Genomic DNA, 72089 nt, shown 5'->3' with positions numbered 1-72089 from the left:
AAAAATATTTGAGAGGAGACTGTGGGCTCCTCAGAGGATGCTATGGAATGCCTAGTGAAAGGGGTCAAGCTTAGGTTTGAAAACCAGTATTTTATCTACAAGGAAAATGATGGATTAGTTGTATGTGTGTGTATGCATGAAGACACGTGCATGTACATCTTTAGATCAAAATATATCTTAATTTCCTTGCACTGAAAGTGGAAGATACTGCTAGACAGATAACACTGGCCAGACTTGCATGAATGCCCCATGTGTCTGCTGAGTGAAAATCTGCCCAGTCTCTGAGAGTGCAAACCAGGTGCTCTAATTTCTGCCTCCCTCAGCCTCCTTGCTGCTGCTCAGAGTTTCTCTTTTGTGGTGTTAGAGCTGAGACCCTCTGAGGGAGCGTCCATAAATACATCATTTCTATTCTTCCCACATGTGTTAAAATTCACACTCTGAACCCTCGTGCATTGTCCATATCTGTCCATCACTCATAGCCAAACGAAACAAACGACTATGAATAATGGTAATGTAAAAAGCAGCAGGCAAATGTAATCTGCAGAAATGCTGGGTGGGGAGCAGCATCTCTGACTGTACTTGGCTTGTATTTATATGGGCTGCTATTAATAATAAACATAGTCTGTGCTCCTTTGCCATATGATAACCATCATGGTCAGCATAGAGCTTCAAGATTTGGATCTGTCAGTGAAACCTCTGAAACAATGCATACATGGCCAGATCCGAACCATCTGAACTGTTAGAAACACAACTGTTCTGTAAAGTCCACTGCAGAGCCAGGTGCTGCTACCCCAAGAGCAGCATTTACCAGCCCTCCAGAGGAAAAAAGGTCATACTGGGCCAGGGTGGTTTTCAGTACTCAGCTTTCCTTTGGTAATGTTGTTAGACATGCAGAATATTTAAACAGGGTTTATAGCAACTGGTGAATCAGCTGCTGCGAAATGATATGTACAGGGGACCTAAGGAAAGACTAAAAATATAATCCCTAATCTAAAGCATCTGGCATGTTTTCTGGACAGTAGTTTGGTATTACCCAGATGTACTCTCACAGAGCTGTCTATGCAAATCAAAAACATCCATCATACTGAAAAGAGTTTAATTATAAAAATTTTGCTTTTCTAGTGAAACTGGACTATAGTTTTAGTTTTAGTTGGTTTTTTTTTTTTCTGATTTCACACCACTTAGCTTCTCCTTTTAAATTACATTCTGTAGCCCAGAATGTATGTGCCCATCACTGTAAAGCTGTTGGAACCATGACAAAACAAAGCCGATTCCTTAAAATGGAGAAAATCTTGGAAACATTTATGTTTCTACTGGAATGTACTAATCAATGCAATATATTTGATTTGTGAAATTATGAAAACAGAGAGTATTAAAGAGCATGGTATGGTGGTGAGCGTGCTCAGATTCTGAGGACACTTGAGCACTACCACAATCCTGGCTGGCAGGGCAGTGCGAATGAACTGTTTCAGCAAACTTTGCTACCTCTGGCAAAGCCACTTACTGATCTTCTTGAGGCAAGCGCATAGATTTCACAGCCCATGTACAAAACCCCACCAACCCAGAAGCAGCCAATGTCAACACGATCTTTACACACGATAATTTCTTGCTTATGCTAAACCATTCAACTGGTTGGGGTCTCAGACAGATTTAGTTGTGCTGCTAAGATGTGCACTATCAAACTCCAGCCCTGCAGTTTATACATATACTAGAAAATATGTACTTTTATTAGATCAGCCAGGAAAAGCATGCAGGTTTTCAAATTCAGATTTGTTTTATAGTTTTGTTGTTGTTGAGGCTTTTTTGAAATTCTTTGCTAGTGTGGCTTCTTAGGAACGTACCTCATTTCGGGTGGCCCTTATTGTTGGTCTGCCAGGAGCTTGCTTTTTGGGGATATCCTTTCCTCTAGAGAAAACAGAAAGCAGCTGTAATTAGTAGATCTGGCTTTATACGCTGTCTGCACTATCCTTAAAGAGCTACTAGTAGAGATGAGTGGTTGTTACTTGCTTAGCACAACCATTTGTAGAAGCAGCTGCTATTTCATTTCTCTGACCTTGAGGAGCTGAGCCGAACTTTTTGCTAGTAAGAGTTTAATTACTTCATTTTTTTTTAATTCCTATATTTTATGGTGATGAATTGCTTTAACTATTGCTAGTGCCTGTAGAAAAGTGTAATGCTACATAAGCTAGCAGATGGTTCTGAAGTTTTCTGGGGTAAGTCTGAGTCTGTTGAAGGATCCTGATGTGCAATTTAAGAAACATCAGACTGAAGCGTTAAGCAGTCAAGTCAAGTGCATTTCTCTCAATGGCCTTTCAGTTCAATATCTGATGTTTCTTACAACACAAAGGTAACCTGGTGTATCTAGGGTGATCCAGGAAACCAAAGAGTCTCATAAATGTGTACAGCTTTCCCTTTTGCGTACTCTGGGGAATGTATTTACTGGGTGATGGTGTAGAAAGTGCTCAATAGAGAGACTGCTACTCTGTAGTGTGGGCTGTCTTCATTTTCGGTCTGGCCTAAAGGTCCAAGATTACTTCATTTCCAACGCTTTCTGTGGCAGTAACCATCCTCCCTGTGAGATTTCGTATTTGCTGAAATCGTCTTCTTCTTTTATCTTTCCCCTGTTGTTATTCAATATTAAAGTAAGCTTATTTTAATAGTGTGCCCTACTTATCATTTTGTGAAAATGTGACTAAAGTGGGATGGACACTGATTTCCAGTCTTGAAAGCCACCAGAGCATTCCTTTCACATGGCATAGCCATTTGTGGCAAAATCTTCTTTTTGTAAAGAAAATACAGCTTCTACTGAAGCAGGGTGGAACTGTGTAGCTAACTGGACAGCTCTGCAGGTAAATGAGTTCTTAACATTCACTCCACTTTCTCCACTCTTCTATAAATAGTTAAGTGCAGCTCAAAGTAGCTTTAAAATAATGTGAAGTGTCACTTTACTGTGAAACCCTCTTTTGACTGAGAGCCTATTTCCTTCAGGACAGTAAGGAGAAGACTTCAGTCTGCGTTCTCTACTGAGTCCTTATTTGTAACACAGCTATTTTAATTAACTTTTAATTTAATTTTCTTCCTTTGTTTATTATGGCATGACAGTTCTAAGCAAAGCTGTAACTTAATATAGTATGGGCTGGTTATTGCTGCTAAACTTCTCCTGCTCGATAATAACTGGACAGATGGTTAGTCACCATTTTATGAGCAGTTAAACCATTTAGCACATCGCCACTAGTTTTGCATTAGTGCCGACCCTGGGATTCATTACATGGTTCAGCAGTACAGAAGCCTAATGCATTATGCCCCAGCAGGGTTCACCTCTGGCTGAATTCTGCTCAATTTCTACTCTTATGGCTGCAAAAAACCAACAATCTTGCAAGAGTTACACTGCACTGCTTGTCTGTGGACCATCTTTCTGTGCTTGCTATGAATTCAATGGTAGTGAAAAGAGGACGAGAAAACGTTCATTCTTGCGATCAATCGCCCCCACACACTCACCAGCAAAGCTTCCAGCAGTTAGTGCTAATGCTAACCTCGGTGATGGTGTTTGTCATGTAAATACGCAGCCATTAGAAATATGAGAACCATCTGGTTCCTTTCTCCTCGGAGAGCAAACAGCTATCTGCCAAGGTGGGCTGAAGTCAGATGGAGTATTTCAAGATAAAAGGTTTGTTTTCTTACTGTAGTTTCTCTGAGACACCCAAAATAACTCTATTTTTTTCTGGTGATGTTACTACTAAGTATAGCTGCATGAGTGTCCTTCTCTTTTCTATCAGACTGCCCTTTGTGCCTCGCTGCCTCTTTCACTGTTTCTATTTCATTCCAGCCCAATTCAGTGTTTGCCTCTGAGGAAGGCACAGAAGCAGCCGATTAACCATATGGATAGTAAAGATTAATCTTAACCAGTGACCTGAATTTTTAGATGATATTTATTTCTTTAAGAATGGCTGGGATTTTGCAATTGAGAACTGTCTCTCAATAAGGGTAGGGGGGAGGATTGGGAAAGAGGCATAATTGTGAAAGACTCCTATTTTTCCAGAGACTGCTACCCCAGATAAAGAAGTCTTCTAACTAATTAGACAACTTTTCAGGACAGTTCTTTAAAGAAGATGACTATATTGGTAATAATGTAGGCAAACTTGTTCTGGTAAATCATTTTGATTGAATTTTCTGTGATTCTCTTAATTCATTGGAACAGGCTGCGCAGGGAAGTGGTGGAATTACCATCCATGGAAGCATTTAAGAGACATGGAGGTGTGGCACTTGGGGACATGGTTTAGCATGCATGGGGGTGATGGGTTGACAGCTGGACTTGATCTTAGAGATCTTTTCCAACCTCTTTTGTGTTGTTTGTCCTTCCCCCAGCAGGCTGATTTCTGAGAGGTGCTTATCTGAGCATGCAGCAAGGATGCAAGATGCTGGTGATGTCCCCTGGCACCCTTCTCTTAGGGAAAATTGCAAACTACTAGTTGTAGTTGGAAAGATTAACATAGAGGAATGGCAAAGGAGACAAACAGGAAAAGAAAGCACGCCTGTGTCTGAAGAGCTGGGTTCATGAGAAAAAACTTCACAAGGGAGGGATCTCCAGAAAGAGATCCTTCCCCAGTCGCAGTCAGCCCTTAAATAGGGTCTAAGAGAGGTGCAGCCAGGCTCCATTCCTTCCAGGGTACCTTCACCTGTGCTGCCAGGCCTGACCCAGTTCTTTCCCCAGGTGATCAATCAGTGGTTCAGGCCATGACTCAACAGTTCCCATACACCACTCGAGGCTCAAACTTCCAAGAAATTTGCAAAAAGAGAATTTTCTGGCAAACTGAGAAACAACAGTTTGCATGATGGAAATACATTTATTGATGTTTCATTTCTTGCTGCTCAAACATACTTTGAGGCTTCATTTAGCCTGTTGGTTGTTTATATTGGCTACCGACTGTTTACATTAGGTCAGTGCACAGGATGAGCTGTTTATACCAGACCAGCAACAAATTCCGCAGCACGGAGCTGGAAAGAAAGAAAAATTCAGCTCTGGAAGTAAACAAGTAACAAACCCTGCTATGTGTGGAGTATTCCCTCTTGCCTAAGAAATGACCTGCACCATAACTTTTTAATGGTATGTTCAAAAATACACAGCATGAGGAATTAGTCAAGCACAACGTGAATGGTAAATGTGGGGAACAGTAGAACAGTCCAGGCTAATGTTTGTCTCCATCTACAGGGAACTGCAGGTGTAGATGGTTCCATCTGCCCAGTGAAATGAAAAGGCTCTTATGTTTGAATTCTCTTTTAAATGATCCTAGGAAATCAGAAATCTCTTACTATTTCTGAAAAATGCAATCTTGATGCTTATATGTTCAGATCTGCTTATTTTTCACGTATGTTATCCGTGTTGTTTGTGTTTGACTTCTAAACTTGTATCTTGAAATTAATTTTTACTTTCTTTCAATTCTGGGCCACTGCTACCTGTGCTTCCCCAGCTGTGGCCCTAAAGAGGAGTGCAATGAGAGAGTACATAAGGTTGAGCAATATCCATCTGAAATAGGACTATTCCACCTACTGCTGGTCAGCCACAACCACTTATGAGCTGGTGAAGAGAAGAGGCATCCTTGAGGGTGATTTTTTTTTCAAATCGACACAGAGATGAATAAAATGCATCTGAGGCAGATGCCAACTCTGGCAGTGAAGGCTCCTCATCTATAGACTATTAATTACAGAGGAAGCCTGAATTAGTAACTTGCATTAGATATCTGATTCCTGAATGACTGAAGCAGGAGTGGAGGAATCCCATTCCACACATCAGTGTTCAGTGAGTGTCTGTGTGCAGCATCCTGGCTGGAGCTGCATAGAAAGCTGTTGGCAAATGAGTTTGATGAGACTGCACAACAAATTTGCAAGTCTCTCCTACTAATGAAACCCTGCATTTGGTGCCCAAACCTGTCATCACAGATGGGTTATTTGGAAACTATGGCAACGCTCCCATGCCTGACTGATCTAATTCCCCTGTTCCCCCTGTGTCTTGTTTGCCACTGCCAGATGTGCATTTCTATGCCTGCGTCATGCAGGATCAACCCAGTTATATTGTTAATGACAGATTTTATTAATGGAGCAACTGATTCAGCATAGCTTGCTATGTTCATCAGGAGGTTGAAGACTACTGGGGCTGCTCTTGTCCTCAAGCTGAGAAGTAATTCAACAATCTTCCTCTAGAGGTTGATTTACAATGAATTCTGAACAAGAAATTATTGCCGTACTAGTTACTCTCTTTTTCCCTGCAGTAATATCATTGGGGCGAATTTAATATACTATCAAAGTTTTGGCTGCGTTTTAGGTTTCACATGAAACATTCTCGAACACCCCATAGTTACATCACTGGGTCACCAGCCACCTCATTTGCCAGGTCTACCCAAGGTTAGCATTTCTTTCTTGCCCTTCTAATGGCCATTGCTAATGGCCTGAAAAATCACCATCTTTTGCATTTAAAACCTTCCAGTGAAATGATAAAAGAAAATTATTCATGAAATAGGCAATGTTGGACAGATTCCTGACAATTACACAAGAAGGAACTGAAGCTCTCAGAGAAACAGAAGCTCTTAAATTTTGGCAGCATTCAGTAAACTGTCTCACATTAATAAATAACTGACATAATTTTAAACTTCTTTCTCCTTTACAGATGCCTCTCACTTGGCAGCTGGCCTCTGCAGCCAAGACAGGAGTAAAAACTCCTGATGATTTCAGCTGGCCTTAGGGTCAGGAGGCTGCAGTGGGATGGCACGATGCAGCACTGGGGGGAGCAGAGAGCAACAGCCTTTCAGAGAAGACCCCGGTGAAAAGTGAGTGAAAAGGTTCAGTCTGATCTTCTTTAAAAGCTGAGAGAAGCTTTATTCTCAGGCATGGATACACTCTGTGGGGATCTGCTTCCAGAACTGCTTTGCTGACTCTCTTTGCTCATATTTCATTCTAAGAAAAACAAGCTGTGTGGTATGTGGCAGCTGTGTGGGTCAGATTTGGGGAGGTGAGGTGTGCATCCAGGCAAATCAATACTTGCCAGAGGGGATAAGCGGCTGTACCTTTCTTTTCCCTTTCCCCTATTTCAGCTCCCTTCATCCCATGTGCTGCAGTCTCACACATTGTGAGATGTTGTACAGCTGCTGGTGCTGCTAGTTCTTGGCGCCCACTGAATTCAGGCGAAGGAAGCATGTCCCTTGCAGCTTATAGACTTGTAGCCAGTGTGCAGGGGCATAGATGCATTTAAAATGAGAAGAATAAAAATCCCACTCCTGTATTTAAGCCTCAGGTTGCAGCCTCAGCACCGTCATCATTTATTTATTTTTTCTTTCTTTCTTTTTCCTTTAACGTTTGAATTTTGGTATAGTGCACAACACAGGTTGCATGATTGTTTTGCATGAAAATTCAGAGCACACCCCTGCAATGTGGCACCTACTGATACCCCCCTAGGGAATTTCATCTGCTTCCTATAGGATTGAGCCTGCAGCTCATATCCTGGCTTTTTCATTCAGTGCATGTAGATTACTCTGAAAATAATGCCTCATCTTTATATCCATGGAAACTGCAACAGATACAAAGAGCACAGTAACTCTACTTGATAAATTCTCAGCTACAAAACACTGTTTTTCAATGTAGTCACTACTGTTAATGGATTTTTGTGGATGAGCTGATTGAGATGCTCTTCATTTTGTGGTGTGACAGCTCTGCATGGTCATCCAGAACATGGTTTGTCCATGAATATCAATGGGTGCCATTCAACCTCTACTGTCAGACCACCAACATCTGCCTCTGATGTTGTGGGCCAATGTAGTAAAATAGGAGGCATCACTTTTGGAGCAGCTCTCCTAAATTTGGAGTAACTCAGTACTTGAACCGTAGTAACTGAAACAGAAATTTGCCCTTAGCAAATGTGCTACTGTTTCATTGGGCTCTTTACTTGCTTGTTTAATGTAACAAATGCACTAGTTTTCTAACAACAACTTTAAACACCATTCATCAATAAATCCATTGCGCTGCTCAGCTTGTTTTACATGCCACTGATTAACTACCATTAAATTAGCAGTTAGTGTAATCAGATATAAACATTCCTTTGTGGCTAAGCTGTTAAACTTTTTTCCTTTTTACAATTGCATGTAACACATGTCGGCACGAGACAGGCTCTGTAATTTCACATTACTGCAGCTAAATTATGTTTGTGGGCTCCAGAAACGCTTCTGGTGCTACCAGGCTCATAAACACCTACCTGGCAGGGAAAAGCTACAACTTCTGCCCCAGAGCATTGGGAATTTAACAGAATTCAGCATAGTACAGTGGCTGAATTTATTGCACGAGTATATGCATGGGCTATGGATAAATGATTGATATGAGGAGCTCAGAAATGGTCTGTTGCCCTTCTTTGCTAATTTTCATCCTGTAAGTAAGTACAGGGATGTAAGTAAGCCAGCATCCACCTTGTTATGAGGGGACATGACAGAAAAGCAGACGTCTGGATTTTAAAAGGAGAGCAGTGTAACTCTGATTTTCAGCTCAAGGAAACAAGGGCTATTTCAGGCTGTAGTAATCAAAGTGAATTCTGATTTTACAAACAGAAAAGTTTATAGATGCTTATTTGTACCATAGAATAACTATATTTTATGTGTAGGCCTCAATTTTTAGGCATTTTAGAAAATCTTTTATAGACAAACAAAACACACAGCTGCAGTGATACTCAGAAGTCATTTTCCTATGTGTCTGTGCAGTACAGAACACGTAGAAATACTGTGAACTGAGGATTGAGATACTAAGGTAAGTGTTTTAAAATTCAGTCTGCTTCTTTAAAACATTACAAACAATGCATGTCATTTAAGGTTTGGCTTTTGTTTGCTTTTATTCATTTTTTTATTTATTTATTTTTATTTTAGTTGTACTGCTTGGAAGTAGGGCATGGATTGCTACACTTTGATAATGTGCTGTCACTTGCTTTCATGGAAACTGTAGTTTCTTCAGCTTTGTTCAAACAGCTTTCCTGGGCTGTCAGCCTTGAAGTGGGAAAGAGAGAATTCAGCTTAGCTGCATACATTGTCTTGATATTATGCTCGGTTTGATGATTTAAGAAACACATGATACAAATGACTTAGATTTCCAAAACCTAATAGTGGGCCACTCTCCAAACTTATTCTCTCTCTCCCTATGAAAAAAAGCAATTTATATGCCTGCTCTTAATGCTTTCTTCAGGGGGTGTAAACCTGTAGAAACTGGATTAGTATGTTGACTCCCTCAATTAACTTTAATCTAATATCCTGCCTATTTAAATTAGTGTAAACATTGGTGTATAGGGCTAAGGGAAAGAGTTGAACTGAAAAAGATTTATTTAAGGATTAGTGTAGTAGCTAAATTAGAATTAAATCCAGGAAGTAAACATCCCAGCAATGCGAGTTGTGGGAAACAAGAGACCACAGCAAAGATCAGCGGTTTGAAACAATACTGTGCCACCATGGTATGAGAAAGGCAGAAGGGGAGTAACAAGTAAATCAAGCATTGCTGTACAAATAAGACTAGCTTATTACTTGCCACACAGGTTGCGGGGGAAACTCCTGATTAAGCACTATGGAAATAAACGTGTATCCTTCCTGTCTTCCTTGTTGATTTGCTTGGCTGAATTACGTTGTGAATCAAAGCACACAGAGCAATTGAAATATGAAAAAAAGGATACATCTGTAGAAGAGTCTCTGAAGGTACAGAAATCCTTGCTTGCTGGCATCAGATTTGTTACAACATCTAGTAGTAATTTGCAAGAACCTTTGGACGATAAAAAAAGAAAAACTGTGCAACTTCATCCTATAGCATTAGGATTCGTATTTTTTTCTGGTGATCATTTTAGTGTGAGAAAGACTTCTCTAGTTTAGTAGAGATTGTTGTCTTTGTTTTGTCCAGAAACACCACTGTGCTCCGCACAGAACATGGCTGGGCCCCTGATTTCAGTTTACCCTGCAACGCAGCATGCAGCAGACCAAGACTTGCTCTGCTGTGCTGCTGGTACAGAGAGTTCATTGAGGGGCTCAGCTCAGTGTGAGGCTGCCCTGTTTGACATTTACCAAAGGCTTTAGAACAGCTGTGGTTTCCATCCTCTGCTCTGAGAGCTGGCCAGGTGTTCCTTCACCTGTATATTTGTCTTTTGTGAAATGAAATGGTTAAGGTTTGAATACAGTCCTAAATGATGTGCCTAATGCTGAAAAGATGACTGTATCCTCTGACTCTGGAAAGCCGCCTCCAGAATTCAAATAAAAATACTAAGCCTGGCTCTAGGCGTGTGCTTAGTGATAACTCAGACAGAAACATGCCATCTACTGAATTATTACTCTGAGACCTGAATTTTTGTTGGCAACTTGTCATTGCCAACTTAATCAAATCCTACTGAATAAGTGATAAAAATCTCATAAAAATCCAGCCTAGGGTAGTACAGCCAAAGGCCGCTTTGCTTGACTAATTTATAGCTTAGTGAAGGACCTGCTCACTCAATAAATGCAGTTTTAATTGTTTTTCTTATAACCCAAGACAGTTAGCAAATATTGAATGTCTTATTTGCTATCAGTGCTTCTTGACTGACAAAGAAGTGGCCAGTGCTCGCTGCAGTGCTCCCTGAGGTGAATCACAGGTTGCTGCCAGGAGCCAAGCAGCCATGAGGACCTGATGTAAGGGGAGGCCGGTGCTGGGAGCACGTGTGGGTTGATCCACTCCAGCAGAACACACAGATTGCTTCTCAGCCACATATATAACCCAAGTTTTAATTGTTTTGGCAGTTTCTTTGCACTTCAAACCCCCAGAAGGCTGAAAAGATCCAGCCAGCTTATTCTGAAGGAGAATGTCTGCGTTTCAGTAATGCAAACCTCTCACGTGAGCTATCGTCTTGCAAAGGCAGGCAGCTTAGCATTTCATCTTTCTGGCTAAAGCAGCTTTTAACAAGCTCTTTCTTGGCAAAAAGGTTTTGGAATTAACGATGGCTGAAACACACCATGTGTCTCAGCAGCATACTTTGCATGAACTGGCACCCTGCTTGGCAGGAGATGCAAAGAAATGTTGGCTGAGGGGTGATGTGGATGAACACTCACCCGCCTCTGCAAAGGGGCTGGTGGGGGGAGGACTGTGGCATCCCTGCTTATGCTGCCTTTGCTCCATGGGCAGGCCATGATTTGTTTGAAGAAACTGAGCTCAGTGTCTACCCTCAGGGCTGAGACCCTCCCACACCACACAGCTGGCACAATCCCTCCGGCATGTCCTCTCTTCTCCCAGCACATGACCTGAATCAAGATCAGGCTTGTGTCCATCCCCAGTCATACTGGGCCATCTGTTTTAAGTCTTTGTTGCTCTTTTTCATGGTGTGCAGTATCTTGCTTTTGGAATAGTGCCCCTGGGCCAGTCTCTGATGCCTTCCTCAAACCTAAGAGATTTGAATTTTTCTGGCAACAATTGAGGACTTAGATCTTTTATTACAGTCCTTTCATCAAATGCTAGAGAAAAGAGGACTTATTATAAGCGTGAACAGGGACTGATATGTGTAGGAACAGCAAAATCTGCCCAAAGATCAACTCAGTGAAGTACCACATTGCATAAATAATATCTCCGCTTAATTCTACTGAATTTGAGTTGTACAGAGTTACAAGAGGCTTCCTAGTTCTAAGTAGAGCAGAAAGAATATGTACTATTGCAAAGCTAAATCCCACATACTCATCTCTGAAAATTGTATCTGGAGGGCCCTCAGTTGAGAAATGCGAGACCCATTTGGAGACCTTAGTACACTCTACAACTACCTGAAAGGTTATGGCGAGGTAGAGGTCAGCCTCTTCTCCAAGGAATAGGATGAGAGGTAATGTCATCAAGTTGTACCAGGGGAGGTTCAGGTTGGATACTAGGAAACATTTCTCAGAAGGAGTGGTGAGGCACTGGAACAGGCTGCCCAGGGTGGTGGTGAAGACACTATCCCTGGAGGTTTTAAAGAAAAGGGTAGATATATCACTGAGTGACATTGCTTACAACAGTTCCAGGCACAGGTTGATGGTTGGACTAGATGATCCTAGTAGTCTTTCCAACCTTAATAATTCTATGATTCTGTGCTGCGTCTATGGGTGTTTACCATATCAGTAGCTTACCAGTAGCTTGGCAAGAGGAAGCTTTTGCTTTACTGCAACAGAATACTTAAGATAACCTGGCATCTCTGGTATTTGTTCCTTAGTCTGTTTCCCTGTGTGGTCACAGCATCACTTGTGCTGGATGGAGGGAAATGGTTTAGGAGTGATGGGATGAGGCCACTGGAGGAGTTAGCAGTGCTGCCACTGTTGCTTAGCTTACTTATGGCAAGACTGTGAACTCAGTGAGACTTTTTGTACTGACATCAACAGATTTTTGGAGCAGATTAGAGGAAGGATCAATATGGAAAAAGCTGATTTACTTGTGGTGTCTTGCGGCACATTGCATTAATCCTGTATGTATATATATATAAAGATGCATCCGAGTAGTGGTTTCCTTCCCTTGTTTAAATAAATTCAATTGCCTAGCTTCTGAATTCCCCCTCAAAGGAATCCACAATAGCTGGCCCTATTTGTTGAAAAGTCAGCAGGAATGTTTCAGCCAGCGTGGGATATTAGTGTAGGAAGCCACTGCTGGATTGGTTCTCCTTGTTATTGTTACTGGCTATAGAGTTTCACAGCCTGGGATATTAGTAAATATTTATGTTTAATTACTTTCACTTAAGAAAAACAACCACAGCCAAGAAAACTACAGAGCAATTTAATGGGTTTTAACTTACAACACCAAACCGCCTTCTTAAACATAATGAATTATATGAAGTCATCCGGTTTCAGACTCTCTTAAAGAGGTAATTTAATTCAAATAAGGTTGCATATTACTAGCATCAGAGTCTGAAAACATTTGTAATGCCAGCAACTGTTCCATTGCCCTGGGTTATTCTACAGCCTGAAAGACAATAACAAGCTAAGCTTGGAAAAGTGTGCTGTGGTTTGGTATAACTGATAGATGAAATTGCTAGGTTCATCGCCTCAGGCAAGAAGCTCTGGATAAGTGTGTTGGAGTCTGCTTTTACATAACACAGACTGGGTTAAAACAAAAACAGGAAAGTAAATAAGGCATTAGCTGCTCAGCAGCATTGCTTTTGAACCTTTTCTGGACAAAAACAGCTTACAAAATAACTTTGCGGGTTTCTTCCCTCTGGTTTCTAGCTACACTACTGCCTGCCTTCCTTACACATGGTGATTAGGTTCCAGAATATGTCCTTTGATCCTTTGCTGCTGTATAAAATAAAGACACTTCTGTTCTTCAACAGCACTGTAGAGTTCATATTCAGGGAGAAAAAAAAGTGGGGAAAATGGGTTAGCTGTACCACTCTTCTTTCTGACAGGTAATCTAATAGAAAGAACTAAAATACCTCTACTCTTCTCTCTGGAGATCTCCAAGTGCTGTGCTATGTGTAGGATTAGAAATATCCAGCACAATAATTTTTTTTTCCCAGGAGACAAGCTAATTCATTTGAGTTTGGCAGTTAAGAGCCAGAAGGTTTTGCCACATAGGCTGTAAAACTTTGTGAGGCTTTCAGTATCTTTTAATTTGTCCCCTAAAGTAATTGCATACTCTAAAGCTCCTTACTGGGCTTAAGGGCTTTATTTGCCTGGGACAATTGCACACCTTGTGAAAAAAAGACATAATCCAAATCCCAAGCTTGGCTCTGCCAGCCTTCCAGATGTTGACTGCCAAACTTGCTAAGGCTGCTAAATGTTGAGCTAAGGATGTGGTCTGTGTTTATGTCTATTGACATGGTAGGTAGAAGATGTATTCTTTATGTTTCTGGGGCGTATGATCACTCACTTTTTTGCAACTTCACTCATCTTATTGTGAGCACACATATTGAATGCAAAGTGAGGAAACATTACTACTCTAAAAACTGCTGCAAATGGCATAAGCTGTCCACACATAAACACAATGCAATCACACTTTAACTGTACCCTACGACTAGTTGTAATAATAATACTTTGACAGCTTTTTAATAGGACTGTAAGGATAGACAGCATTCAATTGAACTAGGTTTGACTTCAGAGCTTATGAGGTCTCAGTGAAACAATGGTATGAGAGCATTTGACACTGTTTCCTAGTCATTTTGTACTTTGGATGCATTTTTCTACTGATTAAAGTCTTACCTGAGAATCCATTCATGCCACTTTAGCTTTGAAAGAATTCCATGAATTTCAAGTATACTGATTAAAGAGGCACATCCAACACGTGGGCCACATGTGGCCTGGCCCAGCTCACACTGTGGCTGTCCCCACCCCACGCCATCATGGCAGTGGCCCTGCCTCACCAAGCAGCAGTCACTCAGCCATGAACCTCATCTGGGCTGAAAGCAGGGGGCAGGGTTCAGTGCAGTGCTAACTTGAATTATGGCACATAAGTTCCCAGATTTTGATACGTTGGTTAAACACAGTCCTGTGAACAGCAAAAAATATGCAGCTGCGCTTTTCATTGTGATAAAGGAATCTGAGAACACGTTTCAAAATTGCCCAAAAAAATCAATTTTTTTTTTGTTTCTTTGAGACCTCATTTTCATTTGACATAAGTACTTTAGCTGTGAGTTTTCAAATGGAATGTATAGAGCTGCAATCCAAAATTTGATTATGTCTCTTTACCCAACTCCTATAAGCCCTCTCTTACCGCAGAGAAATACCCCTCACCTCACAGTCATGCCTTGTTAATACCACTGCTTTTGGGCAGTACATACATTTGTGAACAATTATTATCAAGGGTGAAGTACAGGAAGAGTTAAATTTCATCAAAAATCTCTGACAAACACCTTGAGAACTCACTGTGAATTGCAACTGCTGCCTTTGGACCAATCTGGTGAGCTACCGTCACAAAAAGTCATATCTCATGAGCTTTATGGTTTTGTTGCTCTCTTTATTGTACATTTTAACTTAAAAAAACAGGAAAATAAGTTTTGTTACTTAATAACAATAAATACAATTAGTTAATAATACAATAATTAATAAATACATTAACTATATTTTCTATTCCATGGGGGCTGCTCTGAAAATATTGCCTCCTGTTTTATTCTGTTGGCTCACCGTGTCAGAGGCAGACATTGGTGGTACAGCAGTATAAGTTGAACCCTCCCACCGGTATTCCATCACATGCTACTCCTATTGACAGATGGCAGCAGAGGAGCAATCTGATACTATGACATCTGATATGGAACTGTGTATGAAGCAAAAGTGTGTCACTGAATTCCTCTATGTAAAAGAAATGGCACCCACTGACATTCATCAATGGTTGCTGAACATTTATGGAGACCAAACAGTGGATGTGAGCACTGTAAGGCAGTGGGTGGTGCACTTCAGCAGCGGTGACAGCAACAGTGGGTCACCTCTGCTGGTGCAGGTTGTTATGAGTGTGGCATAGAGGCTGTTGTTCATTACTGGGGAAAATGTACAGCTAGCAGCAGTGACTGTATTGAGAAATAGTGTTTTGTAGCTGAAAGTTTGCTCTGTTAGTGTTGTTGTGCATTTTGCATCAGTTGAAGTTTCCATGGAAACTCAAACACCCATGGATTAAAGAGTCATCAGTGCTTCTAAGGGCAACAATATCAGCTTTTGGATCATTTAAAATATTTGGAGGTAGCTTTGCAGGACAACAAGGGGTTTCTCTCAATTACAAGCAAGTGGGATAGAGACTATCTCCTTTCAGGAGACACAGTATCTGGAGGAATGGAAGCATGAGTCTGCATACTCTGCAAACTCTTGAGTACATTAATGAGATCTAATTGCAAGCTTCCATTCACATCCAAGTCTCACTTAAAACTAATTAATTACATGGTTTAAAATTTTACTTTCATAATGCAAAAATTACCGTAGGATAACATTTTTCAACATGCTCGATTAAGGTTTGATTTCTTCTTTAAAAGAAGCTATGTGTAAAATTGCTTAGATGATCTCATGGAAAACTGATGGAATTAAAGGGGAATGTAGAGCAATGGAAAGAAATAGTCTTCATTAGAAGAGATTACATTTAAACCTTTGAAGATGAGTGATGAGTTTATTTTGTTTCACTTCAAATTTGAGTCAGTTGTTGAATGGAGCTTAGAGATTATTTCTTGCCAGGATCTATCAAAAAAACCTTGAGATCATTAAGGCATTTAAGTGAGTTGAGTGGCAAATTGTCACTGTTTGCTATATTGCATTTTTTTCAAGTCTGAAAACCAGTATTCACTTCTATGGGTACTTAAACATCTTCTAGGAGAACTAATTTCATTTAAGCTCATGGTTAGTAATCAGTCTGGAAATGAAACCATTAATTTTAATGCAGTAAGTGCATGTGTACATTAAATTTTATTGCTTAGTCTGAATTTAAAGGGCAAAAGCAGAGCAATTTCAGGCCAGTGCCAAGTTACAGGTGCCTGTACTTTACTGCTCACTGAGAACAGCTCAGTGTCACTGAAGTAAATTTCAATGCTGCATGTCACTGAAGCAAAATGGAAGGGTTTCAGGAAGATTAGGATCAAGCTTTTGAACTGCACAGATTTTGAGCAGGATCCTCTCATATAAACATATAGCACCTATAAAGTACACAACAGGTTTTGCCACTGTAATTGATAATGTCACCAATTTAATCATTCCTGAAACTTGATGGTTAAGCTTGATAATGTAAAAATCTGCTGAGCCGTATACAAATGCATTAAAGAAAGCATAATGATGAATGAATCAAAGCCAAAAAGATTTCTGTTTTTTTAAAGGCTTCCAAACATTTTACATGCTGTATGATCATACGCAGAGTAAAAGCATCACATTTCAAGTTAAAATCAGACATTAAGCTGTAACTTTGAATAGACGGGCTGGAATCAAACAAAATATTTTCACATTACTTGAGTTTAGTCTCTCTTTGTGTTTTTATGTTCGTGTTCAAAAGAAAGGAAATCCTTGATACCAAGACAAGTAATCTGTGTTCTGAGCCAATAAATCCTCAGGGAATTTGAAGCAGGTAGATTGTAAGAGGCCCCTTCAGGAGTCTGAAAAGCAATGGGTGACACTGGGAGGATCTTAATGAGGTGCTCAGCTTTTTGGACGAAGTCATTTCCTATGTGTTGGCACAATGACAAACGTGGAAGATGGAATGGTTCTTATAAGTCACAACTCAGTAATATATGCGCTTTAACTGGAAACAGCTGAAAAGATACCTGTGGGGTGCATGTGGTGCCCTGATATATCTTAAACACTGCATGCAAATCTCAGCATCATTAGAACAGCAGATGCAAATAAGAACCTGCTAGCTAGTGAACAGCAGCTCCTTTCCAAGCCTTATCTTTCAGTTACATGGTTAATAAAGAAGTCCTGTGGCTTTGTTACCATCTGCACTGGAGAAAAACAAACAAACAAAACCACTGTGCCAATTCAAGCCATTCGTATTTCATTTTAACAAGAAAAAAAAATGCACAGGTGAAAACTTCAGAGAATGGAAAGACTCAAGATGTTTCTTAGTCTGCTAGGAAACCACAACTTTGGCAACATCTGCAGCTGTGGGCCAAGCCTAAGACACTATCTAAAATCTCCTAAGCTGCCTTGTGTTTCTCCTGATCAGTGTTTGCAGTCACAGCTAGATCATTCAATACAACTTCTTTGAACAGCCGTTCAAATGAGACCAAGTATTTACATTTCAAATGGATTGTTATTAAGGTTTCAAGCTATCAATAGGACCAACACAGGAAAATGTCACAGTTAGAGCTGAAAGTCTTCAAGAGAATGTGTGAGAAGAATGGTTAATATCAGGGGACCACTAATACGTTTCTGGCTGGCTTTTAATTCTGCTTAGCAAACATGAATGATTTTGAGTGTTGAATGAAGAAGCAAGTTACAGAACCTGCGCCATGCACTTAAGCTACAGCTGGCTGGAATATTATATGCCTGAAGGCAACATTTCTAAGTTCAAAGGTAACCATTTGGGTTTTTGTAAAGAAAATTAGTTGTACAGTGCATTTGATTTGGTATACTGCTACACAGTCCAGTTTCTAATTGAAATGTATTAAAAATAACCTTAATTCCACCGACAGTATGCAGTTTCCTAGTGAGCTGAATGCTTACTAGTAAACATCAGTCCTCTGGGCCAGGTCTAGAAGACAGAGGTCAGAACTTCTGTGAGTTAATATTTTTCAAGGCACTCTAAAGACTTCCTATTACCTACCCAATGTAAATTGTTTACAGCCTGCTCTGAAGAGGAACTCCCCTGCAGTACTGTGGCCATGCCTGTAAACTGATAAAAAGCTTTTCCCTGGAAACCTCCCCTGCTGAACCTCTCCATAATATTTTATTGTCTTCGATCCTACGTGTATGCACAGGGATCCTTTCTGGTAAAAACACAGGCAATAAATAATGTTGCACAAGGAGAGGTCTATGTGCTGAACCATATTAGGAGTGATTGTAGTGTTTTGTAGTTCTTGCTGTAGGTTTACAAGGGTAAAGGGAGTCTTCTACTGCTGCTCCAAATGGCGGTACACAGTGACCTGCAAAGCTGTCACACAGAATTTGCATGTGATTTCAGACACCTCAGTATGACCTGGTTAGATTTTATTTCTTATAATCATGGGGCCTTAAATATATATATTTTTAAGTGAGTTTTAAAAAGTGAGGAAAACCTAGGCTGCACAATGAGGTATTGAGAACCATGTGTTCCATGATACAGAAAGATACGTTACGATTCTTATCTTTGGGAGACTGTGAAAAAATAGTTCTTTGTCCTCAGACTCATTAAAAAGTTATTTAATAAAGAACTTGAAACCATTATCAATATTTACAAAAGAAATGCTTGAGAGCTGAGTTATGTGTTTTGAAATTCACAGAAGGCTCAGTGCATTGAAGCAACAATATACGTGATAGGAAGTATAGCTGACATTTTCTAAATATAAAAACCAGATGATGGAAGGTTTAATTTCTATGAATTTGAGCAGTAGCTGAGAGTCTGCTAATCTCCCAGGAATATTTTCAGCCTATCGGGGTGCTCAAAGAATAAAATGGTCAGCATTTCTGAAAAGATCGTCCTAGATTCAAATGGGGCTCCAGACTTTGACCTAGATTCGAGGACTAAAACCTCATTTTTAGAAGTTCTTTTTCCCATATAACAGTGTGTTCTTGAAAATTATCAGGATGAATGGAGAGTATAAAGGAATATTTTATGAATGATGGAGTGTTTTATTAAACAATTATCTTTTCTACTTTGTAAACAATGCTGCTGACTTTACTGGCTGTCAGCTATTAAGATTTAGAGAAAGATTGCCATAAAAAGCATCCTGCAAACTATAATCACATCTGACTGTGGATGCACCCATACCCACAAAATGTTGGGAGAGGAGCACCTCCACAGAGGGCCATAGCCATTCACAACCTCACTAAACACCTGTGCCCCAAATTCAGCTGCTTAGCAGTGTCTGGAACCTGAAAAGTCCTCCAAAATCCTTTCAACCCTTAACTGAGAGATGCCTGAATCCTGTTGGCATGTCAGCCACTGCCACCAAAGTGTCGCTGTTTCTTTTATTGGTATCAGTACTCTGCTTGGGCCAGTGTCTGACTACAAATTCTCTTATACAGCAGCTGGTAAACAAACAAACAAACAAGAAATACTTCAGTAGGAATAATTTCCATATAATAAGGACAGGGACCAATCTTAGTGGGTGTGATGGAAGGGATCCCGTGTGTGAATACAATTGCTTTCCTGACAGAGTACTGCAGCAAGAGAAGAGGGACAGGGGATGAACTCTGGTTTAGAGATTTAGGTATGGGAATCCCCTGCATCACAAGTTTCAATCCTAGCCTTCAGGATGCACAATGAGATAGCAGTACAGAACCTCGGCCTCTGCTGTTTCAAAGAAGCCACCTGCCCAGCGATATCTTCAAGTCTGAATCCCAAGTACAGAAATATCCCTTGTCAACCACAAAAGATGGCTTTCTATTGCTCTTTATTCTTGCTGATGACATTAAGCAGCTCTTCTCTCAGCCTGATGCCTCTCTTGAGCCTCTTCTGTATGCAGTTCCAGCTCCTGGGATGCCCAGGTTCTTGTGGTGCATAACATGAAGATGCAAATTGTAGAGTGACATGACACTGTGAATATGGCTGTCAAAGTGCCAAGGTGTCTCTTGTACCCAAGTCTTGCTCATACCAGTACCACTCAAAAATAAGGGATCAGTGCTGAAAAATGGAATCAGGACTAGAAATACTAAGCACTGTGTTAGGGTGGTGGTAACCAGTATAGCCTAGGGCAGAAGCCCTGAACAAGCACACTGATTCTGTAGCACATATGTACTCAATATTACTGCAGGAGTATTTATGTGTGAGAAGTCTTACCCAGAATCCAACTGCACTCACAAATACACAGTTATCAAGGTAGTCATAAAAGATGTGCATCCACATGACGTGAAAATCCTATCTTACTTTTCAGTGCAGATCCGAAAGTACTTCTAAGCACTCTGTCTTTGGCAGTTGTTTTATATACATTTTGCAGTGTTGATGCTCTTTCTGCTGTGAGTATCCTTCACAGCTTTTGATGTCATAGCTATACATTTCCTACACTATAGCAACAGTCAACTGAAAAATATTAAGACTAAAGCTAAAAAAAACCTCACATATTTATATTCTCATGTTTACTTACATTACAGAGACTTTTTGCTTCAGGAGATGTGAAAAACATCTAGCTGGAATGAAGAGAAGGCAACAAGGTCACCAAATGGATGCAGCCAGGTGCAAAGGGCAGAAGCCCTACTACCAAGTGCAGAAGTTTCTGACTTGGTGAGGCACTCAGTCAATATGCTAAGGCCAATCTTTAAGCAGCAGTTGGTTGAACTGTGTGATCCATACACCTGGAAACTGCCTGCGTATCACAGTGAATATGCACAGAGGAGGCTGCTGCTGTATTTGTGTCCCATGTGTTTGCTTTGATTTGATTTTGTGTTTGGTTGTGAAAGGGAAAGAGGTAATACTCTGACATTTGCACATGCCTTTATTTTTTATTGACTCTGAGAAACAATTGAAACACCTTGTCTATTCAAATATCAAATGTCAATTTGACAAATGTCCATTTGTCAAATGTCAAATGGCTGTCAAATGTCCCCATGTCTTGCCTATCTACAGTTTTGGGTATTCTCACAGAAAGTACCACATAATTCCCTCTGTACTCAACACTGGTGAGGCCACATCTTGAATACTGTGTTCAGTTCAGGCCCCTCACTGGAAAAAAAGATGTTGAGGCTCTGGAGCATGTTCACAGAAGGGCAACTAAGCTGGTAAGGGAGTGAAGTGGCCTTATGAGGAGTGGCTGAAGCAGCTGGGATCATTTAGTCTGGAGAAGAGGAGGTTCAGGGGAGACCTCATCACTCTCTACAACTACCTCAGGGGAGGTTGTGGTGAGGTGGGAGTTGGCATTTCCTCCCACATAACTAGCAATAGGACAAGAGATAATGACCTCAAGTTGCACAAGGGAAAATTCAGGTTGGATGCTAGGAAAAAATTCTTCTCTGAAAGAGTTTTTAAGTGCTGGAACTGCTGCCCAGGGAGGTGGTAGAGTCACTGTCCCTGGAAGAAGAAGAAATGTTTAGATGTTGTAAGAAATGTTTAGTATTTAGGGGAAATATTGGCAGTAAGTGGATGGTGAGACTGATGATCTTGGTGGTTTTTTCCAACCTTGGTGATTCTATCATTCTGTGAGTCTATTATGACATTCCCATCTCTGACAAAAACTACTGCAGTTATCATAGAATCACAGAATCATAGAATGGCTTGAGTTGGAAGGGACCTCAAAGATAATTTTGTTCCAACCCCCTGCCACTGGCAGGGCTGCCAACCCTGCCAGCATCCTTGAAAGCTGGTTGATACCAAAAGCAAAGGAAGAAATTGCAGATGCAGGTCTTCTTTTTTGCCATGTCTTTGAAAACTGGTAACTAGCAAAAGACATCTTCTCTGCACAAAATACTCAGCTTCTCTTCCTGTCTACTGCTCCATGCTAGTGAAACAACTAAGAGTCAGACAACCTCCTCCTGTACCTCTCTAGTCTGGCCCTTGCATTTTTTGTCCTGATTTGAATCCAAAATAGTTTAGGCCATCCAAAATAACTATCACTTCTGCAAAAGATTTTATGTCCTGGATAAATGCCAGTATCTTCTAAAACCACAGATATAAAAGCTCACAGATCCTAAAGCTCAAAGTTTATGGAAACAGAAGGATTAAAATCAAAACACTGGTGGTGGTTAATTACACCCGGATTAACAAAATGACAGCTTTTGCTAATTGTCCTTGGGACTGGGAGGAAATGAATCAGCTCTGCCCTGCTGGAAGTGGCTCAGGACAATGGTTGCTGTGGGCCTCAGAGTCTGGAGTATGAGGCTGGGGCTGAGGAGCTGCTGATTTATCTGCTGGCAGGTGAAAAGAGCAGCAGCAACGGCCAATGGAAAAGCTGGGGGAGGAAGGGTTTCAAAACCCATGGTAAGGGTTGGTGCTGAAGAGTCTCTGTGATGTCAGTAGGGCCATCCAGGAAAGGTCAGCAGTAAACCAGAGCCCGAGCAGTTCCTCTCCCTGCACCAGGGCAGTAAGGCAGGCAGAGGGCAGCCACTTCCAGGGAAACACTGGGGCTTTACCTCCTGCAGAGGTCAGGTCCTGATGTGTTGGTCTTCATGAGTTCTGCAGCATATCCTGGGCCATGGGCTGTCCCAGAGGATTGGGCCCATTTGGATTATTCGAAAAAGTTCCCAAAGTTTTCTTTGAATAGTGCTTTTGGAGAAAATCAAAGGTGATAATGGTAAAATCCACAAATTCTAAACCAGCAATACCAAGCTGTTCAGTGACCTTCGTGGTTGCATTATTGCACACTGTGCTCATACATATTGCACTGTGGACTGAACGTCGTTTCCCATAATAATTCAATGCAGTGAACCATGAACAAAGAGGGAGGATCTTTTCCTCCTCAGCCTTTGGCAGAATTGCTGGTCACACGTGCTGAAGGGCTAATGAAGCTGTTCCTTCACTTCTGAGAAGGTTCTCATTTGATGTCAGTTCATAAAGCTCCACAAATGAAGCCTGCTCATACTTGGAGCCCATTCCCCTGCACTTAAGTATTAAGTTACAGTTTATTAGGCAGAATCGCTGTGCGTTGTTTTTAATTTTATATGGCTTTTCATTTTAGATTTATCCAGAGAAGCTGTGGATGCCCCATCCATGGAGGTGCTCAAGGTCAGGTTCATGGGGCCCTGGGCAGCCTGAGCTGTTGGGGGCAGCCCTTCTCATGGCATGGGGATGGAATTGAATGGACTTTGAGGTCCCTTGCAACCCAAATCATTCTGTGAGTAAGAAATAATAAAAAAAGAAAAGAAGAGAAAAGAAGGGGAAAGGAAAGGGAAAGGGAAAGGGAAAGGGAAAGGGAAAGGGAAAGGGAAAGGGAAAGGGGAAGGGAAAAGGAAAGGGAAAGGGAAAGGGAAAGGGAAAAAGTAAGAATGCCAGGAGTGTTCACAAGCTGCGTAGGGCTTGGACTCTTGGTTTGAACTGCAAGAGTGAGGCAAAGCATGGGATTCACTGGCAGGAACATGGTCTGAGAGGAAGCAGCCCTGGGTTGCTCCTTGGGCACTGCAGGACTGAAGCTCTTCCCACTTGCACAAGGGCTTTCTCCTTCCTCTAGGTGAGGCCTTCCAATTTATACTGTGAGCAGGGCCACAGTGAGCTGTATTTACACCCACCAATTGCAACAGGGTCCTGACTGTGAGTGAGGGGCATTTCCAATGTCATGTAAATCATCAGATGAAAGAGGGGATTTAAAAACAATTTATTTTGTGGCTGGCACTCCAAAATACTTCACAAGTCATATCAACAGGATTTTTAAAAATCTTTCTTTATGAATTGCTTTCTTTTCCAGAGTAGTATCCTTGGAAATGACCCGCTGGTTAAAAACAAAGCAATAATAAATCCCTGCGAAAAACAGTGGTCTGAGTTTCCATGAATGTCATTACCTTCAAAAGCCATCACAGTCTGTGCTGTGTCAGGGTGGCACTGCGGAGAAGACAGAGTGGTTGGAAAGGAGGGCTGGCAACAGTGAAATTACACAGAGATACCATCAGATGCTGTCCACGCGGCCGGGTGAGCACATTTGTCTGTGTACCAGGCTGGAACAAATAGCCTACAGTATGGATTCAGGGATTCCCCACTTTGCAAACATCACACCACTGAGGAGTAGCAAGGCACAGCCACACCGCAAAAGCAAAGTCAGTGGGAAGAAAAACCTCGTAGCAAAGAGCCCACTCTAAAGAATCACTGAATCATAGAAAATCTTGGGTTGGAAAGGACCTCAAAGATCATCCAGTCCCACCCCTAACCATGGTCAGGGCTGTGCCCTCTCCCTCCCCACCCCCGCTCCAGCTCAGGATGCCCAGGGCCTCATTCAACCTGGCTTTATCTACCTCTAGGGAAGGGGCACCACAGCTTCTCTAGGCAGTAGTGACAGAGCCTCAGGTCAGTGGTTATAGCTCAGACACATTTACACTGTGTAGCATTGGGGGAGGGGACTATTTGCACACAGCTACTCGCACCCTGGCTGTGCCGGGAGGTGCCAGACTGCTCCTGGGAGCTTACATAGACCACGTGCGCTGGAGGGTTGCTGCCATGTTGCTCTCATCAGAGCAAACACGTAATGCTTAAAGTATCTGTGAGAGGTGACCGAGAGCTTTTGGCATGTTCTCAGGGGAGAATAAGCCATGAGGATCTCACACTGGCTTTTCTAAACATTTGCTGGAGAAGCTCTCAGATATATTATTCACATTCAGATATATTATTCAAGCTGGTAGAGGGAGTTCAGCCTCTTGGCACTGCAGGCTGTGGGAGCTGGGCAGCCCATGGGAGGAGCGAGGAAGCAGCTGAGCCGTGCAAATCTTTGCCTGTGCCCTGCTTATCGACCTTCACCCTTGTACAGCTGTGGGATGGTGCCAGCATGCCAGGGGGAGCGGGAGGGCTGCTGCAGGTTCTGAGGGCACCTTTCACACTGTGCTTTTACTTCTGCACAGGGTCCTGCTGTGTTATTAAATTCTTTTGGAGCTGTTCTGACCTAAGCTAACTGCTTTTCTATTGACATCAACTTCTGACACTTCAGTCTTCACCCCACCATTATTAATACAGGATTAAACAATGTTGGTCTGCATCCTGATCTCTAGAGCACCTCATTATTAATCTCTTTCCCTACCGGAATTGGCCATTTCTTCCATCTCTATTTATAACCGGATTTTAATTCTGTGGTTACCAAGTTTCTTTAACAGTTTCTTGTATGGGTGTTTATCAAAAGGTTTTTGAATGTTCAAATAAATTATATCCTCTGGCTGTTCTTTCCCCACTATTTTATTAATGCTTAGAAGTGTAAAGGTCCAACCGGCAGGATTTAGTCCTAAAGTAGCTGTGTTACTTCTTGCCTTTGCTTGAGACTTGGTATTTCCCAGCAGTCTGTAAAACTTTTAGAGCAGCAGCTCTCTGAATCTTGTGGCTTGAAGCAGCACCAAATATGTTGTCGATGCTTAATTAAAAATAAGACTGAACGTAATATATCTGTGACATTTTCAACTACTTCCTTGCAGTGAAGTTAAGCCAATAATGTAGCACTTCCATGAGCTCGCTCTGTCTGTGTAAATATTTACAGGGTCTTTATCGCTGCGGTACCAGATTTCCCTGTGCAGGAGCAGAGTAATCCTTGCAACACCTCTGTGATATGGGCAGGCTTTCATCCCGACTGACTGATGGAGAATCGGGGCATGCTGACATCTGGCACGTAAAAATCAATGCTGTGTTTTGAGAACACAGGATGGGAGATAAAGCACCTTCCCCCACTTACAGATGCTGCATTTGAAAAAAAAAAAAAAAAAAAAAAAAAGCAAGAATCATCACAATTCATAAATGCAATCACAAACAGGCACAGTGCCTCCAGCGTCTCTTCCCAAGCTCTTTAAAGCCAGAACTTATTTTTCCTTTTGGAAAAAATGCAAAGCGCCGCAGGTAGAGCCCAAGCTTTTCCTTTTTGCAGACTGTCTGCACTCGCAAGTTTTTGCTGGCTCTGCTAGTGACCATTTATTTTGGACTCACACCACACACTTCAGGTTTCATTCTGCATTTTTGCTGTAGCCAGAACTAATACAATTGGCCGCATCTCAGCTTGCTTCAAATAGACAAGGGAGTGGGTTTCCTGAGAGAAAAGGAAGAAACAACATTAAAGAAAGGAGAGAAAGTGCTTGTTTAGGAAGTACTATAAAGATTTTGCCATGTAAGAACACTCTCTGAAGACTGCAAAACCTACACGTTCAAGGGATTGAAGTCTGGCAGGGCAGAGGATGATGGAGAACTTGGCTGTGGAGAAGCCCGCACCCAAAGGTACAGCCCTGGGTGTTCAAGGGATCTCGGGCCTCCCGGCTCAGGCTTTCCAAAAAAAAAAGCTCCACTTCCATACAAACAGCCAGAACAGGTGGCCAGGAATTCAAAAGATTATGAAGTCCTTTCAAAAAGCATTAACTCCTAAGTGCCAGAGAGAAGCAGTGCTAGCACACAAATCTTCTGGAAGAACCAGTGACCCTGCAGAAGCTCTGACAGATCCCAGCTCCCACAGACGTGTTTCCAGCTGTGTTTTTTAACTGAGGACCTGAAGCTGCCCAAGATTGGAATTCATGGTATCGTTAAGTTTGGTAAAGACCTCTATGATCATCTGGTGACAGCAACAGCGCCTGGGGGAATGGCATGTAGCTGCTTCAGGAGAAGAGTAGCTGGGGGTTAGGGAAAGGTTCTGCACAACAGGGTGGTGGGCATGGAACAGCCTGCCCAGGGCAGTGGGCACGGCCCTGAGCTGCCGGAGTTCAAAGAGTGCTTGGACAGTGCCAACAGACATAGGGTTTGAATTCTGGGTGCTCCTGTGTGCAGACAGGGGTTGGACTCACTGATTCCTGTGAGTCTAGATTCTGTGATTCTGTGATTCTACAACCTGGTCCAGTCATCATTCCACCCCCACCATGCCCACTAACCCCATCTCTCAGTGCCACATCTCCAAAGTTCCTGAACACCTCCAGGGATGGTGACTCCACCACCTCCCTGGGCAGCTTGTGCCAGTGCATCACTGCTATTTTTGAGAAGAAATGTTTCCTAATATCTAACCTGAAATATGGGATTTGGGGTTTTGGGGCCTAGAGCCAAAATCTCAGGATCAGTGGATCAGTGGAGAGTCACTTGAAAGCTGGTGTGAGAACAAGGACAGCAGTGCTCTGCTTGGCAGTAGCATTGCTTCCATCGCCGGGCCGGGTTGGGGGCCCAAGTAAAGTTGACGTGGAAAGATGCGCTTCAGCCCTCGCTCCCTCTGCAGCGCTTCACGTTTCCCAGCGCCACTGCCAACCTGAAAGCCCCGCGGGTGCGCCCAGTGCCGCGGAGTCAGGGATGCTCTCAGCGCTGCGTCCTAAGTGAGGACACGGGGGAGCGGCGGGGCAGAGGGAAGCCTCGGGCCGGCTCCGTCGGGAAGCAGCGCGGCCCCGCGGGCTGTTTGCTGTCGGCCGCAGCTCGCTGTTGACTTTGCCCGGTAGCTGTGTTTACAGAACCGTGTTGGTTTTGCTGGCAGCGCGCTGTAGCGAGGCCGCAGCCCCTCTCGCCGTGCCGCCCGCCCGCCTCGCCGCCCTAATCAGCGGCAGGCCCCGGGCGAGGGGTAATTAAAACCATGGAGGGACTCTCTGGCATTTGAAATCTGTCTCTCGACATCAAAGGGCTCCGCACAAGTCGTCCTCCAGAGGTCTGCTCCCATATCTAAATGAGCGATGTATTTCATGGTATCTGTCGGGAGGGATATAATGAAGAAAAGCGGCTAGGAGATGGGACGCGATGCGAAAAGCAGGTGGGCCGCTTTCATCTGCGGCGAAGCATCTGTTTTGCGGTCGGGGCTGTCCGCTGCCGTGCACCGCGCATATGAGGCGGGCGCGGAGCTTCCGCGGACGCGCAGCCCCCAAGCCGGGCTGCACCGTGCCCCTAAACACGATTGTTCCACGACTTCATCCCGTCCCCGGCTTTGCAGAGCTGGGGAGCGCTGGCTGGTACCGAACCGGCTGTAAATCCCCATCCGACCACGGAAAGCCGCAAGCATGGACAGAAACCATTGGGCAATGGGGAGCGCGCGGCTCCGGGGCTACAGAGCGATCCGCCGGGCGGAGCCCCCCCACGGAGCGGCGGGGAGGCTTTATTGGAGGCGGTGATTACGCGCCCCGCTCTGTTTATGGGGTGATTACGGCCCTGCGGGGCCGGAGGCTGAGCCGCCCCGAGCTCCCGGGAGAGCCGTGGCTTATTTCTTTCATTTTTATTTATGTGCGTGCCATGTGTATTGCCCCGATCGCCGTCCCTCTTCCTCCTTGGAAGCGATTTCCCGCTGCCATTGTGGTGAACTTTGCCTCGCCGGCCTCTTAGCGGCTTTCCTCCCGCTGATGGGCTCTCCTTTGTGGCAGCGGCTCGGGCTGATTGTGCTTGTTAATTAGTTGCTAACAGCGTCGTAATGTGGCCTTGATGGATAACCGTGTCATTAGCGCTCCCCCCGGCGATTCGCACCTCCGGCAGCGTGAGGACTGCGATTAACAGCTCCATGCCGAGCGTGTGATACATTCCCCGCGGTACCGCTCCCTCACGGCCACGCGCGTCCTTCGGGGCCGTGGCACATCCCGGGCAGCTCCCTCGTTCCCCCGACGGCGGCGCCCCAGCCCCGGCCCCGCCGGAGAGAGAGCACGGGGCCGCGGTTCCCGTTGGGGTGGGGGGGGGATGGGGGGGGAAGGACACCGCCCGGCAGCTGCGCTGCGCTCCGCCCCGCTCCGCCCCGCGCCCTCCCCGCCGGGGGGCTCGGCCGAGCCTGGGAGATGTAGTCCCGCTCCCGGGCCAGGCGGCGGCCGGCGGGGCTGCTCCGGGGGACTACGTTTCCCAGGCCCCCCTGCTGCTCGGCCGGAGGGCCGGGTGTCAATCAGGGCGCGTCAGCGGAGGGAGCGACCCGGGGATCCCCCCCGCCCCCCCGCCCTCCTCCACTCCCGCTAATAATAAGTGCCGGAGAGCCGAGGAGCGGGGAGGCAAGTGTCATGCGGGTGCGCCGTAAGGGGCCGAGGTCCGGCTGAGCGCCCGGCCCCGCTCCGCCGCCGGCGCAGCCTCGGGGAAAAAGCGGGGAGAGCCGAAACGAGCCCTGCGGCCGGTTCCCGGGGAAGGGGCGAGCACGGGAGCGAGGGGGCGATGAGGCGCAGGAAGACGGCGGTAGCGGCCGCCTGCTGCCTCGCCCTGCTGCTGGGCACCCTGCTCAACGTGCTCTTCGTGCCCGGCTCCGAGCTCCCTCCGCCGCCGCCCCGCGACGGGGCCCCCCCATCCCCGCCCGGCGCCCCCCTGGAGCCGCCGGAGGAGGAGGGCGGCGGCGGGCGAGCTGCGTTGGCGCGGCAGCTCCGCGAGCGCTACGAGGAGGTTCTGCGCTACCGGCAGCCGCGGGCGGCGGGGGTGCGCCGGGCGGTGCGGCCGCGGGAGCGGCGCCTAATGGACCTGGCCCCGGCGCGCACCTCGGCCGAGCAGCAGCAGCAGCCGCGGGGCCGGGCGGCGGCGGAGCGGGGCCGGGCCTCGGCCGAGCTGGGGCTGGAGCCGCCGCCGCTGGGCTGCCGCGAGCTGCGCGCCGCCGGCGGCGTGCAGTACCTGGGCTCGGGCTACACCAAGGCCGTCTACAAAGCGGTGCTTAACCGGTCTCTGGCCGTGGCGCTGAAGGCGGTGGATTTCGGAGGGCACGACGTCGCCCGCTGCGTGCGGCAGTTCGCGGCTCTGGCCGACTGCTACCGCTTGGCCGCCTACAAGATCGTCAAGGAGATGGTGCTGCTGCAGCGGCTGCGCCACGCCAACGTCCTGCAGGTAGGCGCCGGCGGCGGGGCTGTCCTCGACGTGAGCCGGGAGCGGGGTAGCAACGGGGCGCTACGGCCGGGAGGGCAGTGCCTGCGGTCCCGACGGCGGCGCGGGGCCGGCGAAGGGGCCAGGGGAGACCCTCCGGAAAGCATCGTGCGGGTGTAGACAGCCCCGAAGGCTGCGCCATAGGGCGTCGACGGGGCTCCGAATGGGTTCGTTCCGATGGCAGTGCCGCTATTTCGAATAACGCGAACGTTCCGGTAGTGTAAAAACGGAAAGCGGAGGAGACGGTGTCACGGTAGGCGGCTTTTGAACTGAATCGAGGAGTTTTGTATTTCTTCTCCGTCAACAGCAGGAGTGGCAGCGTCAGGCCCCCGCGGTCGCAGCTCTGGAGTTGAAAGTTCCGCTTAACGAGTGGGCAGCTGCGATTCATCTGCAGGAAAATAAGAATTGAGCCTCCCTCCTTCCTTTCAATTTCCATTATCTTTCCTCGTGCGCGAACCGCAGAGAGCTGCCATTCCGGTAGCGATGTGCCTCGCTCCTTTGGTTTCCGATGGAACACCCCGGGTGCGGTAATTACCCGGGTGCAGCAGAGCCAACAGCGGGGTATGAGCACGTCCCGTTCCCCGGTGCCAGGGGAGGCAAGGAAGGCTTGGGTCCGGAAGCCTCTCGGCCGCTCCGCGGGCGTCGGGGGAAGAAGCGCGGCCCCGCGGCAGGACGAACCCTCGTGAGGGTGATTCAGTGCCGCCCCGTTTAAAAATAGCGCGCTGCTAAATTAGAACCATCTTTTCGGTTTCGTGACGGTTTTGTCATCGCCTTTTGCTTTGGTTGTACCCCGGCTCTGTCAGCCGGAGGAAGCGCACCGGGAGTCCCTTGGAATCCCTGAAGTACAGGGACGGCCGGGGAAGTGCCGCTCTGCTCGGTGAGGCAACACCAAGGGAGGAGGCTGCAGCCTGACCCGACGGCCGCATCAGGGCACGGCGGGGCCGGGAATGGGGCTTCGATGGCAGCCGGGAGCCGTAAACGGGGGAAAGTGGGAACGGGCGACCAACGGCAAACCGACGATGTCTCTAAAGTCTGAAAAGGGGACGGGATCCTTTGGTCTCTATGCTGGAACTCTCCGTGTTTTCAGTGGAAGCCGGCCCAGGGCGGTATTTGGGCTTAGAAATCACTGTCCGAGCATTGCGGCCGAGGGAGAGGAAAGGGGTTCGAAAGCCAAACCGTCTCCTCCCCTCTTCTCTGGCCCTTGACAGCCGCTTCCATTTTACCCTCGGCAGCCGCACTCCCACTGCTCGCGGCCGTCGAACGCATCGTACCGTTCTGGGGCTGCCTGTTCTCCTGGCAGGAGGGGGACCGGCGCTGCCCCTCGCCTTGCCGCTGCCACCTGCTCGCGGCTGGAGCGGCTCGGAGTGGTGAAGTGGCACTGGTGGGGCTGGAAATGAAGTTCGGTGTAGGTTTCGTCCTAAGGAAGGAGGTTTTCCTGTAAATCTCGGGCAGCTGACAGCTTGAAGTGTAGTTTGTAAGATAACAGACTTGTTCTTTACTGTCTCAGCAGTTCCCATTCGGGCCTGTCTCTTGTCAAAATCAGCTTTTATTTATTTATTTATTTATTTAGCCTTCCTTTAAAAAAACTGCTTTACTGTACGATATAGGATAGAGGGGAAAGAGCTCTCTCGGAACGCACCCTGCCCTCAGCCCCGCGTTCTGACACATCCGCCGTGCCCTCCGCCGGGGCAGGAGCCAGATGGGTCGGCTCCGGCAGATGCGGCCAATCAGCGCTATTACAGGAACGTGGAAAAGCGGAGAGAGGAGAGCGGGTCCATCCTACTGAAGGGTTGCTTTGCTGCCGCGCTCCCATCCCCTGGGCCGGGCAGGTGCAGGCAGCGCTGTCGGTGAGTCCGCAAGGTCGCTAGGAGAAGAGGGGCGGTGCGTTCGGGAGGCTTTTAGAACGAAACGCAGAGGGGAAAGAGAAGCAAGCAGGTCGCTGATTTATTGGAACGAAGGATTTCGCGGCCCGCTAATTGCTTTGCAGCCGCTCCCCGTCTGACGCGGTGCCCGAGCTCTCCCTTTCCTTCCGAGCTGCGGTTTCTTTGCTCGCAGTGCTGCGATGCCGCTGTGTGAACGCCGTGTGATCGGAGAGGAAGGTGATTGAGTGCTCTTTAATCCCTCCCCGCCCTTGTTTGAGGAAGGAAAGAGAATCAAACCATTTGCATTTAATTTCGGACAATGGCAGGATTGTAAAGGCACAAAGGTGATGTTTGATTTGCTGTAATGATGTGATTATGGCCCCGAAGTATCACAAGGTAGGGTGCTGCCCTTCGTGGCGTGAGCGTGCCCTCCTCTTTGGGACATCTCTTTCTGCTGAAGCAGAGCAGGGAGGTTTGGCACTGCAGACGTCGGGAGAAGTGCGAGCTCCTGTCCGTGCCAGCCATCTATCAGCGCTCACAGGAGCGCTCCTTCGTGTCAGAAGAAGCCGCCGGTTTTTTAAAAACAATCACAAACCCTCAACGGAAGGTGATGCCGGCTTTGTCTGCAGCCGGTGGTAGGGGAAGGAGCGCCCGGTACCCGCAGCTCGGGGAGAATTCAGCGCTCGGCTGGCTTAGCGTGTGCCGATGGGGAACTGGGGCGGCACTGCAGCGGGAATCGATTCGGTTCACAAGCGTGTGTTTGCTACTGACTGATTTTAGTGCTACTGTGATGGTATTTGTCGCTCTTAAAATACGTATTTATATATATACATCGTTACTTAAAGTTGTACTAAATGTAACACTTAACTGACAAGCTCCGCGGTGCAGGATTTGCTAGCTGACCGTATTTAACACACCCAATTTTAAATCGGATTTCCTTCTCTTTGCAAGTGATAATTACCGACCTTTTTACCATAATGGTTTCCCTATAGGTATGCGCAGTCAGGGGGATAGGGCACAAGGCTTACTTTTAGCATGAAAATCCAAGTGGTAAAGCTCTGAATGGGTGTTGCGTGTTCTAGGTGGAAGCAGACAGTCTTTCCAAGTGCGAAGAAGTCCAATATACAATTAATTTCAGTGCAAGCATATTTGCAAAGGAGGGACTCTGGAAGGAGGAGTCCTCCCCCGTTCTTGCATGAATTCAGCGCTGTGTTCCCAGAAGCAGGGGGAAGGGAAGCGCAGACCGTGAAGCCATGGTGGAAGCAGCCACTGGGGGAACCTCCCTGCCGTCAGCAGATGGGCAGTGGGTGAATGCCCTTTGTGGTGGCCATGGTGCAGGATGCCGACTGACAAACCTCGCTGCCACCAGGCAGGGTGCCCGGCAGCGAGCCTTCGTTTGCAGCTGAGTGGGGCTTAACCATGAAAGCTTTGCATGCTGCTGATCTGAATGGCTGGTCAGTGGCTGCTGATGCCAGGTGATGGGTGACTGCATGAGTTTCTGAGTTTGGGATGGGACAACAGTTGTTGGGAGTGTACCTTGCAAAGTGAAATGCCAAATGGGCTGGGATTTTTTTCTTTCTTTAAGTAGTCACATTGAATTGCTCATGGGCAGGGTGGCTGACGATGTGATGTGGGGACAGACTGGCTCTGTCTGCTGAACTGTGGGAGCAGAGGAGCTCCAGACCTTGTGTAGCATGGAGAGGTTCTCATGCTGCTGGCCACTTCCTTCCTTTGGTGAAGGGCAGCAGCTGTGTAGTCTGCTTGGTTGCTCCACGTTACCTTTCACAGAGACGAGGCCTCCAAGCCACCTGGGTGTCATGTTGATCCTGAGGTCGTTGATGTTAGTGAGTGTGGGATGTTGGCAACGGATGCTGATGTGGTAGAGAGGAAAGCAGGCAGTGCCACCTACTGATGGCTGAGTGGAGACAGCCTGCTGCAGCAGCATGTGTCCCTGTAGCCCCGAGGAGCTCGGGTGGAGTGGAGAAGGGCAGGGAGAGCAGACAGATGTGGTTTGGCGAGGAAAGAAGAATTACACAAAGTGCTTCTTTATTGCGAGACTGCTTCCCAAAAGGCCCAGATGTTATCCTACACTTTTAAGAGTGAAGAAAGGATCTGTTAACAAGAACGCCAGAGCTGCTGGAAGCACAGGGCTGATACAATTGCAAACCAGCTCTGTCACCGTAAGGCAAGCCCTACATCTTGATGCTCCAGTTGCCAAAACCTGACTTTTCCCATTTAATTGCATGGGATGTTCAGCTTGCAAATCTGTTGGCAGGGAGAGATTTCCATAAGGCAAGAGCACGTGCCTCCAAATTAGCAAAAAGTACTGCATCCTCCTTACTCTTGAAGACTGCTTTCATAAAACTAATCCCGATCAGTTGTTGAATGATTTCTATGATTGGGTTTCTGGTTTATGTGCCATGTAAACCATTCCAGAAGACTCTGGTTTGAATTTCTGTCTCCTTTAATGGGAGCTGTTGACTTGTAACCTCCTCCAGATTCCTTTGGGGAGCCTGGCCCTGCTCCTTCCTGTGGTGGGGCAGGAACATGGGTGGGCACTGTTTTGTTCCCCTTTGCTGCTTGCCTGTTCCAGAGGAGCAGCAAGGAGTGAGCAAGGCCATGCTTTCCTCTGACCAACGGGGCTTGGAAACCAGTTCTGACCAGGGTGATGATATGTGAACTGTAAGGCAAATCTATGGGCTTGAAGTTTTTTCAATCCTTACCCTAAATACAGGGTAGCGGGATAAGCTTAGTATTATATTAACCTTACTTTTCTACTGTAGGTGGCAAATATGAGGTGTAGGAGGTATGAATAATTTGCTTAAGGTAACGTATAGAGTCTTTCAGCGCTAAGACTTAGGACCTCTTTCAGGAACATGGGGAGCCTGTGCTTGCTGCATGGTCCTGGAGAGTGTTGGTGGACCCACACCTGAAAGTGTTGCAACCAGAGTTTGTGATGCCGTCTTCTTTTATGGGCTTTTACATCAACACAGTCATCTGATAGCTCAGATAGGTGCCCAGTGGCCTCTAACTCCCATTACAGTGTTTGTTCTCTGTGATGGGCATACAAAATTTGAAAGAACTAGTTCTCCTGGGCACTATGATAATACTAAATTTGTCTCTGGACTAATTCTAAAGGAGCTGTTAATTTTCATCACACTCATCTGAACCTGGGATTCCAGTTGTATACACTGAATATGAACACTCTAAATCATTTTATGACACATTTGGAACAATGTATTTTGAAGAGAGGGTTTTGTTTTTTTTTTCCCTTGGAATATGTGGCTGCTACCCCAAGCTTGTCCTAACGCTGACAAACTACATAGTGATGTGACTCAGGTGCTGAAAAGGGAGAATTACGCAGATGGATCCAATAGATATCCCAGCAGGTCAAACTTTTCCGATCATGCAGTGCACAAAGATTGTTTGATAGTTTTGTAATGCAAAATATTGTCGTAATAAGGGTTAAACTTCTGGGGCAGTGGAGCTGAATGCAGCCACTGTGGATGGAGGTCAGGGCAGACTATGGTCTGGCTATTTACAAGATAATGAACTGCGCCTCCAGTGATATCAGCGCCTTCCCATTGAGGTCCTGGCTGGATGAGTGATCTATTTGTCCTCACAGAAGGCTTTACAAGAGTAGACTACTTGTGTGACTAAATATTTGCAGGGCTAGGCCTTGAGCTTGTGCAGTGCAATGCAAATTCAGAGTGCTGTAAATGTTTTTAGAAGAAGAATTTTCCACTTCAGAGTGTAAGGAAAGCAGGGTGAGTAAATGGCAGATAACGTTACTAAATCTTAAGATTATAGCCAATGTAATATATGTCAGATGAGTAGGCGTATGAAGATATGTGTACACACATACTGATAAAATACATAGAGAGGTATCTGTGGATATGCTGGTGGATGTATATGGTCAGCCGTAATATCTGTGTATTTCTAAATAATGCATTCCAGTTTTTCTATAAATATAATTCCATGTTTAGTAACAGAACCAGGTATGAGGTCCCATACCTTCCAGCTCTTCTGAGTTGAGTGCTATTAATAATACCACATTTATAAATAAAAGCCTGGGCAGAGCTGCGAATGTTGAATTACTGTGTGAATTCCCCCTGCTTGCTGTCGGTTCCAGTGCTCGGCAGCAGCAGCAGGAAATTCTGCCTCAGTTTTCAGCGTGCAGCATTGAGCCTGGTCCTGGGTGGTGCTGAGCCCTTGCAGTCTGAATGTGTTCTTCAGAGAAGCTCAGAGCTCAACAAGGCTTGATTTTTTTCCATTTTGATGAGAAAAATTAATTTACTTCTCACACACCATCTCTTTATGTTCTGTAGCAGCAGTGCCGACCTCATATTGATCTTTATATTGAACTCATCCTTTTCCCAGGGGGAGACTACAGATCGGCAGATGCTTTTGAGCTGAGCGAGGTGGCAAATACATGTTTAAATAAACATGTAGGTATAAATAATATAAGGATGAAAATAGTGTGTATTCATAATGGAGAAACACAGAAATTCATGTATTTAGTCACCTCACGGATGGAATGTGACATGCACAAAAATATGTATATACTTATGTGTGCATACAGTCAGGAATAAAAAAACATTTAGAACTTGGGAGATCGGTAGGTCTTAGAGTGATGTCACTCTCAGGTGGTGACAGGTGGATCCAAGCATTGGTTGCATCAAATTTATGGTGGCTTTGATAGCGGTGAGGAAGTACAAGCTTCTGAAATGTGCCTTTTTGACATGCAGCAGTCCAAACAAACGGCTTAATGAGATGCTGCCAGTGTCACTGGCATTTTTTATTTCCCCTTGGCACCAAATCACTGTAAAATCTGATACTGATGCAGCCAGTTCTGACGAGGTAAATCTATGTCCATGTGCTTTGGAAAATAAAGGACATGGCAAGCATTTGCTGCTGTTGCTCTTCATGATTTTTTTTTTTTTTTTTTAAATTGTCCTTCTCTCTTGTAAGTTTGGGCAAACTCTTCTTGAAAGAGAGAATGAAGTCTGATGTAATGTCATTGTGTGACTGCAGGAAGGGGTTGTCCTGAAGGCTCCAAGTTGGGAAGATTTCTTGTTCAGTATGGGATAGTGGGGTTGATTTCCAGCTTCTGTGGCTGTGGAAAAAAATATGAAAAACATGAGCATGAAGGGCTGAAAACCAGGAAGGTGTAGGGAAAGCTTCACAGCATGCTGTGGTTTTTAGTAAAACTGTATAAATAGTACAGATCTGTATAAATAGTACAGATCTTGGAGTATGGGGGGATAGCTACTGACTAGGAGGACCAGGTCCCTGCAGGCCAGTGGCTGCTGGATTCTGTCTTGGTAGGCACCTTGGGTCCACGAGATGTAGCTCTGCCTCAGCATTTATTTCTCTGGGGGAAAAACCCGAGGAACAAACAAAAACCCAGGAAGGATGCCTAGCTAATGTGGGAGGGCCTGTTTGCATATCCTTGCCCTGCTGATGACAGCTTAATAAGCTCCTTTATTTTGTGTTTTTATTCAGCAAGCTTGTCATCTCTTGTGAAGGCTCTGACCTCTGCTTTCACTGTCCCCTTGGCTTGTCCCGGAGGGTACTTCTGTCCTGTAGCTTGTAGGGCTCTGAATGGAGTGGGCCATGGTTCCTTGGAGCAGTGCTGCTGCTGGGGGATGCCCCACTGTGGGGTTGGAGAGTGCAGAGCAGAACAGGGCTTAGTCTTTATGAGTGAGGAAACCCAAACAGACCAGGGAGAATTCAGTAAACAGGGCTGCCCTAAATGAGTTACGACACATGATGTGAGAACAGCTAAACATTTTGTAGCTGGCTTCCATTTTTTTCTAAACAGAAAGCAAGGCATCCCAGTACCGTGACTGTTTGCTATTAGATCCTGCACAAAAATATATTGGGGTGGCATTTAACTTCAGTGACTGGGTATATCAAAAAGATGTGGGTTGTATTTCTTTCCACTCATTTAATTGGAACCATGCTGCAAAAGAGTATGAAAGCCATCATTCCTTAATATTTCCAAAGAGCAGCTCTGTGACGCTGAAGCTGATGTCCGGCCTGACAGGATTTTGCATAGAGGAGGCATTTTGGATCATCTCCTGCTTCCAGCCAAATTTGCTTTCCCTGGGTTATTATTTTTTCTTTGCATTATGTGCATCCAACTGCCTGTTTCATACCTCGCTGTCTGGGAATACAAACCTGTTTGTCTCATTGCAGGCCTTAGAATGTGTAGGCCAAATAAAAAAAAAGGGGGGGGGAAGAAATAAAATGTTTTGTGTAATAACTCCATGCGTATTAACAAGCCAGTTATGAAAGGGCCGAAGATTACTGTCTCTGAGTATTTTGCTTCCATTATATATTCCGTACTTGGTAAGCATCTGCGTTCTGGGTGTTGGTTATCAGGATTGGGGGAGTGAATGTAACTGTTTTAGATGCTTAATTGGCTGTTGGGACATACCTAGTTTGTAATCATCATAATTGCACATACAAGTATGACCATATAATTACATGTGCATTTTTGCATTTAGTTGCATGACTTCACTTAGAAAAGCATAAATGCAGCCCAATAAGTCCTTTATATCTCAAAATTCTGTGCTTTTATAACTCTATATAATTATGTAATAGCGCTGCATCTGGAGAGGTTTCACTTAAGCAATAAAGAGCTCAGGTTAGATTATATATTTTTTAAGCTAGACCTACACAAACTTGTTTGGTGCTGTGTTTCACTGGTGCGGTTGGTGAATTCAGCAGTACTTGTGTAAGAAAATATTCTTCTGAGAATAAGGAACCCAGTGTGTATCAAGCTCATTTCAGCTTCTGCAGTGACTGAAGCGAGTAGATGGGCAATAGAATAGTAAAATGTACCCTGAATACTCAGATGCTCAGACAGCAAAGGCTTTTGCCAACGTACTAATTGATTGCCCAAATAGAATTACTGCTTAAAAGTTCCAGTTCTCTGAGAACAAATTGAAACTTAACTATGGCAACTTATGGATCGAGATAAAATAGATACAAGTAGGCACTGTAATTGATTTCATCTGCACGTAAGTAGTAAGACTGATCTATCAGTATTTTATGTGTGTGGATATACATGTATCCCATTTTATAATCAAATTCATGTTTAATTGTTATCTTCCTTCTTTCAGTTCTTGGAATAGTTTCTACAAACACGAGACTGTCGAACAAAGTCTGATGTCTTGTTTGAGTTCTTTGTTGCTGTGACTCAACACTTAACTGTGACAGTGTTGTTTCCCAGTGTCTATTCCTTTTCATTTCCCTGAGGGCATTTTTCCCCACTGAGTAACAGTGAGCACTACAGACAAGTGCTGAGTTCACAGTGAAGGAGCAGAAGTTTCATTCTGACACTCACATATGTTTTTCTCTCTGTCGTCTCACACGAGGGGAGTGAAATACCCAGTAAAAATTGCAGACTTCAGCTCGTGATCCGTCTGTGCTGAAAGTTTTGGCTTTCTCTGAACATCGGTAGACAGTGCACTAAATATTTTCATTGAGTTTCATTCCTATTTTTGTTTAGAAGATTTAAGCAGATGTGTGTTTATGTGGCCATCCATGATTGCTCATTGAACATGCATTCCTAATTTCTGTAAATATCTGCACAAAAATGGTGTCAAGACACCCAAGTCCCATCCGAATGACTCTGGCTTAGGAAATTACTGCTGCCGTGGCTGCAAGGAGGAAGGTCTGCTTTTCCCATTTCATTTGTTCCAATCAACACCCATCCCAAGCTCTCAGTTGTGCATCAGTGCCAAGATCTTTTTGGCGCGCCTTAGAATAAAATCTTCTAGCTCTTTTTTTGTTTAGATTAAACTCTGTGTTTAAGCTGTTGTTTTGAAATGCAGTGCCATCTTTACACCAAAAAGAAAAACTGTTTATTTCACTTGCGTTTTTGGAACGCTTTTTTTCACTGAAATGCTGACAGCTCCTGTCGGAGCTAGCAGCCTTGTTCGGAACAAGCCACGTATTTGCTGACTTCGCCCCGCTCTTTGCTTTTCTGCTTGTGAGGGTCACAAGCTGGAGGAGCACGCCCCATACCCAGAGCTGCTCGTGGCAGCAGCTGTCTGTGGCTACTCTCGTTCCTCTGGCTCTTGGTTTTGCTGGTGGCCTTGCAGTGGATGAGTCTGTCTTCTGTGGGGCTGTACCATGTCCCCCAGCATAGGAGAGATCTTCATCAGACTCAATGAGCTCTGTAGAGCTAAAAAGGGGTTTGGAAAAACATCAGGTTACTCTGGGAAAGCAGAGATGAATAGAACCAGAGCACTTTCTGAAGCTGCTTTTCTCTCTTTCTTTCTCTCTTTCTCTCTCTCTTTTTTTTTTTTTTTTTTTTTTTTTTTTTTTTTTTTTTTTTTTTTTTTTTTTTTTTTTTTCTTTTTTTCTTTTTTTCTTTCCCCTTCCCTCTCCCTCTAACCCTTCTATTGTTAAGTTTATTTGACTGGGGGCAGAGATTACATTTAATTTTATTTCATGTTCATGCTGTTCTGGCTGGGAAGTTGCAATCAGATCCTTATCAGGCTCCTTTAACTGCCTCTCTGCCAGGGCTTGGCATGTGGCATATAAAGCCTGTCCCTGTAGCTGTGTCAGACGTCCCACTCCATATAAAGCAAGCTGGCTCTTTCCCACAGCCCTTAAATATTCTTCTTGGGCAGTTATTTGTGCAAGTGGAAATTAATCACTCAGATGTCCTTGGAAAGCGAATGCAAGAAGGAGCTGGAGCATGGCCGAAATTGCCATTTAAATTCTTTTAAATTGAAGAATCTACTGGCAGATAATATTTTGAAATATTTGTCCTTCTTTAATGGTACTGCATATGAAAGTCCATCAAGTAGAGCAAGAAGCAATTTCTGGCTGGCAAACGATAAGTTCTGGTATTTCAATTGCGTTTCAAGTTGTATTTCACTGAAATGCACAGTCATTGCACAAATAATAGCTCTATGGAAATGTCATTAAAAGATTTTTTTATGTCTTTTAAACAGTCATATTTAGGGAAATTTTAAGAAAATCAAGTCATCTTTAGCCAGATTTTGCATAGACTAAGCTATTTTTTTTTTTTTTTTTCCTGTTAGTGTTCTGTTTCTATGTTTATGGATTATTTTAGTTTTTTTCTTAAACATTTGTTGATGTGAAATCATGCATGGCCGCTTTACTTGCCTGGAGCGGTGTGACACCCATAGGGGCTGTGCTGGCTGCTTCAGGAGCTTCCTTTGGGGGTTTCAAGGGAATGTTCCTCAAATGAGGGGATCCAAAAGCTGCTGGGGAGGGCTTCAAGGCAGCTAAATGCCTTGTAAGAAACATCTACTGTGCATCTCTTCCTCTGTGAAACATAAAAGCGTGCAAAGATGTGTTACACTGATACTGCTCTGTGATTTTTTTCAGCTCTATGGCTATTGTTACCAAGATAGCAACGACATCCCAGACACACTGACAGCCATCACCGAACTAGGCTCACCTTTAGAGATGATTCAGCTTTTACAGACTTCCTGGGAAGATAGATTTCGAGTAAGTATCAACTGTTTAAAAGGGACGTGCAAGAGAGCAATGAACACAAAAACAACATGATGTGTGAAACTTAAGTTATGTACAGAGTGGTATAATTCACGTTTATTCAGCATTTGCTTTGCTTGTGATTGCATCTTGGTTTACATGCAGAATTTAATGCTCCTTTTCTGCAGTGTTTAATATGCTGTGCTGTTTTGTCTGTCAATGTTATCTAATTGTAGCTGGCTTGTATGCTTTTACATTGTATCTGCAAAAGTTTCTTACTTGTTAAAGCTCGAAGCTCAGAGTTCTTGGCATTGAGCGTTCCGCTCCACAACTGGAATTTAAACAATAGAAGGATGTTACTTTTCTATCCTGATCATTATCCTAGGTTGATTTTATAATTGTTTTCTTCCACTTCCTCTTCTGCTTGTCTTTTATGGGGGGAGAGTGAAAGCAGTGTACACAAATCTGAAAGGCGGCTTGTCCACTGCACTGGCAATTTACCAGGAGCACGAAGGTCACACTTAATTTGTCCAAAATGAAGCCAGACTGCAGCAATGCTTTGATCAAGACAGCGCTGTCTCAGTCAGTGTACACTGGGCTGTCTAGTCGACTGAGGTTAACTCCCCAAGACATTTCAAGGCAGCAATAGTTTTCATCTAAAACACTTTGGGCTGTATGGCTCCATCTGTATGGGAGAATTAAAGTGCCCTTGACTAAGCTGGGTGACTGCGGTATGCTACAGCCTACGTCTATACTGTTACAGTTGGTGCTCTCAAGGCTGGGTGGCTGTGTGCAAGATGTCTATCAGGTAGGGGCCTATGGCAGTGCTGCCTTCTGAGTTGTGTTTGGGAACAATGAGGGAGCTCAACTTCAGCTCCCTTCTCCTGGGAGAAATATGTCTATAATAAACAGAGGTGCTTGTCACAGCTCCATAACAGTAGAAGCAAGTCTTTGTCTCATCTCATCCAAAAACAGACTGTGATGGCATCTGAGTACCCAGTCAATTGCCAAGAGATATGTTAGATGATTGGTAACGAACTGGGAAGTTTCCCGTTGTATGGATATTTCTGAGCGAGCATTTAGAAAGGGAGGTAAAGGAGAGTTGTCTTAGACAAGCTACCAAGCATGAAATTATCTAGGACTCAACTAGCACAGAAAAGAAAGAGGAAATAAAATCATATATCGATATGTAAGACATTCAAGAAACATGCAGGTGCGGCAACTGGGGGTCACAGGTTAGTAGGTGTAGGGGTGGTGAGTTGATGGTTGGACTAGATGTTCTTATTGGTCTTCTCCAGCCTCAGTTATTCTATGATATTTTGCTGACCCAGTCCTGAAAAGGTCTAAATAAATGGCTTGGCTGTTCTTACAAATAATTTCTTGGTGTTGGTCTGTGAAGCAAGCTTCCTCCCCAGGGCAACACTGCTCCAGTCAGCAGAGTGTGATGCAGAGCAAAGCCTTCACTGTTGTACTTAAGGCTTTTGTTGTGCATGGGTTTTCACAACCCAGACTCATAGTAGGTATGTGGGGTATCAGTCCATAGGGGCTCAGAAAGGTTGCCAGTGCAGGAGCAGCATCTTTAGGGTTCGAGAAAAGGCAGTATCAGATGATATCAGATGACAACCTGTATTTTTATCCAAACTAAATTCTGGGTTTGTTGACAATTGAAGATAAGTGTATTATAGGTTGGTTTTGGCTAATACTATGTATTTCAGGATAGTGCGTGAAGGAATTTGTTATACTTTCAGAGGGAGGAAAGGAAGGTCAGCTCTGGCATCCCGTCACTGTGCCTGTATTCATTCACAGGACAGCCATCACTGTGTAAACTTTGGTATCACTTAAGTAGGATAAACGTTCTAGCCCAGTCAAGCAAGGAGGTGATTATAGAAGTGGGGGATAGTCCTAATGTCGCACAGACATGTGGTCTGTGAAGTATAGCTCCAGACATGCTCAGCCTCTGCTTTTTCATGAAGTGCGTGTTTAGGTGTTCCCCTGGGCAAAATTGTTTATGCCCTGAGATCGAATTTTGATTTGACTACTTCAATATATGTGACATTAACAGTGTATGTTAACAGAAACCAAAATTATATATAAACAATAAAAACCTTGCTAGACTGGATAAGACCTGTTATTAGTTTAATATATAGGATAAAAATTCCAATATTTAATTGTGTTTATATTAATGCTATTTTTGCGTTAATTCAAAACAGTGCTTTAGGAAGGGGACTGAGTTCAGCTTTCGTTGAGTTTGCTGTCTAATAAGTTTCTGGAGTTTCCAGCAACTGAAAAGTACAGTGTCTGTGCAGAGCTTCCACCCCACCTTAAAGTGGCACATGGAGGTACACTGTGTACGCAGACTCCTTCTCAACTGGAGAAGAGAAACACAAGGGGAACCCTTATATATGTAATTGTAACAGCAGTCAAAAGGCATGATCAATACAGAAGCAGTGCAGATGCTGTCTGCAGTCTGAGCTTTGACTGTAGGAGGACAGCACTTGGGCCAAAATTCCTAACCTGGAGTTTGTACAGACCAGAAACATAGACTGCATAGTCAAGGCTTGTATGTAATGTGTTATTAAAAGTTAAGGCTTTTCATTTCTATGAAAGTAAGAATAGCAACAATGAGCCATGCTTCAAGAATAGTGTGGGAAAGCACTGGTAAAGAAGCTTATTTTTGTTTCAAGTCTCCAAGGGCTTTACAATCAACTATGTTAATCCTATGAAAAATACCTTTGTTGCAATATTTGGTGTTGAGGATAAGTTATAATGCCCATATTAAGTCATGTGTTTATGAATCTATCTTCAGCCAAAGTGGTTTCATTTTTATGGTCTGTGCTGAGAAAATAATGCTAGGTACCCATGTTTTTGTATTTCAGATATGTCTCAGCTTAGTTCGGCTTTTGCATTATTTGGCTCACTCTCCTCTTGGCTCTGTGACACTGCTGGATTTTCGCCCTCGACAGTTTGTGATTGTGGATGGGGAGCTGAAAGTGACGGATCTAGATGATGCCAGTATTGAGGAAAGCTCTTGCACCAGTAACAGTGACTGCTTTATGGAGTTCCCAGCACGAAACTTCACTCTGCCTTGTTCTGTTGAGGGACGGTGCCAAAACATGAATGAAAAGAGGAACCTCTACAATGCCTACAGGTACATGATCAGTCCTCTGTAAGGTAAAAGAGAATTAAAAGTGGACAAAAAGCCTGCAGCATCATTTAGAGCTATTCATGCCTATGAGTACATCTTGTCTCAGTTCTGTTATTCAAAAGCTATGAATAATTGTTTCATTTAGGAAAATACCATAACATAGCATTTGTAGCTGAGAATATTTTCCACGCTTTGAGTGTGATTCACCACTTAGTCTAATTTCACATTGGTTTAATTCCACTGAATTCTTCACACAAATAACGATTTTTATAATCGTACAGCAGCAGTGCTCACAGACATGAGGTCCCATTAACTCTGTAATGAGACAGTTCTCCCAGCACTTCTTTGGTGTAATGGTCACCACATGTTTCTTACCACCAGCTGAGGTGGTGGTGCCGTGACGTGGGGATGTGGAGGTGGCAGGTTCATGGCGAAACAGTCAGCTGTGGAGGGAAGCCACTGGCTGAAGCATCCATCTTCCTGTCCAGATATGAGGGTGGAGGAGCTCAAAGCAATGCCATAATGATGTGCTCATTTCTTAGACTTCCCTTTCAAATATCATGCCATTCACTCTTTGCCAGACCACAGTGAGGAGAGCTTCTCCAGGGAGTGTTGTCTGCTTTGGTCCTGGGGTGCTCACCAGCATGTGTGTTGCATTAACTGACCACACTGAAATGGGCTGTGCCACATGACAGCCATCTGCAGTTGTGCAGCATAGATTTTAGCGTGTCCTGCAAAATTTTCTGTTTCTGTTTGCTTGGCTTAAAGATCTTGTTAGGTAGCTAGCTTTAACTTAAGACCATTTTGCTGGTCTAGCTGAGAAACATTTAATAGGCATCCATTCACCTCAGGCTTAAATGAAGATGTGTCTGTGGTATACGGGGCTTGGGGCGGGTTGCTGGTCTCACTGAAGGAAGCAGTCATTTTTATTACAATACTTCCTCTGAACTGCACACTGGTGCGTAACACGCACTGTATCCCTGTGATTTCAGCCCCCAGTTTTGCTTCATGTGGTAGAGACAACTGTTCTTCATTTAACAGCAGACTGATGCTGCGGGAGGTTGCAACCATGCATGATGGACATGGCAACAAACTCTACGCACTTGTCTTAGAAGGCAAAATGTTCAGTTCATTAAGCGTACATTACTTAATTTCCTATTTTCACACTCTTGTTGTAGAATTAGAGATTAAAAGCAGTGTCTGTCAGTGCACAGCAAAGGGGTTTCTTGTGCTGTTGTTAGGTATTAGTCAAAAACAGTGGAATGACAAACAATGCATAAACCTCTTCAAATTTCGAAGTATAGTACGCCCCAACCTTGCAAACACAATTAGCCTATCTGCTTGGTTTCTTTATGAGGTAAATAATTAAAGGAGGAAAAACATTTTAAAAAAAAAAAGAAAGTCTAGTATGCAAGATTTTAAGCTCACAGAAGGAAGATTTAGGTTGGATATCAGGGGGAAATTCTTTACAGAGAGAGTGGTGAGGTGCTGGAACAGGCTGCCCAGAGAGGTTGTGGATGCCCTGTCCCTGGAGATGTTCAAGGCCAGGATTGGATAGGGCCCGGGGCAGTCTGCTCTAGTATTAGATATGGATGTTGGTGGCCCTGTCCTTGAGATTCCTTCCAATCCAAGCCATTCTATGATTTGTCCTGGTCCTGTGTTAGTTTTCAGATTATCTTCTACCATAAATCCATCTCTGTGGATTTTCTCCTGAATCTTTGAGGGACTAATTTTAGAAGCATTGAATAGTTTTGAATGTAAAGCTATTTAATACTTTGAACTATTGACCAATGGGTGAATTCTCCATCACTGGCAGTTAAGATCAGGTAGTTCACCAGTGTCTGTACATTTCAGAATTTCACATGTGGGTGTTTGCTTTAGGACAAGTTAGGTATTCATATAGCCATGGAATAACTATAAGCTCTGTGACTTGCATCTGTTGTGCATATAGGAAAGTAAATGGCAGCTACTGAGTTTTTGCAAAGAGCTATTCGCAATCAGTTGGACTCTGCTTATGGTTATTTTCTAAGCAGAAAAAATGAAGTAAAATTTACCAGATAAATTACTCAATACAAATGTTATTCCGCTCTTTAGATTTTTGTGTCTGTTTTCATTGGATGTTTCATGGCCACGGCTAGAAAAACCTACCTGGAGATAATCCCGCTTGTGAAAATCATAAATATTATTTTTGTAAGGGATTAGAAGGGAGTTAAAATCTCAAGGAAATATTCATTGTGTAAGTGGAATATGTCAACTCAATAATACCTGTGTCTGTGATCAATTTTTGCTATCAGTAACTCAATTTTTTAATTTGTGCTTATATAAGACATCTGCTAGTCTTGCTCCTGAGTATGACTCACTGTAGGTTTTTGTTTGACAATGTGGTCTCTGTATATGAAAAAACGTTTACTTTGCTTTGCAGGTTAGATGTAAAGCAGGGCAATTTCCCAATTGTGTTACTGTTCTGCTCATTACCTAATATTTATTCCCGATAGCTCTGTTTATGTTGTCAGATCCTGAACTGTCCATCTCTATCTTAGGTTGCTATGACACTGAGTTTACAGTGTTTAGTAATATTGGAAGAGAAATAGAAATTTAAAGGAACAATGTGAAATTCAGTATACTTCAAATGATGTTGAATAAAGGCATATTCTTCTCTCTTTTGTGATTAAAAATGATGAAATGAAGAGGATACATCCAAACATGGCAATCCACATGAATGCATCTTGATTTTAGATAAGTGATGAGAACAGAAAAGATGTTCTAAATTGTGGGATTGTTTAAACAATAGAAGAAGTTATTCTTCTCCCTGTTAATTTTAAAGTCTGGAAAAACTGTAGAAAATAAAGTAACAGCCAGTTCTATGAAATGAGCAGAAATCTGATTTATGCACTTCAAGCCTTGAAAAGCCCCTGAGACTTCTGAAGTTGATGGCATCCTCGCAGTTTGTCAACGACAGACAGCTTTGCTAAGAGTTGCATTCTGTGGGGCTTCACAGCACATTTCTGCATTAACGGAACATTTACACATAGTTACAAGGCAGCCTTGTATATAGCAGTGTGGTCTAGTTCTGCCAGGCAGCTATGTGAATAAGCACAGCTATATTTGACTGAAGAATACGATTTTATTTCCTGAATAGGTCAGTGGCTTACAAGCAATAGGAATTTCATTCCTTATGTTATTCCGTAGTTATCCTATGTTTGTAGTTTCTTTTATTTTTCAACATGGATTACTTTTCCTTTCCAGGTTTTTTTTCACATACCTTCTGCCACACAGCGCGCCGCCCTCACTGAGACCATTACTGGATAAGATAGTCAACGCCACAGGTAATCACACTGGATGTGGTAATGCCAGGCTTTTCTTTTTTTGGTGTGACTATCACATGAGGGGATGCTGCTTTCGTATTTGCTGCAAGGAAACTGGATTGTTTTTCTACTCAGGATAAATTTCACCCTGTACAGAAAGGGTAAAAAGGGCCCTGTATACCAGATAAATCCCACTGCGAGATATTAACTATGCTTGACAGAGGTCTGTGCTTCTTCCTGACATGTCTGCGCAGTGGTGAATTGCATGAATGCAGTTTCTATGTTTATCCCAAGGAGCAATCTAGAGAAAAACATCATGGCAAGAGGTTGTGCTGCCTCCTGTAGAGTGTGGTCCTTGTTGCAGAGCTCCTTGTGGTGCCTGGAGAGTCCCTGCCTTTAGCAGGGGGATCTGTAACTACCAATAGGATGCTTACTTGCCTGTTGCCAGTGGTAATGCTGGTGCTTTTATACCTCAGGAGCCAGAGGCAAGTGTAATTACAATAGGCCTTTACTAATGGCCAAGGTAGTGCCTCTGGGACAGGAGCAGCTGTGTGCACCACAGTTCTCTTTTGAGAGCTTTTGGACCTAGGTCTAGGGTCTTTGTGTCTTGCGCTATATTGTGTTCCATTGGGAACTGAATGATGCCAGCCTACTAACAAGCAAATTCTTTGGAGTTCCCTGCATTGGCTGATGTTCATCCCATCTGGGGAGCTCAGTGCAGTGTTTTCTGCTCATGGGCCTTGGCTTCCCAAGTGGATGAGTCAGCATTTGACACGCCTTGCTCACATCCGATAAGAAATATGATTCATGGTCACTTTGTAGTAGCTGATGGACTCCGTGTCCACATCACAGCACTGTCATGGAGCAGCCTCTCTTTGAATGCTGCCTTTCTTTAGTTCTGTGAAGGTTGCTTCTCATCTGAATCATGCTTTTTCTATGCTTTTAAAGGAGAGCTTCATTGGGGGATAGATGAAACAGCTGCTCAACTAGAAAGAGTTTTGAATCTGTATAAGAGTGGAGAGTACCTGCAGAACACTACCCGGATATCGAAGTCTGGTAAAGTATTCTTTCTTGAACCTTAAGATTAAAGATTCTGCTTTGGCTGGTACTTGAGGTTTGAAAGAGGAAATGTCTAGAAAACAGAGACCTTACAAGCTGTTGAAGTCATGCATACAATAATCAGTTGTCTACTTTTTGCTTCCTGGGTACCTTCTGCAGCTGAGTGTAGTGGTTGGGCTTGCAAAGAGATGAGCAGGCTGCAGTGGTAAAAGGAAGCCCAGCATAGCCTGGCTCTCCTAGAGGGTCTGTGGAAAATGTGTTTAATCACATACACACACTTCTTTGCTGTTGGAGCAATAGAACTTGCCCAGACACCAAGACTGATATGGAAATCCCATAAAGATACCCTAGCTCTCTGAGGATTTTCTGAGGCTCATAGGAGTTTCAGAGAATCATAGAATCGTTGGAGTTGGAAGTGACCTTTAAAAGGTTACATAGTCCAGCTCCTATGCATTGAACATGGACACCTACAGCTTCATCAGGTTGCTCAGAGCCCCCCCAAGCCTGACCATGAGTGTCTCTGGGGTCAGGGCATCTACCACCTCTGTAGCCAACCTGTGCTAGTGTTTCCCTACTGTAATTTTTTTTTTTTTTTTCTATTTGCAATCTAATTCTCCTCTCTTTTAGTTTGAAACCATTTCCCCTTGTCCAGTCAGAACAGACCCTGCTAAAGAATCTGTCTCCTTTCTTACAGCCCCCTTTTAGAGACCAAAAGGCTGCTATTAGGTCTTCTGGAGCCTTCACCGCAGTTCTCAGACTGTCTTTGTAAGGGAAGAATTCAATTTCTTGGATCAATGTTGTGACCCCTCCTCTGGATGCTTTCTAACATGTCCACCTATCAATTCTATCTCTTTCCAATTTGGATAGGAGGATGTTGTGGAGGATCATGTCAAAGGCCTTACTGAAGTCCAGATTGATGATGTCAGTGGCTCTTCCCTTGTCCACTGATGAAATTACACCCCCATAGATGGCCATTAGGTTGGTCAGACAAAAGTTTCTCACAACTTAACCAAGACAGCAAGACAAAACTTGCATCTTCCTTTACAAGAAAAGAAGTGTTATTAGCAGTCAAAAAAAAAAAAAGAAAAAGGGAAAAAATGGCAACATCAAAATGAGGCTGCACATAGCATCTTTCTGTTTTGTGTGAGATCTCTGCAGCACTGCGGACGTGTAAAATGCTATTTAAGCAGCTGTGATGTGGAAGGATGCATATTCTTCCGGGAAGGATAGGTTGTGGAATTGTGCATGTCAAAGAAGATTATGTATGATGGAAATTCCTGTTAAGCCTAACAATTGAAAAAGCTGTTTTACAAATTATTTTTGTGTATGTACAATGTTCATGTCAAACTGTCAGCATAATTGACTGCAAGTTGATAGGAAAATTACAGTTTTGCTGCAAAAAAGCACAGTAAAAAAGAAAAGATGGGTTCTAAATGAAGATGAATGATGGCACAGAGGGTTTTAAAAGTTCAGTGAAGCATTTTCTCTGAGAGAGAGACACAGGAGCCAAATTCAATCCTGTCATAGCGCTGTTAACCTCAGAGGGCCATGACACCAGGGATGAATTTGACCCACTTATCAGAATAATTCAATATTTATTTTGTTGTAAAATTGGCAGGAAAATTGTTGCAGGTGTTCATTTAACTTTCTAATTTTCGGCTTTTCATCACAGTCTGTGCTGAGTGATGCCTGTCAACACAGCAAAATTATTTTCAGCAGTACAATCGATAGTACAAACACGTCCTTTGTTGAAGAAGTGCCAGGAGGGCTGGAGTTTTTCTGTGTTGCTGGTTGATTCCAGGTTTAACTGCTGTATCAGGACAATATGAAGCTTTGAATTTTAGAGGTCTGTCATGTTTATAAAGCATCTCAGGGAAGAAAGCTTAGGACGGTAGTAGTAAATGTGACAGTGCAAGTTTCTACTAATACGGAGCAGTGCTCCATGTATATTTGGCTCCTGTAGTAATTACACATTTTTGTGTCAGTTTAATTCCATGGAGTTCTGGATAATATAACACAGAATCTGTCCTTTTTCATAGCTAGTAATACCCTTTGATGGAAGAAACCCCTTTTACTTTTAGGATGCTTCTCATGGACTTGAGAGAGCTGCTCTGCAGCTTGAGCAAAGATGTTGAAAATTGGTAGACGTATGTGTATTGTATTTGACCAATCTAAAAGGGTACTAAATTAAAGATTAGGAGAGTAATACTGAATTCCCTGACATGAAAAAGATCTCAACCAATGGCAAGCCTGAGAAATCAGATATCGTGATGGAAATTACATTTAGATGAGATATGTTTTCAGACTTAGCTGCCATGTCTTTAAGATGTGCAGGCCTGTTTCTTGTTTGTTCTAAGGCTACTTTAACCAAACAGAAAAAGGGTTGTAATTTATTTCTATTTTAAGGCTCCTTTTGCTTGCCAGAAAAGCATGAAGTCATATTATGAGGGTAAAATACCCCTCCCTACCTGCTTATTTCTATCACTTTTATCCAAAGCACATTCTATCCTCCACTAATATTGGACTTGTAATACCATGCTAGAATTCATAGCAGTTCCTTCAATTAATATTCTCAGTCCATAGATTATTCAATAAATGAGAAATTCTTCTGTCGTGCAGTAATACTGGAAAGAACTAGTGTCTGAGTGGTCATCCTCTTGCTGCTGGAAGACATTCCCAACTGAGCTAGCTTCTTGACCAGCAAAACCAGGGCTGAGCAGCTGAACAGGTCAAATGTTTTCTTGGCAGTAGAAGGGGAGTATGAAAGGAACAGCCATGATTGTTTCCCCTGCTGTCAGCTGAGGTCATGCTTTAGCTTTGTTCGGGAGTTAGGAGGACCCTTCATTATTCTCTGAAATCAAAGCAAATTATTTAGGTGAGATTATAGGATTTTTTAAAACCTTTTTTATCTTGCTCTGTAACACAATGAAAGTTCAGGGAGTGTGTCTTCCAATCCAGTGTCAGCTTAAGATAAAACTAGATTGTGGTTTGGTTCTGAGGCCAGACTGAAGTTAATCGAAGCTTATCTTTGTACACCAGTGTGCCAGGCCTTGCAGACACAAGTTCACATCAGTTTTGTTTTGGACAATGAACATCTCAGGGTGACTGGCTCTGAAGGTTTTCACTCTTCCAAGTAGATAAAATGACAAAAAATACTGTCTCAGTCTCTCTGGCAATGAAGAGTTTTGACAAAGGAAGGCCTTTTCCTGGTAGATGATCTTTGCTGAAATCTTAGAGGAGAGTTCAAACCCAATAATTGCAAGATTTTGTTTTGTTCGAAAGAGAAAACATTGAAGATTTAAGTAATGGTGCTTCAGAATTTGTTTTAGGTCTACATTTTTTGAATTATCCATTGTCTTGGATAGAGCATTGTAAATTCTTAGTAGGAAGGAGGAGATCATGATCTTGGGCAAATGATCTAAGGCTGTAACTAAAACGTAAACTTTTAGAAAGCAGTCTGTTATCTATCTGAACCTATGTTTTTGAAAGGAAGCCCTCCTCCTATGAACAACGTGAAGTGAGAAAGGTGATATTGATAATCGGCAGGGAAGTGACATGAGGAAAGCTCCTGTCAGCTCTAGTGTTCCCATAAAGAAAGTTTAACAAGATGACATGGTCATATTACAGAAGGTCGTGGATATTAAGCTTTCACTGTGCTTCAGTTGTAAAACATTTTATAGTGCTGTAAATTATATTGTGCTCTGGACTTTGCTTTAGTATCTAAGAAACAGAGTGGAGGTGCAGGAGACATTCAATAGCTTCATATGTGTTCTGTAATCATAAATCACACTACTGTTAATGTTGTTACAGGAACATTGCAGTGTTTAAAACAACACTGAGCAAATATTTTATATTCTGTGGACTGTTGGTCTCTTTTGCTGGAATCCAGAAGAATGAATTAATCCAGAAACCATGCATTTCCTCTGGCATATGTCATCTAAAGCGATTATCAAGATTAAGAAATAAGAAATCTGCTGACGCTCATCAGTGACATCCTGCCTCAGTATCAAAATTTGTATTATTTCAATCTAGTGATGTTGATTCATAGCAACTGAGCGCCTGGATGTCAAGCTAAGCCTCAGCCTTTCAGTTAGCTCAGAATTTACTCAGAAATGCATGAAATCAGCTAACACTAGTAAATCCGATAGCTTTGTTATTCATTAAAGCTAATGGATGACCCATTATTAGGCCTAAGGGTGTGCAAGCCTACAGAAAGGTGTAATAAACTTCTGTTGTTAGTTGAAAGTATGGTCACAACGCTAAAAAAAGGCTGGAAGGCTGGACATTAAGCAAAGACACTTTGTGTTTTCCTTTGTCTTAAGACAATTTGGCAGGGTTATGCTGTATGTAAACATTTACAGTACAACAGTGTTTTGAAAAAATATTCTGCAGGCTCACTATAGCAACCTGCTTAGGAAATTGTAAATCTATCCAAGAATTATTGGAGTTGAGTAGGGTGTGTGTGTTTGCACACATGTGCATGTGTGAGGGGAACTTTTGCAAGGTCGCTGTGATACAGTTGGAGGCCGTTTGCCTGTCTTACTGCAGGCCAAAATGCCCAGGTAGGAAGGGTCTGGTGAAGGCACTTGCAGGCCCAGCTGGGAATAAGCCACAGTCCTTGCAGCCTGGATTCTTGCTTTATCTCGCACTTGTGCATTTTGCCTTTTGTTCCCAGGGATGTGAAAGCTGCTTAGTGGTGGGCTGAGAGGTAAAGGTGTGCAGGCAGAGTCTACTCAGTGCTGCCTTTGCTATTTCATGGGCAGCCCAGTACTTATCTTTGAGCCCCAGTACCCTGTCCTGCTGTGTGATGTTAATGAGAATAAAATATCACTGAATCTATCGTTCTCCATGTTTATTTGTGCTGCAGGGACAGCAGGCTTGCCAGTTTAAATACAGCTCTGTTGTGAGCACAATAGCATGTGGAAAGAGGTAGGATTTGCTTGCAGCCCTTTGTGCGTGAATCAGCCAAAGGACGAAAGTGCACACCAGAGAAGCAGTGCTGTCTCCTGTTCTTGCAGCAAATCCACGTTCTGGCAGCCATTCCTGTCCTTCCAAACAGTGAGGTTTGTCAGAAACAATTAAAAACAGAAACACAGAAGATATACCTAGCAAGTTGTTTTCTCTGATGCACCAAAAATGGCTTTCCTTAGCACACTGTGCATAAGGCTTCTTGTTGGAAGAACCTTTAAATATGAGATATTGAGACATAAGGAAATTTTAAGCAGAAAATGAAATGTGCTGATAAGCATAAGTATGTTATTACCTATTTAAGATTGAATTCTGTGCTTCTTAATCTCCCTGGGAATCGGCAGGACTGTATAGCAAAATACCACTCAGTACTGCGTTTACTGAGATGATTGGCAAGATGAGGCTCTTTCTACTTACTTGTAAGCAAAGCAATTAAAAGAAAATCCAGATTTGGCTGAAAGAGTGCCTTTTTTTTTTTTTTTTTTTTTTCTTTTCTTTCCATAGAGGAGGAACAGGGGAAGGAGGAAAAGGAGTAATGTGATTTCTTTTCAAGGATGAACATTACTGCATTGGTGTCATTGACCCGCTCTGTACTGGCAGGTGATAACTACAAAACTGGGCACGTTTCCAACGGGTAGCTGTAGCTGGTTGTAAAAGTGCAATCTGGCTGCTGTGGCTGAAATAAACGGTCATTAGGACTGATTAAAGTCAGATTTTGGGTGACTCAAACAACCTAAAGGGGGGAAACCACAGGCTGTTTCACATAGTTTACAGTATACTTGTGGAGTTTTTTATATGACTCAGTCTAGTATAGTGAAAATGAGTATGTTTATTGATTATAGTTGACTATGGGACAGCACAGGTGATTTTTGATGGCAAGATTTTAGAATGAGATTTTAAAGTGCTGGCTTTCTTTTAGAGCTCTTGCACTGGTCAGCGAGGTTGCAGTTTGTTGAAATGCATACAAGGCATGTGCTTTGAAAATCACTTGTTGTGAGGACTGGCTATTGCTGTAAGAAAATCTTCAGAAGATTTTGAACACATTAAAACAGCATGTTTTGATCATCTGGAACAAACTTCTGAAAGTTTTTTAAAACAACTTCTAAAAAGATTTTAAAACTATTAAAAGCGTTGCAAAACAAAACTTTTGAGAGCTGCCCAGACTCAGCGTAGCAAGATATTCTGAAATTTCAAAATATTTACATGGCAGGAAAAATGTTTCCTGGTGAGATTTATTTGTGTAGCTGTGAGCAGCGAATCAGCTCCCGCGTGTTAAGCTGGAATAAGTCTGCTGTAAGTGACATCAAGATCAAGCTTACTGCATTATATTTATTTGCTACAGCCCTCACAACATTAGTAGATGAGAAGAAGGCTTCTTTTTCCGCTGCAGTAGTGGTAGGAGCACCTTGAAAATCTCTTATCTATTCCTTGCCATTGCCTTGATAGACTTCATATACTCTATGTCAAACTATGTGTATGTACGCAAAAGTGTAAATTTATGGCTGCATTTATAGTATTAGGCAAGTATTTATTGGTTTTAAACACCATCAGTCTGGAAATCGACCAGAACTTTGACCTTTTTATGATGTGATTTACTGCTGTGAGCCTTCAAATTCCATGGACTCCATTTAAGCAAGTTTCAGGTCTTGGCAGGACAAACATCTGAGCTAGAGCTGCCCCTAACCCGGTGGAGAATTTCTAAATTGAGCAAGTAACTGTGCTGGGGTGACCAGGATGATCATTTAAAGGTGTGGAAAAACCATTGCTGGGTTTGGTAGACTTGCCTTGTGTCCATAACACAAGACAAATGCTATGGCATTTTTGTGTTGATATGTATTGCAGGGCACATCACAAAGGCTCTACTGAATTTTGAAAATGAGAAATGAAGGGCTGAAATGGTTTGGATGTGGAAGGCATTGTGCTGTGATAGCCCAGGAAAGCTTTGTTCTGTTTGCAGTTTATTAAGCAGGTTTTATCTAAGAGAGGAACCAGCCCTTTAAACTGAAGCAAGGAGTACTGATGTTTGGGTTCCTTATGCATTTAAGTCTCTCCTGCACATGAGCATTTCTCTGACTTGCATCTGGGTGTGAATGAGGAACTGGTTGCAGTGAGGTTTCTTTCCTGCTGGCTGAGGCTGATAGGGAGCAAGGAGCAGCAGGAGGCTCCAATCATGGCCGGGAGCATCCATCAGGAGGGCCCTTCCAGTGACTCCTTTTGAGAAGAGTGTAATTCTTCTCAACTCATGCAAATTCAGGCTCAGGATCAGCTCCCTAATTTGTGACTGTGTAAACAAGGGATTCCAGGAATGTTTGCCTTTGCTGTTCGAAGAGTGAAGGCAGCTACCTTGCCCTACTCAAGACGACGTGATTTTTGGATAAAATTCCAGTTTCCTCAGACCAGTGCTTGGTTGGCATTGCAGTGAGTTTCAGATTTTTTCTATTCTTTATCTCTGAGGAAATCCTGTGCTGGTTTCCCAACATGGCAGGAGCACCTGGCTGGTTTGGAATGACCCCATGCCCTTGCCTGTCCCAGTTCCCTGGGGATCATGCTGTATCCCCCTTGGCCACTCAGGTACTGCACCCTAAGTACCAGCTTGAAAGCTGCATCCCCTCCTGCCCCATGAGCCAGGACCCCACTTTGACCATCACCGCTGTTGCTGGCCCACCTCTGTCAATTCACATTTCCAAACTGCCCAAATGATTCACCAGGCTCCATGTTTTTACATCTCACTTGCATGCATCGTTTTCCTTGCCTCGGCTGCCAGGCGCTGATCAATATTCAAGAGCTACTATACGGAGATAAGGGGATATTACTCACTTAGGTGCAATTATGTTCTCACAGAGAGAAAAAAAAAGACTTTACCTATCCACTCAGTAGCAGTTTGATTTAAGCTACGACCTCTTCAGAAAGAGTGTATATATATTTTCGGTGGTGAAATGAATGTTTCTAATGTAAAACTAATTTTTTTCATGCTTAGTCTTTTACTCTTCTTCATGAGTGCTAGTCTGCATTTCCTAAATTAACATAAGGGATTTTTGCCTTTGATGTGAGTGGGACATGATCAGCTCTGATGTTTCTTCCTGTTTGTGAGTGTCTTGCAGTAATTTTAATGAGACAGGCTTAAAAAAGAGTGTGTATTTACTGCATTTGTTTCCTGCTGTTTCAGACTATGCGGTGTGAATGAGCGCTTGGGTGTGCAATTCTTTTCCTGATTGAAATACTGGCAGTTTAGACTAGAGGCAAGTGTGTCTGCTGGCTTGGCGATGTTTGTAAAATATGCTGTCTGTAATAGTGGTGGGCTGAATCTGCCATGTCAGGAAGAAAATGCCTGAACCAGAGTGACTTAAGAATAGGCTGTGTGTCAGGACAGGCAGCTCTGGTTTCCATAATAGATACAATTAGAAGAAATATAGAATGTATTTATTTTTTGAATAGGATGTGGGAGGGGAAGCGACAGGAGAGGAACCATCTGTTTGTGTGTCTGGAAGCTAAATAGAGATGTTTATAAATGATTAGTTTAATTTGCTGGCGCATTCATTAGCAAAACTCCCATAAGCGGCTGGGAAAGCAAGAGGAGCTGTGAACAGAGAACAAGGGGAGCTCATAAAGGCAAGGGAGACTGAACGGCAGCCAAGGGGACGAGCAGCACACTGGGCAGTGTGGAGCCCAGGGCAGCCGTTGGGCGCCCTTATGCTTTTTTTTCCTCCTTCTCCTCGAGGCCCAACGAGCAACTCCCCTTTTGTGCTCATCTGAGTGAGCAAAACAAAGAAGTTTGCTTAATTAAAAGGCTGTCTTTTCTTCTCCCTGTATAGGGGCTGGAGGAAAATGGCGTGCCACTGGGAGAGTGAGGGAGGGCTGGAGCTCCTGGTGGGCTCCCCTGGCAGCCATGCTCCCTGGGAAGTGGGACAGTCAGCCAGGTCATTTGAGTGGAGATGTTGGTTCAGTAGAACGTTCTTCCCCTAAAATCCCAGTAAATCCAAAGCCTTGCCTGCACACTGGGGAGGGGGAAAGTATTTTGTACACAGACTGTTTATTTACAGGCGTTTTCTGAAAGAAAAAGGGTGAGGAGAAAGGAAGGAAGGAACAGGAAAGTAAGGTGCAGAGCTATAAACGCCTTTGGGAGTGAAACAGGACTGGTACAGTCACCTTTTTTTTTTTTTGTTTGTTTGTTTTGTTTTCCATATATTCCTCTCCTAATCCGTTGAAATAAACCTTGCCTGCTAACAACAAGCAGTTTGCCAGACCTTTCAAAACAATTGTTTTGCTGTGGTTATTTGCAGAGTACCATCGGGTGCCTGAAGCCTTTATTCCTGATGAGAACTACAGATGCTGGCCATCTTACCATCACAAGGGCTGCCTCCTCTCTGTGTTTGACGTTAGTGAAGCCATCGAGATTTGTGACAGCTACTCCCAGTGCAAAGCTTTCGTCCTGACCAACCAGACGACTTGGACAGGTAGGTCGTGGGTGCTGCTGAAGGGGACACCAGCGTTTCATTTTAGACAAAACATTTGCAGAGGTGGCAAGAGAAGTCTGACACCAGTTTCTGTGGTTAGATGTGCAGGCCGTGGCCCAATGTGTGGATTTTCATGCAACTTTCCAAGCCATGTGGTTGCTGCAGTTTGACATGAAACCAGACAGGTTCTTCCATGCATCTAGCTGGGACTTCCTGTCTGATGTGAGGAATGTTTTGCTGCTGGTGTGCTTCTGCCAGCAGGGCTTGGCTGAAGGACGGTGAGGAGAGAGGGTTTCAACCAGTTAGAAGTGGATGGCCAGATGCATTTCATCTGGGAAATTTTTTTTTCTAAGGGAAAAAAACATTTGCTACCACAGCTCATTTTCTTTACCAGAATATGCCTCTTGAAAAGATAAATACAGTTCCCCAGAGGTTTGCGGGCCTGGCAGTCTCAGTGTGGTTCCCCTGCAGGCAAGTGGTCTGTGCTGATTAACATCAGTGGAGCGTTGCTCCTGGTTTCTCAAGCAGGCTGACAGTGATTCTGAGGAACTCCACAGCATGCTGAGAAATAAAAACGTTGCAAGTGTCTGCTAAAACCAGACATGATCATGCATTTAGTGTGGAGTGAACTGTACTGGTTGGTCTTCTTTTGTCTCCATTCCATGAGATAAGGCCCCACCGAAGTTCAGTGTGAGGTTTTCCTCCTGTAGTGACTGGTTCTGATGTGTGTGTCCTGTGGACTTTCCCAACCTGAGACTGCTGTGTGTTCTTCCCCCCTCACACATGGCTATTTTCTTGCTTGGGATTGCCAATTTCAGCAAAGGACAGCTTGTCTCCTCTGCTCCTGTCTTTGAGAGGAACGGTGGCTGATGCAAGCTAACCCTTGGGAAAGCTGATTTAAGGCCTTGCTCTACCACAGACTTCAGCATGGCAATTATTTAGGCTCTGAGGCTAAACTTTCTGTCTGTACAACTGTGATCACAGCATGCCTTAATGTCAAAATTTACCCTGTGTGCAAGTGGATGCTTTGGTTTTGCTTAGCAGAGCAAAATAAATACACACAAACCAGGCTTACATATGTGCCTGTTTCTTGGTGCAGACCTTCAGCTCTGAAAGTATCACAAATGAGGAGCATCTTCAGACATGTCAGGGTGTTTCTGGTAGTATAATGCTACAGCTGTCTGTATTTCTTGTGCTTATAAGAGATATAAGCAGAGACCTCCATGGAACGAGGAAAAGTTAGTTTACATTAAATTTGCCTGTGATTAAGCAAGTGACTGCTTGCTCATCATATGAGAATATCAGACTGTTAAAGTTAGCTAACATGCTAAAAAAATAATTCTAATGGGCTATGGGAGTTCCTAGGAAGTTTACAGCAGCCCCTGTCTCAGATTATAGAATTAACAGTGAACAAAATGCAGCAGCCATATTTCAAGTATTACATGAAATAGCACTTTGCTGTGCTGTCCCTGATGCGTGAGCGCTTGAATCCCTGCAGTCTGCAGCTTGAAAATTTGGTCAGGAGTTGAAACATCCCGTTTGTCATGTGATACTTTTATAGAACATAGTGTTATGGGAGCCCCCTAGAGAGGCAGGCTGGGAGTAAAGAGCACTCGGTGTTCTGAATTTTAGAGAGCGAAGATGGAAGTTCGGTATTGCTGGAGAATTTCTGCAGCCTCTGCTTCAAAGAGAGGCAGTTGCTGAGTCCATGGGAGAGCAGAAACTTATCTGGAGACACAGATGTGAAAGTACAAGACCTGTCCTGCAGCACCCACATTTAGTGGTGAATGAAACCTGACTGAATTCAGCTGAATTTGGTGCCTTACGTTGCCCAGGGGGTTATCACTTGCTGGATTGTTTATTTATTTATGGTATAAAGAATAAAAGTGTTGCCCCAGCATTTATAAAGCCCAGAGCTACAAAGTGATCAGCAAGAGCTGTTTTAGTGAAGGTTACATTTGATGTATACTGTGCTGATCAGTGTTACAAAGATTCAAGCATGCAAAGCTGATACCTGTCCTGTGTAGTCAAATGACTTTCCTTCATTGAAGCAAGTTCATTTATATCAGTGGGAGAGACTTGAAGCCTTCCCTTTTAAAAAATTATGTTACATTTATATTAAACCTTCAGACCTCTCCCTCATTTACCTTGTCAACTGTATTCAGCTGTGTCTTGACCATAATTGTGTAAATGTACAGAAAGCAGGGAAGATTTAATACAACTTCAAATGAAAGCATTACAGCTTACAGTTAAAGTTAAGAAAGACCTCAGTGTTGAATTGCCTGAAGAATGCATTGGTTGATAGTGAATACAAAATGTCATTACTGTAAAGCAGGCAACCTTTTGCTCATCGTTTCTAATTACCTTTCTTCCCTTTCTCCTCCCTTTCCTACTCTGTGTAGGTCGGCAGCTTGTCTTCTTCAAGGCGGCTTCAAATCATATCATGCCTGATCCTGACAAGATAACATATGTGAAAGTGACAGACTGACAGCTGAAGTGGCTCAGTCTGACGTGTGAGTGACCAGAGCTGTTTGTCTATAAATATAGGCAGCTGTTATGTATAGGATAGCTGTGTCCGAAGAGATAATTGCACTATTACTCATTCTAATCTATAGAGTGCTAAACAAAACTTTTAAGAAGTAACCTTCATGACCAGGATGAATGTGCAATAAGACAACATTTTGAAAATGTGATTTTAAAATGAAGCAAAATACAAAATACGATACACTGTTGGGATGTAATTTTGGATATAAATCAACTGGCAGCTCTAACTTTTCTAACCAAGGTTAGTGTAACTTTTCTGACCTGTGCGTGTGTGTACAGGGGCAGAAGTTGATTATTTCTATGAGAAGTCTGTATCTTCTACGTTGATATTTATTTGAGCTTGTACAATCACAACAGAGTAACTGAAGCATGTGAATTTGTAAGCTAAATATCAAACATTGCTGAAGACAATCAGCATTCATGTTAAAGCTATCGAATATGCAATAGCAACATGTTTGTCAAAATGAAAGAATTGATTATGCTTAGAATTGCAAGACTGTAGCTAATTTTCATTTTCGCTTCCAATGTTATCACAAAGGTTCAATTTTTTTTTTAATTTAAAAGAGCCATTTTGTAGGCCTAGCAAATCACATAAGCATTTGAATGGTTCCCCTGAAAGGCAGGGGCTTACCCAAGTGCTGAATGCATTGCTGAATAGGGATAGGCCTAAGCATATGCTTACAATTAAGCCTGTGCTTAAGACTTTCGTTGAATCAAGTTTGAATTGTTCATGAAGTCACATCTTTGACAAACTGGCAAAGCAATCTATCTGGTGGAACAGGACTATTTTATGGAATATCTTGCAGTTATTCATATTTTTATCATCAAATCCATGGTTTTCTAAGGCACCGCTTGCTAATTCTTAGAGTGAATGAAGTAAATGACCTTAATAATGGTAATTGAATGCTAGCCTTAATTCTATATAAAATGCTTTTTATAGGCATGGTGTGTCTAGAGAATTTGCTTTCAGTGAAAGCAATGAAGTAAATGCTAAAGTGACCAATGTCATACTGTTTTGTAGTTTGTACAGCCAGGGAAAAAAAAATGTGCATTTGTTTCTTAAATGGTTTATTTTTGTAATAAATAAAAGATAAATACAAGCTCTTTCTTACTTACTTTTCTTGTGTTGGAAATAAATGCCAGAATCCAGTGAGAGTTTAGTTATGGTGTACTGTAAGTCAAATTAAACCCAGGATGTTATTTCCAGGAAGGACTGATGTTGCTCCAGTGGCTTCCAGTGAGGGGTGCGTTTCAGGATTCAGGGGTGGCTTTTGTCTATGTGTTTGACTGTCACAAAACAGGTGACCATTAGAAGACAACACTTCATCAGCCTTTCTTTTTCTGAAGTTTGAGTCATGTCAGTACCATTTGTAGAAGGGGAGAGGAGGAGAATAGAACCTGAAGTAATTAGCTAGATGGTTGATTTTCTTGCTGGACATAGAGAGAAGGGTAGCAGGAGAGTAAGGAAGAGGGGCAGAAATTTTCACAGTCCAAGTGATTGCACAGAAGGGATGGTCAGATGGTGACACAGTTGGCAGCAGGTCTTGTCTCACCACGGTTCCTCTGAGGTCACCGATATCCTAGCGTCTTCTGGCAGTCCTCTGAAATGACATGCTGTAATGGTGGTAACTCACAGATTATCAAACTACCCGCCGCAATAGCTCAGCTGATTGTGTCTCAGTGCACTTAGAAACCCATCAATCACACTGTGGTAATAAACAAACACTACAGATTCTTTTAAAATTGCTACATAAATCATGCCAACACACACTGCACAGTTCATTGAAGTGATACGAGTTGTTGGCACTGAGGTGCTGGTATGTATGTGGAAAATGTTTAGCCTCCCGTGATTGCCTCTTCATTTAAGGTCTACACACCATTCCAAAAATACTCAGCATTTAAAAACAAAGTGAATGATTACATCCTTTAGCTGTGTTCCTAGATAAAAAATTGTCAACAGTTAAAAGAAAAAAAAGATATCTGGGGTAATTCTTTAATACTCTGGGCAGATACCTAAGGATAATTTCACTTCATCATTTTCTGCACGCCTGAAAAAAAACAAACAAACACCTCTGAAGTCAGAAATTGTTTATCTCTGGAATTAAACAAACTTGCCAAACCAATTTACATCAGTTTTTGCAAACAGAGATCAAGTAAGTAAGAAACAGCCATGAGCCAAGAAGCTGGATTCTAGATTACAGCAGTAATCAACTTTATATAGGCAGTTTTATAACTCTTTGAGGGTAAGGCTTTCCAATGGAAATCATGATTAAAATCTTAATAAGAGAGGCGTGATACTACAACAAGTGAGTTTAAAGAAGCACTGGTAAAAGCTTGAATTCATGGAGAGAAAGTGTCTTTGGCAGCTGTGGGTCTGATTCAGCAGTGCCTGACTGGCGCTTGTGGCATGGAAATCCCTGAGAAACCGCAGCAGAGGAGGAGGCAGAGCTCAAAGGGAGCTGGCAGGTCCGTTCCACTCAGCCAGGAGCCGTACTGTGTCTTCTGTGGAAAAAAGCATTTCTATTTCCTCCCTCCTTCTGCCCTTAACTTTTTGACTGCTTTTTACATTTCCTGGCATACTCAGGCCACGAGGTAGAAATATGAAAGAAGACACCCACACGGCTTTAAATGACTGATGTCTGTGTGCGTGCATGCACATGTGTGTATGTGTACACTTATTTATGTCTATGTCACACTGAACAGAGATTATTTACCTAGTGAAAAAGCAATTGGCTACGTACAAAATGAAGTGCTAAACAGGATGTTGAATTCATCTGGAGAAGTGAGAGCTCCGTGAAGTCGCAGCTCTCTGCGAGTCTGTGCTGAGCACTTGTTCCAACCTGGGGCTGCAGTGCCCTGCTCAGGCTGTGGCATAAAGTGCCTCCAAGGGCTGCCCATGCTCTTCCTGCCTGACTTATGGAGTGATGAATTTGTACCATTTGTACCACGGCTTACAGTAAGTGAATGCAACCTTCTGTTTATCCTAGATGAGCAAAGGAGTAGATGTGGTGGCTAGCATGTCAGCTCTAGACAATTATTTGGAAAGAGGTAGTTACCACGTGGGCTCTCTCTGCTGTGGGTATGGATTCCTACAGAGCTGTCCTGCTCTATTTCTCTCCCACACCTCTCTGCAACAGCAGATACTTGGTGATATATATGAGGTGTGCATTTCAGAGAGAATTAGAGAAGCAAAATATATACCTTTCTTACACTTTGACTGGTGGATGTGGAATGCTGACTGTTAATGTTTGTAAGGCCCCATGACTTCGTGCAGTCACTATTTCGAGTAAAGAAGACACACTTGTTGATAATAAGGTAGATGAGGCAAATGATTCAGAGGACTGCTTCTGAGAGCTCCCAGGATATATAAGTGCCATATCCATCCTTCAGTACAGATGTGAACACTGGCATTTTAATTCTAACAGGTAACTTGCTTGCAAGTAACTACAAGTATATTTTTTTCAAGCTGACATGGATGGTTTTGAAAGCTGCATTTTAAAAATGTAAAGGAAGCAAAAGTATCACGTCTCTTCCTTTCGTAGATGCACACAGTCAACATTTGACTTTGTTTAATAAGTGCTCCATTTCCCCATGCAAGCTGAAGGGAAATATAATTCAATAGGAGCCATCCTGATTATTAAAGTGTCTGATGTCAAGCCAGAGGTCGAATAATGCCTTTATTAGAAATCGTGGCTTGTAAACAATAAATCCCCACCCATCACAGTTTTTCAGTGAAAGACTGTAAGGCTAAGAAGGAAGACTAAACTATTCAGTGACTACGTGAAATAATAAAGCCAAAATCTGATCTTACTTAGCTTGATTTTTGCAGTGTAGTCCAGTTAATCTTTGATTTATGTTCATACAAAACAGAATCAGACTGTTAGATGAGTAGCTGTGAAGTACAAACAAAACAAAACCCACCTCTTGGATCTAAATGCTTTGACCATAAAAAAGAAGGAAAATACACTGATTTTCCCCTATATTCATACACATAATACGTGTATGTAAGCATGTGTGTAATAGGTTCACATGAAAGTCACCGTGACAACATGGAGCATTACTTTACCCTTACAGTGGAAGCTTTAGCAAGGCTAAGCAAATTAAAGACATACCATTCAATAAATAGTCTCAGAAAAAGAGCATTATTTCTACAAACTTACTGTTCGACAGTTAGAGGTTTCATGTCATCCTCATTTATCATCCTTCTGCCAAGCTCAAGTATGTCCTAACAAGTCCGAATTTTCAGCATTCAGAAGTACCCAGTGTTTATGAAGACAATGGTACAAATTGGTATTTACACATTAAAGCTTTCTATAAATACACCAGAAGAAATGTGGAGCAGCCGATCGAATGGACGATGAGGGGCACAAAAGCAGTTTTAGAAATGGGCATACTTCACATTTCATACAAGACCTTGATTCTGTGCAAGTTCATGACCTATTATAAACATTACATGACTTATTACCAGGTCTCACCTCATTCTTGGACACGAGCTATTGATCATATGAATGCTATTATTTCCACATATTTTACCATCCTGCACTGTAGTCCCATGAGTGGCAAAACTAATGCCCATTTCAAGAACAAAACACCTCAATTAAAAGTAAATCTTCATCTGCATGTGGTTCTGATTTCTGATTCAGGATGAAAGTTAGGTAACACTCAGGTTTTAAGCAGAGAGAATACTGCAGGGGCAAAAAATAATACCTGCTTTATTGTATAGGCAATGATTCTGCAAATAGACTGTACATTCTACCTAGAGAATTAATGTTTAATAACTTGGGTTGCAGGTCAAGGTGGCAGATGTGAAAAGAAATTACCATATTTCAGCCTTATATTGCAACATATGTTTCATGACCTATAATTACTCTGATATATGGTTCATTTCTGAAAGACCAAGCTCCTTGAATTATGTGGTTACGCAGGAACATACTTTTCTTTGTGTTTTTTTTAGCAGCTTCTAGAGTGTGAATAAAAGAACTGTATGAGTGTAATAATACTCATATAATTCAGAAACTGCTGTAGCTGTGTTGCTACTGAGTCTACTGATTAAAATTAACAGTAATTCCCAAATGGATGCTGATGCTAGGCAAAAACATCACAGGATGGCAAATATACATCATTTTAAAAGTAATATGTAAGGGCCATGCGAACCAGGTAATAAAAAGGTATGAGAAAAACAGAGATGCCATTTATGTAAGAAATATTTTTTGGGTGGTCAAAATTTACTGTGGTGGAGAAATGACTGTGGAGTACCAAAATTCTCCACTAAGGAACGGATTAATTCTCCTCTCTGTGGTCACCAGCCCATGTGCTATCAGTTCTCAGTCTCTTCAGTACCCTGCAAGTTATTCCTGTCTGAGCTTCAGTTTTCCAATTCTTGCTCACCAGCGTCGGACTGTCCGTGTGTGACAGAACAAAATTCCAGCATTTCAGTAACCGATCAGCCAACATTGGCTCTTGCTTTGTGTTGCAATTCACTCTCCAAAGTCAGACTGGACATGCCTTCAGCTTGCTTGGAATCAATTCCTTAATTACTATTGTACCTACCTTTCTCCCATGATGAGATAAACCACCCTCCAATGCCATCTAGTGATGCCCACAGATTTTTTCAAAAATCTAGATCTTAAGCTTTCCAAGTAATCATTGTGCATGTGCATTTTGATTCCTTCCAAATTGTTTGGTGATGTAGGAGAGCACAGTATCTGCTCCTGCTGTCACCTGGAAAGTCATTTGGTGCCAAGTGCCTTCATCTTCCATTTTGTGTACCTCCGATGTGAATTCTACCAAAGGACCTCCTGAAGCTACCTTCTGAGGGCCGTGTGTCTTACTTTTAAAGCAGAGCTCCAAATGTGAAGTCCTACTATAGTAATTTTAAAACTACGCAGTATCTACTATAGCAAACCAAGTATGACTGGCATCAAATTTCTGTTGCTGTGCCCTCTCAGACATGTCGAGGCTCAAATCTGAGGAACTGAACACAGAGGGGATGAAGCAAGGAATGGCAAATTTGCTGTGTATAGTGTATTGGACACCATCTGTATTTTATTCAAATAGGGATATATATTTTGTGAAAATAAAAACCAGCCTCATGAGTCAGTGTGTGCAAGGCAGTCACTTGAATATCTATAATGGGAAACATGCTCTAGGTTGGAAGTTGCAAAGGGAAATCAAATGTTTGAAGTGTCAAAGTTGGAAAAATATAAAATACGCCTGACACCGTAGCTATTGAAGCCAAAATGAATAAATCATCATCTCAGGAAAGAAAACCCCACCAAGCTCTTGGCTATAACCTTCATTTTCCTACACTCAAATAAAATTACATACAACCTGATAATTTAACCAGACTTGTCAATAAGAACTGATGGCTTCAACAGACACTATCACTTCATGCTTCAGTGTGTGCTTCAGAAGCATCCAGTATATTATCCAAGAAATAAATTTGATGTCAAGCTTTTCTCTTTAAGTTGATAGAAGAATCTTATGCAGTGGAACTGATGTAAAATATGTCGTATTGCAGAGCATTAGAGTAAAATGAAATTAATGCCAGCTCAGTAATTTATTCCCTATGTATGGCCTTTCCTGAGCAGTTATGCAAGAAGTATTTTAATATATTTCTAAGTAGGGCAAGCATGACTTCCAAGAAGGAATTTGAGAGAAGTTTTGAGGTTAAAACAGTAGGAGCCTGAGCTTGCACTCCCATCTCTGTTATAGTCTCACTGTTGATTCTGGTCAAATCTTAGACCATTTTTTCTTTATGTAAATCTCATTGTCAGAAGTGTGTTTTACAAACATTGCTGTACCCAGTTGTGCCAGTCTGGGGGAAGTTACTGGGACACACTGTTCTCTGGCTTTGTCTGCATCAGGGTTTTATTTATAACAAATAAAGTAGCTTGATGGAAAGATGAGAATAGTGACTATAGCTGCAACTTGACATGCCATAATTTGGGCAAATTGAGGACTTTTGTTTAATGTTTAAGATGGATACATACCTATTTATTTATTTGTCAGAAGGGAATAGTCCCTGGAAATTGCAAATCAAAATCTCATTTTTACTTGCTTAGAATAACCTAGCTGGCCTCTTACCTGCTAAAAATAGATTCACCGGTCTAAAGGCTGTGCTGTGTGGAGCTTGAGCTGAATGCACAAAAGAGGGAAAGAATGATGAGGACTAGATTCAACATCCCCATTCATCATGACCCTAGATGGATGTTTTGAAAGGCTTTCTTTTGCTGTTTGTGCTCTGACACCAACTCCAATACCTTCTAGCACTCTGAGCAGCACTTACCTTTCCAAAGATCCTGCTGGCTTTCAAAGAATTTCCTGAAATTAAGTATCCTTTATTGCAATCAAGAATAGTCAAAAATAGAATCTACAAATGGAACATTTTGATATTGTGGTCACAGTTAAAATATGTCAGTCAGGCAACTGGCATTTACTTCAGAATGACCCTCGTAGGGCTGACCACAAAGCCAGTCACCATGTTGGCAGAGTCTGATACCCACCAGCTAACTGGCTCTGAGGGAAAGACCATGAGTAAGCACAGGCTTGACCCTTCTTCTGACACATGCCTACTCTCTCTCAAGCAGAAATTCAGGATTTTCACAAGGCTAAATTATTAAAACAGCTCTAGTCTTTCTCTATACGAGTGTCATATCACTTATCTTGATAGTTGTGATGGGGATCAGTATCTTCTACCTTGAAATAAGCTCCCCAGCCTTGGCTTGGTGCATATACGGCAGCAGGGAATTGTTATTCTGTGAGAGAGTGTTTTTCTATTGACATGGTATCTTAATTAAATCTACAAATGGAACATGTCTTTGGTGTTTTCAGTAATTTTTTTCTTCTGTGAATTACTTTCAATATTTGTTTGTTCTTCAGCCAGAAATGCAGTCCAAGGGAAGCTGGAAACAATGCTCAGCTTAGAATCTTGATATTAGCATGTACAGTCTACATAAAGACATTAAAAACACACATTAAGCAAAGCCTCAGACTCCACAGAGAAGGTAAGGCTTTTCACCATCCTTGAAGATTAATGTAAACCTCTTGCAATAGATGGTATTGGTACACGTACATTGGAATTTTTTATTACTCACCTATTGACCTGTTAATTAGGAAAGTTTCTTACAATACCCGCTGATGAAACCAAAAAAGTGTAAAATTGGATTAAGGCATATGTTACTATTATATAGATCTGGATAGGCACTAAATTCTTGATTTTCTGAATATAGTTAGTAAAATTAACTGAGGAAGATGCAGTGCTTCGTGATCTTGTAGTGCAGGTTCTCTGGTCTCAGTTGATGAGCTCTGTTCACCAATTAATCAAACATACTTACTGTGTAAGTGTATCTACTTACATGCCTGAAATAATTACTGTTTTCCAGTCTCCAACTGCATTTACTGTGATAAACTTGAAAAGCCCAGTGGTCAAAGGTATTATGCTCTGTTTCATACACCGAATATCTTTGCTCTAAACAAATGCAAGAGATCTGATACTTCGTTTTCAAACAGTACGAAGTGAATGTATGAATTTCATGAAAGATTATTGATCTCCAGGATAGGTACAGTTATCCAGCTTTCTGGTAATTGCAGATGGCCCGTAAGATAATACACAAATGGCTGAGGAAGCAGACAAACTAAGATTCCCTTATTCTCAAAAACAACAGGCGTTCTACGTCCAGATCAGAAAAACATCTGAGCAAAAACTGCAGAAGTGCAGAATAGAGAGTGGCAAGCCTAGATGTTTTCCCCAGACTGCTATGTTCACTCACGGAACTCAACTCAAGAAGCTTAACTGTTGTCACATGAGGTGCATAAGAGGCAAATGAGGCTTAAAACACTCACAGTACATCTACTTTAACTCCCATGTCTTACTTCTTTCAGTTTCTTGCTCTGTATTATGTTACACAGTCATTTACATATAAAGTTTGTACATGAACTGATGGTTTAAGTCTATTTTATTGTAAAAGATCAAATTCCTACTACCAACTCATCCTTTCTGAACTGGACTATAGAATGAGCCTTTACTCACTGTCTAACCCTAGCCCAATTCAAACAAAGCCATTGACTTCAGCAAGCTGGCTTGTATGAATAAGTTTTGTTAAGGTATGGCCTGTATGTTCCAAACCGTCTCATTTTTTGTCACGTTCACACCAGGGACTCGTATCCTTTGAAGATTTTTGTGAAACCTTCACCTTTCTGTCCTTCCGAAGTCCAGCAGTAGCTGTAACTTTCAAGATGTAGCTACTTTTTTTCATCTGTACTGCCCCTTTGTCCAACAGCCCTTTATTTTAACATGAATGTTTTCTTCTAGTATGCAAAATATAATCCCCAATTGCCTTTCTTGGAATACTGCTGGAAAGGCTTAAAGCCAATGCTCTGCATTTCCCACTGCCAGTCAATACTTCTCTGCCTTCTGTCAAAATTATAAACTTGGAGAAAGGCAGTGGCAGTGTAATATATGTTGTCCATGAGCTCACCTACGAAATGACACAGTGAATAGGCATTTGTTCCCTATTGCATAATGGTCATTTTTCCACGAATACTGCTTGAAGCAGTATAGAGAATACATTTGCATAAACCATTTGTTAGCAACAGAAGCCTCTTTGTGAAGAACTATTAAAAAAACCACATAATCTGCTTTTCTGTTCTTATGCAGGTTCCAGTGAGAACACAGAGCTCCTTTGTAAACAGAATCTAAATACAAGGGCTGGGTATGTTTTTCCTGCAATCAAGATTCCATAAATAATAAAATTGGAGTTCAAAACCAGAAGTACCTGATATTGTTAAATGTAATGTTAATGATTTCCTGGCGGTAGCTGAAATTCAGAAAGTTTAACACTACTAGCATCCGTGCTACTTTGACCGAGGTGAACCCGTGCTCCCCAAGTTCTGCTAAATAAAGCTGTAATTAATCTGCAGTACAAATTTTGGTATCTCCAGTTCCTGGGGAAAAGCATTTTTATAATACATCAGGGGAAGCTTATTCTGTAAATTCAGTTGTGGGTTTTAATAGCCTTCATAACTCATTGCTGTCTCAATGATTTTCTGCTTTTATTGCCCATCTGAGCCCTTTCGTCGAGATAGGTGGCCTGGAAGGTTGCCTTTTTATGATACCACCTTTCCTCCTTAACGTTTCATTGCCCTTCCCCAGTAGCTGATCTCGTGCACGCTTCAAGAGGCCCTCCACCACCTCCATGATCACACGGATTGGGATAAGTAAGCCAGATAAGTCAAGGCAAACAAAGCCCAAGTGTGGCACACTGAGCAGCCAAAGAGATTACTGCTCATGCGATTAACATCTTTTCATGCTCCTTCTCCCACTGCAAGATGGTCTTGTTTCCTTTTCACTGGGCAAAAAAGTTCAAGTGCTTACTTGTTGCCCATCCCTGCAGTGAATTACTGTTGTGCTTCTCCCTATTCCGGGGAGCCCTTTTGGGGCTGGGAAAACGTGGGGCAGCACTGCATGCAAGGAAGCCCTGGAAAAAAGCTCTGCATGTGTTTTGCCAGGCCACCTATGAAGCGAACACATTAATGCAATCGCTTTCTGTTTTATTAATGGATAACTCCACTTTTGAAAAGAAATATGAAACTTCTGCAGATAACATATGCCTTCAGTGTACAGTAACAACCATTGGGGTTAATACAACGCAGCCGCTTACTGCAATTATTACCTACAGTCAGGTGGACTAACTATGTATCGCTTTCAATCTGGGTGTATCAGTGCCCTGCCAGCATTCATTTACATTGGCCAGCTATGCTGGATGCCGAATGCCTCCCGGCATCCCCAAAGCCAAGGTGCCCTCACTTTTTGTGGGGCAGGGCTGGACCTGGCTGCAAGCCTCACGTCACTGTGTCCTCTCCGCTGGATGTTCCAGCTGACTGCCTTCAACATTGTGAGTGGAAAATAAATAAATCAACATTTTTTAAGTTGAAAAAAAAAAAAAAGAAAGGGAAAAGCGTAGGCAGCAACAAATGCAGGAGGCCTCTTCTCAATTATATGATCATTTCAATTATCCTCATTTAAATTAGTATCGTGATGATGTATAGTTAACATTGTTCTAGCCTCAGCAGAGCACCCACACAAAAGGCCTCTGAGATTACTGCTGCACTGCAGGCCAAACCCAATCTTAAACAGACAGAAATATTCCTTGTCCACCCCTTATGGTGCACCCCAGGCTTGGGAAAAGTCAGGATCCTTGATCCATTAACTTCTTAGTTATACAAAACAGCACACATTCAGCAAGAGGAACTGAGATCTCTCTTTCTCAGCAGCTAGAGGCCGATTAAATTTTGTCCTTCCTGGATTTTAAATGAATTT

General features: G+C 43.0%; 1 protein-coding gene across 1 annotated transcript; it reads left to right on the top strand.

The window, feature by feature from the left end:
• Positions 1–29259: 29259 nt before the first annotated feature.
• PKDCC (protein kinase domain containing, cytoplasmic) lies at positions 29260–61869 on the top strand. The gene is made up of 7 exons (XM_042822477.1): positions 29260–29913; positions 41187–41309; positions 44171–44442; positions 47686–47765; positions 48693–48800; positions 58052–58225; positions 60628–61869. The coding sequence occupies exons 1-7, from the start codon at positions 29260–29262 to the stop codon at positions 60711–60713; spliced, it is 1497 nt and encodes a 498-aa protein (XP_042678411.1). The 3' UTR covers positions 60714–61869.
• The last annotated feature ends 10220 nt before the right edge of the window (positions 61870–72089 follow it).

This window comes from Centrocercus urophasianus, unplaced genomic scaffold (genome assembly GCF_019232065.1).
Source record: "Centrocercus urophasianus isolate 14NV4802_14NV808 unplaced genomic scaffold, USGS_Curo_1.0 seq_10, whole genome shotgun sequence".
NCBI classification, from domain to species: domain Eukaryota; kingdom Metazoa; phylum Chordata; class Aves; order Galliformes; family Phasianidae; genus Centrocercus; species Centrocercus urophasianus.
This window is presented reverse-complemented; position numbering and strand designations above follow the sequence as displayed.

Coding starts and splice junctions, on each gene's coding strand:
- PKDCC (XM_042822477.1), top strand. CDS start 29,260: ATGAGGCGCAGGAAGACGGCGGTAGCGGCCGCCTGCTGCCTCGCCCTG. Junction 29,914..41,186: donor GCCACGCCAACGTCCTGCAG/GTAGGCGCCGGC, acceptor GATTTTTTTCAG/CTCTATGGCTATTGTTACCA. Junction 47,766..48,692: donor TAAGATAGTCAACGCCACAG/GTAATCACACTG, acceptor ATGCTTTTAAAG/GAGAGCTTCATTGGGGGATA.